This window comes from Setaria viridis, chromosome 2, assembly GCF_005286985.2.
Source record: "Setaria viridis chromosome 2, Setaria_viridis_v4.0, whole genome shotgun sequence".
NCBI classification, from domain to species: Eukaryota; Viridiplantae; Streptophyta; class Magnoliopsida; order Poales; family Poaceae; genus Setaria; species Setaria viridis.
The window spans coordinates 31,588,931-31,651,562 of record NC_048264.2 but is presented as its reverse complement, the minus strand read 5'-3'; the positions used below and the strand labels follow the sequence as shown (position 1 = coordinate 31,651,562).

The 62,632-nt window shown below is 48.2% G+C and overlaps 10 protein-coding genes across 12 annotated transcripts; 3 read left to right on the top strand and 7 right to left on the bottom strand.

Moving 5' to 3' along the window:
- The first annotated feature begins 2,280 nt into the window (after positions 1-2,280).
- Positions 2,281-5,189, top strand: LOC117845341 (uncharacterized). 2 transcript variants are annotated; one of them, XM_034726351.2, is made up of 2 exons: positions 2,281-2,464; positions 4,120-5,189. In XM_034726351.2, exon 2 carries the CDS (start codon positions 4,121-4,123, stop codon positions 4,844-4,846), a length of 726 nt encoding a protein of 241 aa, XP_034582242.1. In that variant the 5' UTR covers positions 2,281-2,464; position 4,120; the 3' UTR covers positions 4,847-5,189. The 2 variants fall into 2 exon arrangements, with proteins under 2 accessions (XP_034582242.1, XP_034582241.2); XM_034726350.2 differs by having other exon boundaries at positions 4,110-5,189.
- A 1,337-nt stretch (positions 5,190-6,526) lies between these two features.
- LOC117845340 (STOREKEEPER protein) lies at positions 6,527-8,245 on the bottom strand. The gene has a single exon (XM_034726349.2). The coding sequence runs from the start codon at positions 8,115-8,117 to the stop codon at positions 6,786-6,788; it is 1,332 nt and encodes a 443-aa protein (XP_034582240.1). The 5' UTR covers positions 8,118-8,245; the 3' UTR covers positions 6,527-6,785.
- Positions 8,246-11,762: 3,517 nt separating this feature from the next.
- LOC117844999 (protein disulfide isomerase-like 2-3) lies at positions 11,763-16,924 on the bottom strand. The gene is made up of 9 exons (XM_034725869.2): positions 16,734-16,924; positions 16,479-16,637; positions 14,640-14,753; positions 14,037-14,218; positions 13,667-13,766; positions 12,978-13,154; positions 12,739-12,884; positions 12,193-12,339; positions 11,763-12,115 (listed from the first exon to the last, which is right to left on the bottom strand). Exons 1-9 carry the CDS (start codon positions 16,854-16,856, stop codon positions 11,941-11,943), a joined length of 1,323 nt encoding a protein of 440 aa, XP_034581760.1. The 5' UTR covers positions 16,857-16,924; the 3' UTR covers positions 11,763-11,940.
- Positions 16,925-19,751: 2,827 nt separating this feature from the next.
- Positions 19,752-21,395, bottom strand: LOC117845000 (1-aminocyclopropane-1-carboxylate oxidase 1). Its single transcript, XM_034725870.2, has 2 exons — positions 21,148-21,395; positions 19,752-20,974 (listed from the first exon to the last, which is right to left on the bottom strand). Exons 1-2 carry the CDS (start codon positions 21,259-21,261, stop codon positions 20,105-20,107), a joined length of 984 nt encoding a protein of 327 aa, XP_034581761.1. The 5' UTR covers positions 21,262-21,395; the 3' UTR covers positions 19,752-20,104.
- Positions 21,396-27,642: 6,247 nt separating this feature from the next.
- LOC117846380 (1-aminocyclopropane-1-carboxylate oxidase 1) lies at positions 27,643-29,235 on the top strand. The gene is made up of 2 exons (XM_034727531.2): positions 27,643-27,965; positions 28,096-29,235. Exons 1-2 carry the CDS (start codon positions 27,852-27,854, stop codon positions 28,963-28,965), a joined length of 984 nt encoding a protein of 327 aa, XP_034583422.1. The 5' UTR covers positions 27,643-27,851; the 3' UTR covers positions 28,966-29,235.
- Positions 29,236-30,388: 1,153 nt separating this feature from the next.
- On the bottom strand, positions 30,389-31,829 carry LOC117846381 (protein HVA22). Its single transcript, XM_034727532.2, has 5 exons — positions 31,523-31,829; positions 31,366-31,392; positions 31,144-31,266; positions 30,761-30,953; positions 30,389-30,674 (listed from the first exon to the last, which is right to left on the bottom strand). The coding sequence occupies exons 1-5, from the start codon at positions 31,567-31,569 to the stop codon at positions 30,648-30,650; spliced, it is 417 nt and encodes a 138-aa protein (XP_034583423.1). The 5' UTR covers positions 31,570-31,829; the 3' UTR covers positions 30,389-30,647.
- Positions 31,830-38,258: 6,429 nt separating this feature from the next.
- On the top strand, positions 38,259-43,121 carry LOC117843822 (65-kDa microtubule-associated protein 6). The gene is made up of 12 exons (XM_034724536.2): positions 38,259-38,887; positions 39,624-39,827; positions 40,141-40,398; positions 40,751-40,966; positions 41,051-41,206; positions 41,297-41,456; positions 41,547-41,698; positions 41,883-41,970; positions 42,047-42,120; positions 42,199-42,273; positions 42,362-42,708; positions 42,814-43,121. Exons 1-11 carry the CDS (start codon positions 38,813-38,815, stop codon positions 42,692-42,694), a joined length of 1,791 nt encoding a protein of 596 aa, XP_034580427.1. The 5' UTR covers positions 38,259-38,812; the 3' UTR covers positions 42,695-42,708; positions 42,814-43,121.
- A 1,093-nt stretch (positions 43,122-44,214) lies between these two features.
- Positions 44,215-46,912, bottom strand: LOC117843823 (uncharacterized). Of its 2 annotated transcripts, none has more exons than XM_034724537.2 (6): positions 46,593-46,912; positions 46,413-46,480; positions 46,161-46,312; positions 46,000-46,081; positions 45,037-45,157; positions 44,215-44,663 (listed from the first exon to the last, which is right to left on the bottom strand). In XM_034724537.2, the coding sequence occupies exons 1-5, from the start codon at positions 46,630-46,632 to the stop codon at positions 45,044-45,046; spliced, it is 456 nt and encodes a 151-aa protein (XP_034580428.1). In that variant the 5' UTR covers positions 46,633-46,912; the 3' UTR covers positions 44,215-44,663; positions 45,037-45,043. The 2 variants fall into 2 exon arrangements, with proteins under 2 accessions (XP_034580428.1, XP_034580429.1); XM_034724538.2 differs by having other exon boundaries at positions 44,215-44,660.
- A 1,489-nt stretch (positions 46,913-48,401) lies between these two features.
- Positions 48,402-51,420, bottom strand: LOC117843177 (putative clathrin assembly protein At1g25240). Its single transcript, XM_034723739.2, has one exon. It carries the CDS (start codon positions 49,760-49,762, stop codon positions 48,590-48,592), a length of 1,173 nt encoding a protein of 390 aa, XP_034579630.1. The 5' UTR covers positions 49,763-51,420; the 3' UTR covers positions 48,402-48,589.
- Positions 51,421-54,450: 3,030 nt separating this feature from the next.
- Positions 54,451-57,711, bottom strand: LOC117842303 (protein indeterminate-domain 14). Its single transcript, XM_034722696.2, has 3 exons — positions 57,191-57,711; positions 56,645-57,047; positions 54,451-55,860 (listed from the first exon to the last, which is right to left on the bottom strand). Exons 1-3 carry the CDS (start codon positions 57,330-57,332, stop codon positions 54,921-54,923), a joined length of 1,485 nt encoding a protein of 494 aa, XP_034578587.1. The 5' UTR covers positions 57,333-57,711; the 3' UTR covers positions 54,451-54,920.
- Positions 57,712-62,632: the final 4,921 nt, after the last annotated feature.

Sequence of the window (62,632 nt, the reverse complement as noted above, 5' to 3'; positions counted from 1 at the left end):
GATCCTCCACCTCCGCTCTTAGAGTGCCCCGACTCCCGAGGGTCATGGTGCTCGTTCGACCCAGCTCTCTCCTATGCTGGAAGGAAGGCACATACCAGACTGGTGACCACTGCTTGGGGCATCCTAGGAGTGAATCCCTCGGACCCTAGCAAGAGCACAAGGGAAGCTGAAGATCTCATATTCGGGGTGAGGGGCAACAAGCCCTGGCTCAGGGCATTGAGTCCTCCCTCGGATAAGACCTTCCATCCCAGACGTGAATCTTCCGCCCAGAGAGCGGCGGGGCACCTGTCGGTCTGAGGTGGGCTCCGGCTAAGCATCTCGATGCGGAGGGAGTTCGATCACCTCCCCTCAAATGCATCTTGGACGGCCCCACATAGTAGTGAATCAATATGCTCACCTTATCTCTTTCTTTAGCTCTCCTCCACTTATTTCTTCTCTGTTGTCTCCTTCTACTCAGTCCAACACGGATTGTCAATAAATTAGCAAATCCCCATCTTCTCCATTGAGTAGTCCAACACCGATGTAGCAAATCGCCTGCCAAGGTGGCCAGGACCAATCCTTCGGTCTTTCCATTAATTGTTCACAGCATCGTACTTCAGTCCAGATCAGCTTGAGCGGTGGCAACATCCTCAACTACTGGACAAGCTCAGCGACCTTGGGCGAGCATCTCTACCTCACTGGCATGCAGACATGGTCAACCACGGGCGAGCTTGGGCTCGCCAACTTAGGATGCGCGATGGACGACGGGGCACATGACCCTATGCAGCAAAGCAGGTTTGTCATCTCCAGCTATGGAGCGCTACTATGGCACCACTATGCAGTTACGCAGTGGTTAGTTGCTTCTTCACAAGCAAGAAAATTTCCAAAAGCTAAGGGCCTGTTTGGAACGCAGGAATGCAAAATAGAGGATTGGAAGAAAATGTAGGAATAGGATGTGGTGAAAAGTGAAAAACTACATGATGTCAAAACACAGGAATGGAAACTTTACGCTGTTTGGATAGCAAGAAAATATAATGAGACCTTATTAGTGCTCATGAAACAAAATCCCACCATGTCCATTTTAATTAAGCTAGGTTTCCACGTTGATAAATGAAGATTAGATCTTAGTTCTTTCTTTTTTCTCTCTCTCTCTCCTCCTCTCGTTTCTTTCTTAATCCCCTATCCCATCATTTTCTGTTTCTACGGCTCCTGCACGCTATTCAATTGACCGTAGAAGCACTGACAAGAGAACGCTACCCTTAAGCCAAAGACTTTGGCAACAATTGCAGTGAAACATTTTTTTATAATCACAATTGTGAAGCATTGGATGCAGCAATGACAGATTCTAGCGAGTTGCAGGCAGCACCAGTTCAACAAATCACTCACAGGAAATTTTCCTTCAGGTTCCGGTGGATGCTTTTTTTTACTACACTTTGTGGAGGCGCATGAGCCTTTCCTTTGGAATGTGACTTAGCTTTCCTCCATTCCAAACAGCGAAATGACAAAACTTTCATGAGGAATGCGTTCCTTTGTTTTTCCTATGGAAATCCTCCATTCCCAACACACCCTAAGAGTGGATTTTTTATTTCCTCCATTTTGCACAAGAGAGCAAGCCTTTCCACAGGAAAGGGAAACATCCTTCCTCCGTTCCAAACATCTGGTGACATAAGCAAAACATAGGATTCGGATTCCTGTAAAAATTTCTTTGAAAATCCTTCAAGCCAAGCGAGCCCTTAACCTCACGAACTAGAAAGTGAGCTTCGAGCAACTCCAACAGACTATCCATTTTTAGTTCTCCATTTGACTCCCTAGTCAAGTTGCCAAAAAATTTCTCTCCATATTAAGTTGCTCATTCCAACAGACTATCCATTTTCCACTCTCCAAATCCCAATAGCTGGGTTTCTCTCTAAAATTTACACTCTCCATCCACTCGAACACCCTCTTCATTTCACACTACAACAAACTTTCCATTTTGCACTCTCTATTTTGTGAGTAGGATCCACATTTGAAGAGTGTGAGAAAGTATTTAGCAAGTTGGATGGGATGTCAATTCAGATAACAACTCTAGCACACTTGTTAGATTTTAGCTCGAAGAGTGGCATGGCAATTTTGTTGGAGATGTGGTCGCTGCTCGCTCCCACTTTCTTTCACAGAAATATTGTTGCTTCCGCAGGGCCAATCGTAGCCGTAGGACATGGATGGATTGGACGGACCGATTCACTTGGGCCTTGGGCCGCGCTAGGTTTTCCACGGCCCACCGTCCCGCCCATGTCGCTGCGCCCACCACACGACGCCACGCCCACAGCCGGCGACTTCTTGACAGGCGACGGCCTCTCTCAAAACGCAACCCCGCCGCGCACCCTCGAGCAGACTCGCTCGGATTCGAGGCCTCCCTCTCAGCCGGCCTCTTCGCCCCTCCCCCCTTCCTTCCAGGCCGCCTCCGCTGCGGAGCAGCCGCCCGTTCTTGCCTCTTGGAAGCAGCAAGGTACGCGCGACAGTTCCCTTTTCGAATCTCCGTAGCTTTAACTCGGGTTCTTGCCTCTCCTTGCAATCTTGCTCCGCCGCCTCTTCGTTTACCTGCAAAAAGTGTTTGCTTTCATTCGGTCTTTGGTCGGTGTGGACGATTTTGCTTCCATTTGGTGATTGAGTTAATTGATTTGATGGCCGGCCCTTTGTTCTTGACGCCGCCGAATCGATCGATCCGGCTAGAATAATCGCTGCATTTAGCGTTTCTTGGATACGGCTGTGTGTTGTAATTTCTTCAAACTTAGGGTTTTGGAAGAGGGCTTGCCCTCTAGTTCCAAGAGCGTGCCAAGATTTGCTGCCGAGGTGTTTTCTGTAGCAGTTATGCTTTAGATCGTTATCGATAATGTGAAGAATATCTTGGGAATTCCAGAAATTGTTTTGTAGAGTACATATATGGCTATCTATTGACAGCAAAAGACTTGAGGAGGTTGGGTCATAATTTTCTTGTTGCCTGCTAGTGCCGATATTAATGTAGACTTTGTAGTAAAATCTTGTCACTTAATAATGCTGAAGCAGCTTCTCTGTTTTCATATGATTTCGAGCTTGTTATTTAAATTCTTACATTTGAGTAGATGTCCAATGGAGTGACCAAACTTGCTGCTACGATGTTCCCTGCAATCATAACGTTGTACACCATGCCCAGTTTCCTGTTCTGATAACATTGTACACCAGGCTCGGTTAGTGTAAAGAAAATTTTAAGAATTTTAGAAACAATATCCTACATGTACACATGCCTGTTTGCTGGGACTTCAGGGCCTTGAGCCCTTGACTGTTATGTTTCACTGCTGATGAGTGATACACATATCTATTTAGGCTTCATGTAAAACCCATTGTTTCTGCCATCATGCTGAAGAAGTTCGTTTAACTATCTATATGACTTTGAGTTTATCTCTATATTTCTACAAGTCACAGAACATTTATGTAGAGGTCCAACATTAGGTACATTCACGTGTTAAGGAACTAAGGATGTGATGGAAGTACTCCCTGCCTTAATTGGTCCGTCGAAATGCCATTTTTTTCCAGTAGTAACAATAAATATCCAAGTTGTCCATTTTTCTGTGGTTGCTTGGATTAGGAATATAAAAGACTGCCTTTGGCAATCTCTGCGGTGAAAATAATTATGCATGTCAAATACATATTATATTATCTCACTGGAACTTGTACTGAACCAACACAAGAGGTTCAAGTTCAAAGTTTGGCAGTAACAGTTTCCATTGAGTTTGTGATCAAAACATGATGTTGGACTTTTTTCTATTTTGTAAGTGATCGAACTGTTTGGTAATTTAATTAAAAATACATTATTTGTGAATGAGGTAGTATCAATGTTCAACTTCTATTCCATGCTTATAGAATAAGAATGAGGATAAAAAAAGAAAATGTGAAAAATTGATTTATTATTGAGCTATCCTTCTTGAGTTTTGACATTGGGATAGGTCTCTTATCCATTTATTAAGAGGTCAGAACAATTAAGGAAAAAAAGAAATATCATTGTGCTTGCAATCATACTGTCAGCCAGGCTCCTTCAATTTTTCATTGTAATATGGACAATGTGAATTTTCTTTTTATAGACTTCATGACATCTTACTTAATATGACATCTTACAGTTATTTTCAGGATGGCCAACTATATGAGGAACAAGAAAAGTTCATCTCGTCAGCTCAGATCATCACATTATCAGAAACCCAGCGGTCATTGCATCTTTAAGAAGAGGGCCGCCAGCCAGGAGCTAGCATTTGCAGCAACAGAGAAATGTGCATGGACAGATGCAACCTGTCCAGTATGCATGGAATTCCCACACAATGCTGTTCTTCTACTCTGTTCTTCTCATGACAATGGCTGTCGTCCGTATATCTGTGCCTCCAACTTCCAGCACGCAAATTGTCTTGATCAGCTTGTAGAGTCATGCAGAAAAGAAAGCTCTGAGGACCCGGATACAATTGAGGTCACATGTCCCCTTTGCCGTGGTGAGGTTAAGGGATATACATTGGTTGAGCCTGCTCGTAAGAAGTTGAATCACAAGAGGAGGAGCTGCATGCAAGATGGCTGTTCATACGTGGGCACATACAGAGAGCTCTGCAAGCATATCAAAAGGAAGCACCCTTCTGCAAACCCGCGAGCTGTGGACCCCGTGCATGCTTTGAGATGGAAGCGGCTTCTATTTCGAAGTTCATTGCAAGATATGATCTGTTCAACAACCTCACCATTGCTGCATGGGTTATTGTCTGCTATGCTGCAGTTTGACGAGCTTATGGCACCTGCTTGGGGTGAAGGTGGTGATCTTCGTGACGCTACCAATGATAGTTCACGGCAAAGTGCTGATGCAGAGACTACTGATTCGTGATCTCTGGACCTGTCTCTGTGCTACAGGGAACCTTACATGGATCCCTGACTTGATCCCCTGCAGATTCACAGTTTCTGACCTGTCAAAAATTCATATGTTCTCAGGGAATGTCCAATCCTCATCTTGAGAAGAAACCGACTGTTAAGCTTTGATGGAGCACTGGTGATATGCTTGTCGAACGGTGTGCGGTTCTTGTTCATACTTCATTTTGGCCTCTACCGTGTCGTGTGATGCATTTTTCCTGTGCATACCTCTCCATTGTATGGCAGAACTGTTTCTTCTGAAATGCAGTGTGTTCCCGTTCAGAAATGGAAATGCACAGTTTGATGGCTGTTGGTTCTCTTGCCTTTCCTGCGTTTACTGATTATTACTACTATTTATTTCACGGGGCAGATGTTGGGTATGAATTAAATGCAGTGTGAAGCTGACACTTAGATATACCTTATGCTTAGATGCATTATAATACTTATGCATCTAGAATAGCTAAAATGATCTATAATTTAGGACGGAGGGAGTATTGATGCAGGACTCTGTAGCGAACAATCGCAAGTTCACATCGAAACAGTCGCATCGATCGTAGGCAGCCATGGTCGGTACGTGGTCCTGTTCAGAATCAGAGGGACGCGTTCAGCGAGGACACCCAAGATCAGGTCTACTTTAACTCTGCAATCGCCCTGCCCCCGAATCAGAAGATGCACGAAGCACAGTTTACATTCCTCAGCATGACAGCACTCCGCAACCAACCAATTTGGGCGACAGTATTTGTGGGTAGCATCAGGAAAGACCAAAATAAACGTCACTCCGTTGTTGGACTCATCCGAATCTCGATCGGAGTTGGTCAAGTGTCAGATCCTCCTCAACCTGTTGGCCACCATAAAAGATGCTTATTTGGTAGCATATGCGTCACAGCGTCAGAAATTTTACAACGTATGGACCGAAATCAACGGCGACATTAAGCTGAAGAACAAGAGAGCACCATCAAGATATACAATGATAATGACTCGCATTCGCGTCATGATCACCAGAATATGAAAGCAGATGAGTAGCTTGAAGTCAAAAGGTAAGCAATATAGAAAACAAAATACAGACTGATTCTCACAATTATTAAAACAAATAGTCTATTTCAGGGATGTAAAAGGCCAGCAGATTCTGGCAGAAAAGCCAACAAGGAACACATTAGTCATAACCCGTTGCCATGGATGTCATAACTTACAGAGGCGCATAGGCACATGGATATAAAGAATTAACATCTATAAATACCAAGATGCGAGTTCAGACAACATTAGAGTTATCATAATCAGGACGGTTTTGGCCTTTTGGGTTAAAGATTTGGAACATGTTTTCATCATAAAGATAAACTATAGTGTCCTAGAACAAGCTCTTTATTCTTCCATGGTACCATCATCAAATTTGATATAGCTTTACCCTGGTTTTGACTCAAACCACAAAACCATCTAAAATTAATCCTCCTACTGCAACAAAAACAGTTTGTCAGACTTTCTCCAAGGGATGACAACATCCAAACATCCCCGATATGAGAACCAACCTAAATCCATTAGGTCCTGAATCGTGACACTGAAGCATAACTCTGATCATGATATTCCAAGATCACCACAAAAAGAGTAAGGCAGAAAAAAAAAAGCATTCACAATGAAGGTGCATCAAAATGAAGTACCAAACTTAACTAAAAACAGAAATTGTATACCATATAACGCGTAAGTTAGCACCTAAGCGACACAAAATACAAGATCCACCAAGAACAAGAAGAGCAGTATTACTCCTTGCTCTGCAACTAGATTCTCACTGAGGCAAGTGCACCTTGACCACAAAAGTTAAGTAATTCATCCACAGAAACTCTATCTAGAAACAAAAGAAGATACCGATTGCTCCTTTTAACAGTGCACTACTCACCCACCAAAGATCACCCATTACTCCTTAGTCAACCCTCCAATGCATCAAGCACCATCTTCACTGTCTCCTTCATCAGTTCCATCCGGCGCAGCTGGTGTCTGATCTCTGTCAACCTGAACTTCCGCAGCTTTTCCTCCATCCCACGAGCTTTGGGACCTTCAATCAACTCAAAGGCCTTCTTGAATGCCACCCCATGCGGGTGCTCCTTTGACAGATCCTCAACAGTCTCCCAAAGGTATGGATACGCATCCTTTCCCTTCTCAAAATCAAATTTCCCTCTGCTATTCACATTCACAGCCCCAAAACCTGCCACATTTCCATTTGCCATAGTGATTGGCCTCAACCTCCTGTTCTTTCGGGCACGGTCATCCCTTCCACTATCCTCATCCTCATCACTCTCTCCAATCTCACGTTCCTCTTCGCTCTCACCACCACCACCACTAATCTCATACCCATCACCAGCAGTACTTCCTCCACCAGCAATATCAGTTGTCCCCCAAACCCTCTTACCAAGCTCATAGACACTCTGGTCATGCGGGGTGGGCAAGTCTGGATCCCTCCCATTCTTGGCACGGGATGCAAAAAGGTTGTACTTCTGTTTGAGACGCCGTACCTTGTCACTGACCTGCGTCACGGTTACCTGAACACTGAGCTCGCTCTCGATGTGGCCGTGGAACTTAGCAATGTCATGCATGGATCCGGGGAGAACGCCACGCTTGGCTCGGCACGCGGCCAGGCCGCGAAGGATGACGAGCTCGTCGGCGGGGCTCCAGAGCCGCGACGGCCTCTTGAGCTGCTCCACGGAGGACGGGACGGCGACGCTGCGGGGGCGCTTGCGGCGCGGCTCCGTGAAGGAGGGGACCATGGAGTGGCGTGGCGGGTCCATGGGGCGCGAGCTGAGGGGCTTGATGGCGGCGGCCTCCCCGCGGGGCGGGCGCGGGGCCGGGAGCGGTGAGGCGTTGCCGTCGTCGGCGGAGTCGGCGCCGTCGCCGGCGGCGGGGTCGGCGTCGGAGGCCGCGCCGTCGGATTCGGAGGCGGCGTCCGGGGAGCGGGAGCGGGAGGGCGGCCTGGGGCTCCTGGGCCTGCGCGACGGCGACGCCGCGGCGCCCTCCTTCCGGAGCGCGGGGCGATGGTCCGCGTCGGAGTCGTAGGCGGCCCCGGAGTCGGATCCGGCCGCGGCTGAGTCCTCTGCCGCCATGGCAGCGGCGGCGGCGGCGGACGACTTAGGGTTAGGGTTGGGCGGCGGCGGCGTCTTGGACGGCGACGGGGAGGACGGGTGGTGCAGGGGCGCGTCCGCCTCCGCGTCGGAGGCCTCGGACGCGGACCCCGACGGCGCCGCGGCGGGGCGCTTCGGTGCCATGCGGGCGCGGGGGGCGGCGGGCGGGGCAGCGGGCCTCCGCGGTTCGGGGTGGTTCGGCGGCTGCGGCTGCGGCTCCTCTTCCTCTCCTCGCGCTGGTGTGAATCGCGATGCTCTCTGCTTGGGCCGGCGACTCTTTGGGTTGGTTGGGTCCTACCCCTGCTGTACTGGCGATTTTTTTAAGGGCGGCCGGCGTGACGCCGCGTGGGGTTCGGTTTCGGTGAGGAGGTGAGCCGCAGCCCGCAGCCGGGTGGTTCTTCGTTCAGTGCGGCCTGCGGCGGACTCTGGGTCCGGCGCAGTCCGGTGCTGGCCGCCTGGCCCACCGGCCGTTGGTTGGATGAATCCTCTGTCATCTTGGCCGGAGTACGGGATCAGTGGAGTTTCAGTTGGTTGATGCCAATCATCCCATGAGCCCGTCATCCCACTTTGGATACGAGATGTTAAATTTTAAAAAATATCACATCAGATATTCGATGCTAATTAGGAGAACTAAATATGAGCTAATTATAAAACTAATTGCAGAACCCTGTGCTAATTCGCGAGATGAATCTATTAAGCCTAATTAATCCATCATTAGCAAATGGTTACTGTGGTACCACATTATCAAATCATGGACTAATTAGGCTTAATAGATTCATCTCGCGAATTAGACTCCATCTGTGCAATTAGTTTTGTAATTAGCCTATGTTTAATACTCCTAATTAGCATCCAAACATCCGATATGACGGGTGTTAAACTTTAACACCTTGTTGCCAAACAGGCCCTGAATTTCCTCCTTCCCATGGATAAATTGGCAGGCTAGCTAGATATTTGTGTTTTGGAAGCTGCAGTTTTGGCTTTGCATTGCAGATTTTCAAGTGTACGCTTGTTGTACCAGGTACCAACTACCACTGCTGGCATCTGTGGTACTACTCGCTGGTGTGTGTGTCTGAGTCTTGGGGGTGGAGCTCTCGGCTGAAGCAGGGTTTTAGGTCCCATTTGGAGATAGGGAATAAAGTTTACTCCATATCACATCGAATATTTAGATACGAGTATTAAGAGTATTAAGAGTATTAAATATAGATTAATTACCAAATCAATTGGATAAATGAAGGCTAATTCACGAGATGAATTTATTAAACCTAATTAAACCATGATTTGACCATGTGATGCTACAGTAAATATGTGCTAATCATGAATTAATTAGGCTTAATAGATTTGTCTCGCGAATTAGCCACGGCTTATGCAATTAGTTTTATAATTAGGGGATGTTTGGATTCTTGAGCTAAAGTTTAGTCCATGTCATCGAATGTTCGGAGATTAATTAGGACTAAACATGAGTTAATTATAAAACTAATTACACAGATGGAGGCTAATTCGCGAGACGAATCTATTAAGCCTAATTAATTCATGATTAGCAAATATTTACTGTAGCATCACATTGTCAAATCGTGGACTAATTGGGCTTAATAGATTCGTCTCGCTAATTAGCATCCATCTGTGCAATTAGTTTTGTAATTAGTCTATATTTAATACTCCTAATTAGTATCTAAACATTCGATGTGATAGGGACTAAACTTTAGTCATGTGTTATTTCTTTCATTCTTGCTCGAGCCGGATGATGATAAATTCGAACGAACTAAGTTTTTCTAATCGGTATCCAACATCCAATGTGACATGACCTATAAAAATTAGTACATGAATCTAAACACCTCTTTAGACTGCTGAGGATAGGGCGACAGGCTTTGGGTGCAGGCTAAAGAATGCACAAACAGCTCCCCAATTTATGAACTACTCCTAGTCGCTTTCCAAAAAATGACCAAGTCATCAGTGAGACAGTGTCAAGATAATTGCTAGCCCGGTGTGTCTTCGGAGCACAGTACAATTGGCAGAGACGTCGCGATTACCAAGCTTTCCAATGATAGTGTTGCGTTTGTCATCCTACGCTAGTGCTCCAGCGAAAGGCGTGGGAAAGTAGGCAGGAAAGTAGGAACACACAGCAATCTGCCTCTTGCAAGTTTCAACGTGCCTTTGGGCAAGAGAAAGCTGTGGCTCGTCATCGTTCCTACGGATTGTATGGATACAATTGCTAAACTTCAATAGGCATATCAAATGTTCGGATACTAATTAGAGGATTAAACATGAGCTAATTACAAAACTAATTGCACAGATGGAGTCTAATTCGCGAGACGAATATATTAAGGTTAATTAATCCATCATTATCAAATGATTACTGTAGCACCACATTGTTAAATATGGACTAATTAGGCTTAATAGATTCATCTCGCGAATTAGACTCCATTTGTGCAATTAGTTTTATAATTAGACTATGTTTAATACTCCTAATTAGCCGATGTGACAGGTACTAAAGTTTAGCAGGAGGTGTCCAAACACCTTAGGTGAAATGGTAGCGTCTTATCCAATGATTTTACTACTTCCTCCTACCACGAATTCAACTTTATCCTAAGTAAAATAATTTCACATTAATCAACTGTATCAACAAAAATAGGGGACAACTACAGCTCACCCGGGTGAAATAGAGCCCCTCCTCATCCAAAATTTTCTTCCTCCCATGTGCACCCTTTATTCTCCAACTCTGGCCAAATTCTGGCAAGATTAGGGGTGCCGGGGTTTAGGGTCAAGGGTTCAGGGGTTAGGGTTTTGGGATTTTCGGGGTTGGGAACTCATCGACGGACCTAGAGGGAGGGCCGGCGGCGGTAGGCCGGCCTAGCGGAGGTGGCGGGTGTGGGGGCGCTAAGGTGTGGCGGCGGGGGCGCAACTGGCGGGGTGGTGGTGGAGGACAGTTGGGCAGGACCGGGGCGGGGGTGATGATGGCAACGACGACGGTGGCAGGAAGCGGCGGCAGGAGGGGAAGGAAAGGCGGCCGGCACGGGCAGACTAGGGTCCCGCTGGAGCTCCGCGTGCGGACGGGTGGAGGCACGACGGGGCGGCGGCGGGAGGTGGAGTCGGGGGGTTAGTGGGGAGTGGGGAGAGGGGAGAAGAAGATAAGGTAGAGAGAGATGGAGTTAATCCGAGCTGCCGATTTTAGATCCAATGGTTGAGAAATTCGAGTGAGGGGAGCCCCTGTTTCACCCGGGTGAGCTATAGATAGTCTAAAAATATGTATTATCTTAAGAAAATAATTATGGCTCGGCTTAAAAGCAAACTAGATGATCTTAATTGCTAATACGTGTGAACAGTACCGATCAAACATTTCAACAGCTACCTCCTGCTGATCTGCTGGCGACTATGGAAGCAGCGCAACAACCTGATCTTCAATGGTGTGCCTCCGTCCTCTCACCTCTTCTGGGTAGACTGCAAGGAAGATGCACTCCTATGGCGCCACCGATTGCCTGTGGCAGATAACAGATGACTGGTGCTCCACCTTTTCTTCAATGTAAAACCTACTGTGTAAACATCCCCTAAATTTCAAATTGCTGAACTCTCTGATGGAATGGCATTTGGCTTGCCAAAAAGCCCATGAATGAAATCCAGGTGGGGATACCCCCGGGGTTGACCCTAAAATAAAAACGTGTGAACAGAGGAAGTACTCCATGCATCAATCCAATGGGAGCATCAGAGCATGTTCTGATGGGAACCGTTTGTTGCGGCAAGCAACCACCGCAGAACTAACTTTATTTCAGGGACAAAAAGGAAAAAGAAAAGGGGGGCGCCTCTCACATCAGTTCTCTTTAATTAAAAACCGCTCTAGCATCCAATATAACTGACAATAAGCCCACTAAAAATCGTACACTTCAAAGAAAACAAGTAAAACGTCAGAGTTCCTCAGATTTACAGCCTGGCTAATCGGCACCCTGATGACAGATCAGTTCCAAAATCATCAGAATCACAACTCATCATTTACTGGGGAGCTTTCGCCCATGAGCTCGTCAAGGGAGAACTCATCCTCTACAATTTCCTCTCCATCCTTGCCGTCCCATGGCTCGGATGGAACTACTGTCGGGGAACCGTTCAGGGGAAGATTTCCCTTTCCACCGCGCCCTGCTTCCTTCACAAACTCGCTGCACAAGATGCCTTCATGTTAATCGTCTGGCAAATTAACATTAAACAACGGAAGCTATAAGCCCAATGAGCTTACATGATTTCATCGTGCTGGAAGGCACTACGTAGTGGAGCGTATGCGCCTTTCTTCACGTTGAGAGCAACCATGGCGGGATAGCCATAGCCACCCACTCCAACCTGGTTCTCAAGATCAGCTTGCTTACCAGCAGCTGTCCAGACAAAACTGCAAGACAAAACGTATCCTGGCTCAGGATGTGTGTAGTTCAAGAGAGAAAAAAAGGGAGTTTTCAAGACATAACGGATTGTATCAAATGATTTTATTGAGTCCAACTCAACATAGAACATTCATCATTGCACAGTCAGCTTGCACAGTCTATTGTTTGATATATCAAACTATAAATTTTGTTCACGCAAGGTTACTCAGTATCTTGTTTCAACTCTATATTTTAGCATTTCAAATACACACCTGTTACCACTGAATGCCAATATTAGTGTTGCTTTTGCAAAGGCGCTAATGAAAAATACTGTATTGATTAAACTGTTGGCCTTTTCCCCTTCTTTGAAAGTGATGAACGAAAGACACATTTTGGTAAAGTCTGTAATTAGTTCAGCTGATACTTGCCTGTATGGACTCTTTTTGAACTTCTCGGCAACAGATAGCAGGAGCTCAAGGTACTTGTTTCTTCCTTCTGCCTTTGAATCAAGGATGTCTGGAAGAAATGATACAAAGCAAATGGCAGCAGAAGCGCACTTCTCCTCCATGACATCCTACAGAAGCCAAGCGTTAGCATCAAACATCAACTGTAGACTAACTGGTCACCATAAATTGTCAGTATCATGAAGATGAAGGTTTGGTCTTACCGGGCCAGTCAACTCAGAAACTTCAGCTGGACCGGAGTTGACTTCCAACTGCTCCAATGCAAAGGACTCAATGGCAGATGCAACTCTAGCCCCCTGGTATGGGAATGGGCTCTCCTTATCAGCACCAAATACCAAAATAGTAGGGAAGCCTTCAACCTTGTACTTGCTCATCAAGGACTGTAAAATACGAGAAGTTGAATAATAGTGAATTAGTAATCAAGGACTGCCTCAACTCCTGCCAATATGCATTTAGACATCAAACATCATTTCACTTATCATCATAATAAAGTGGTATTTGAAACGACAAGTGATGGGATTTAGCTCCAAATCAAATAGCTCATGGGTCAAGCTAGATCATTAAAAAAATTACTTGGTGCAGCTTTTGAATAGAAGCTTAGCTAATGTGCTAGCAGATTAAATATTAAATAGCAAGAACTCAGCAGGAATTTCAAATAAAGAATGCTATTATAGCTATGTACATATTAGTCTAGTCACTAGTAACCAGCTGGGGAATACACTGAAAGTTCTGATGAGATTGACAAGATGGGCAATACAGGAATGATGCAATCTAGGCTATTTGCAGAGATTACTTCTACAAAAGGCTAAAAAGTAGGGTTAAGGGATGCATACAGAACAAAATATCATTACCAAAAGATGCCAATAAACTTACAGAACAAACAAAGACACACCTTTTCAGCATCACAATCAACATGGCCTAGCTTCACTTGGCCCTTCAAGTTCTTCGCAGCCCTTTTCCATTCAGGTGCCAATTTCTTGCAGTGCCCACACCTGAACCAATGTATGCATTAAACTTCTGAAGCCCCCACAATTAATAAAGAATATTATAGAACGTACTTAGTAGGAGATGACTAACATGCAAGACAACTAAGGAGAATGCCCCTAGAATACTTAGTAAGAGATTAGTAAAATTGTACACAGCTTTGTTCAACCTCTTTTTTTCCTTTTCTACTTGAGAATAATCATATGCTAACTGGTAGTAAAGAATGTATAATCATCCAAGTTACATGATGAACATTACGTGTGCAATAAGCTCCATACCATGGTGCAAAAAATTCCACAATCCATAAGTCCTTGCTTTTGATGACAAGTTCATCAAAATTACGTGAATTTAGTTCAACTGACGCACTTGGTTCATTTTTCTCACTTGAACCTCCAGATGCCTTGCCACTTGAACCTCCAGATGCCTTACCATTCAACCTATCTCTAAGAAGGGCCTTGACCTGTGCATAGCAGAACACAATCAGAATTAGAACAATGAATTGGATCGATCAATGCCTACTGGAGAATAACTTCATACTTTAAGGCACTGGTTAGGATAGTCGTGTGTCTAAAAATACATAAACAGCATAATAAAAACCCACAAAACTATTTTCAGTTACTAAAAAGATAATTTATGTTTTCATAATACAATGAGATCCAAAGTCATTTATGCTAGAACACAGAAGATTCCTCTTAACTACTGAAGCTAAATGGTCTGCAAAAAACATAAGTGCAAGAGGTTTGCAATTTTGCACATGAAAATAGAGCAGAGAAACTCATGCATAGTAACCTAGTATATAATAAAAGTGACTGAATAACTCATGCATAGTAACCTTGTATATAGTAAAAGTGGCCATCTAAGTATGGTTTGGTGCAACAAACCTGTGACAGAGCAAATTCTACAATTGGCTTTACATCTCTTGCTCCTTGATAATCAACTGGAGGTTTACCAGGGGCAAACACCTTTATAGTTGGAAATCCCCTGATTCCATATTCCTTCAAAAAAGATGCATCAAGGATCAGCAAATATTTAACTAAATTGATAATGTTCAGTGCACAGATCTACAAACGATAATAATTACTCAAGTCAGATAAAATTTGTGATTACCAATTTGGCATTACTTCAGTCCTAATGACGATTTGGAGAAGTGAAACAGAAGAATTATAAGCCTATATAAAGTCAATGAGGTATCCTCTAGGGTCATTTTACCAAGATTATTTCAATCATATTATTTAACCCAAGTTTGTATTGGCTTCTTTGATTTCCCACAGTGAGGCTTATTTAACCCAAGTCACTTTACCAAGATTGATTTCATCTCACTGTGAGGGTGCTTATTGCATCTGGTATTGATTATTGGGGCTATTTCATCTTATGGGTGTTTTAAGAGCCACATTAAAAATAAGTTTCTACCAAAACATAAACATTTTGTAAATCAAAATGTACACTGAAAACTCTAGAGATTAAATTCTAGCCAATGCAAGAATGTCAACAGATATATCATTAAAATTGTACAGCTTGATACCTTTTCAACCGTTAGAGGTGCAAGTCCTCTATATCAAGCATAATCAAACCAACAGAAACTCAAAACCACTCACAACTGATAATGCCTGATAGCTTGACTAAAGGAACCTAGAAACAGATTACCAAACTTTGGCAAGCACCGTTTGAACTATATCATTTTCAGCAGAATTCTGAAGCACCACATGAAATTTACTGTACTGAAGTAAGACTATTTGTATGATTAGTGGTAATGGAACCTGGAAATGTAATCAGGTTTTTCGCTACTGCTATTAGAATAAGGTAATGTAAAGTTGCCATGCTCCAGAAGTCCAGATACTTCCAAATCGCAACAAATTTGATGCATAACTTTATACCCCCCCCCCCAAAAAAAAATTAACAATTTAGATGCAGTAACCACCAATAAATTTAACAATGATAGACTGGAGCCATCAAATAAGTGCTAGACTGGGTCCCTAGGTCGTGTTTTGTTAGTTGTTACTAGGCTGTGGCGAGTATGTAACTTTGTATTTAGTGGGTGTGTGTGGGTTTCTATATTCGATCTGGGTGTATCCAGGATAGTTGTACTATTTCTCTTCTACCTTAATGAAATGACATGCAGCTCTCCTGCGTAGTTCGAGAGAAAAAAAATAAGTGCAACAGTGAACACTGACAGTGAACACTGATGAATCCTGGAGTATTCTGTGCCATTCTTCAGCAGAATTCTGATTCTGAAGCATCGCATGAAATTTACTGTACAGAAGCAAGACTGGTTGTTTCATTAATATAAAAGGAACCAGGGGGTTTCCCTCTGGCTCTTAAAACAACTTGCTGTGCAGAATTGCCATATTCCACATAGGAGTTTGGTTATGCACAAAATATCAGTATGAACTGCTTTTTCATGGTGTTTAAGAAGAACTGGCTACCAGTAAGTTTACCATTCTTGAACTTAAGCCACCAATCAGTGCGACACTGCAGTGACTGCACTGCTGAGGAGCGCAACAAATGAACAAAACCATCCCGGGTTCAACATTTCGATATCAAATTAAACTGGCATCAGTATGCTGCGTGCATCAGTAAGCAATTATCACCTAATAAGACCAAATTACAATACAATCGCAGGAACTGATGCCGAGATCACTCCACTGAACAAGTAGATCAACACGCACACGAGTGGGCGAATCATAAGCAAACGAGAAGGTTTAACAGGGCAGCACGCTCACCTGCGCTAGAGCCTGGTGCGCATCGGCATCGAGGGCCGCGACCCTCGCGACGCCCTTGAGCACGCCGGCGGCCTTCTCCCAGGCGGGAGCCAGCTGCTTGCAGTGCCCGCACCACGGCGCGAAGAACTCAACCAGCACCACGCCGTTCGCTTCTAGCACCTGCAGTAAAATCAAAACGGACCATACCCGTCACGCATAACACCGAATGGAGGCGCCGATCTGGTGGCGGAGGGGGCAGCGGGAGGCGAGCCAGACCTTGGATTTGAAGTTGTTGGGGTTGAGCTGGAGGACGGGGGAGCCCGCGGAGTAGAGTGCGGCGGCCGGGGAGGCGGCCGCGGCGGCGAGGAGGAAGAGCGCCGCGAGGACGGCGGGACGCATGGCGGAGCCGCGAAGCTTCTGGAAGCGGGGGAGGGGAGGAGACAGACCGTAGCGATCGGCCCCCGTCGTGGTGCTGGGATTTGATTTAAGCCCTGCTTCCTCGCGAGAAGACGGACGCGTGTGCCGGCCAATAGATGCCCTCCACGTCTGATGCTTGCCCACGTCGGAGTGGCTTCGCTTCCTGGCGCGAGGGCATTGGTGCGGAGTTGAGCAGCTGGTGGACTTGGAGCACCGTTGTTTCAGCGAGCGCGTTTGCGGTAGGACCCATAGTTCAGAGACTTGATAGTGGACGCCGTTGTCTGGGCTTTCTTCGCAAAATGTCTATCGGCTTTAAGTAATGGGCTCGATTGGGCTAAGTTACCAGGAGAAGGGATCGGCATTGTCAGCCCAGTAAAAATGTAAAATGATGCAGTCAGTAACTCGGTACCAGTACTAGTGGACGGGGATTGGGTGATAGATTGTTGGAATAATGAAGACCTTTATGCTTAGGAACGGACGTATCTGCTCGTACTCATGTTAGATCTGGTGCATTCCCGAATCTAAGAGGATATTCACGTCAACCCGTTAAAATTAGCCGTCCAATCCACCATGTCACGCTATTGGCTATCAGATGCGGGTCTGTTCGGGTTTCCACCCGCTGTAAGATCCGAAAGCTCGTGAACTCTCTTGCCGCATCGGCCGTCATCCGTCAAGCCGTCGCTCTTCCTCCTGTCCGCCCCCCGCCACCCGCGTCGCCTCCTTCTTTCTCGCCGGTCCGGCGATGAAAACAATGTAGTTGGAGATGCGACACGAGCAGATCGATCAGTTCCGTGCCTTCTCGTTGTTCAGCGTTGCCTAAAAGGAAATGCGACTCCGGAGCAAGGCGCTGCTTCCGGCCTCCGAGCCGCTTAATCCATCCTCAGCTGCTCAATTTGCCACCGCCTCCCTACTCCTCCTCCCCACAGTATCTCCCTCCCTACTGCAGGCTCCACCTCTCCCGCGCCATCGTGGCGTCATCTCCCGCTCCATTGTTGCCGGTCACAACGGCTACCGCATGGTGCGGCTCACAGTGATTGGACCTGTCACAGGGAGCTGCCGAGGACCAGCAGGGCAGCAGGGGGATTCTATTTGAGAGGTCCCCAGGGCGGTCAGAGCGGCGTCGGCGACAAGCCACTGTGGGGGGCTTCCCGTCAACTCCTACGGGGGTGTCCGGAACACCACTTTACCTGTCACATCGGATGTTTGATACTAATTATGAGTGTTAAATATAGTCTAATTATAAAACTAATTGCACAGACGGAGTCTAATTCACGAGATGAATCTATTAAGTCTAATTAATCCATGATACAATGTGGTGCTACAACAACCATTTGCTAATGATAAATTAATTAGTCTTAATAGATTTGTCTCGCGAAGTAGACTCCATCTGTGCAATTAGTTTTACAATTAGCTCATGTTTATCCCTTCAATTAGCCTCCGAACATCTGATGTGACCCTACTAAAGTTTAGCACTCATATCCGAACACACCTTCGGTTACATGCTCGCTGAAATGCCAGCACCGATTTGCTCTGCAGATCGGCAAACAAACATGTGCACGCGTGCAGCTATGCTTCGTGCACTTCATTTCTCTGTTCACTGCTGTTTCTTTGCCGTTTTATATCTCTGATGCAGCGATGCCATCAATGCTGGAAGCCAAGACTTCCAGAGAGGGATTCTACCTGTGGGCTAGCTCATGCTGCACATCGCCGATGAGTCCTTTCTCACCAAAGAAGCCAAGCAAACAGGTCAAGTTTTTCTTGCAATTTGGTGATCCCACTGTTTATCCTGTTTTCTTTGAATTCAGTAAAAAGAACATAATTTACTCCACTTGACTGAACATTTGTCAATTAAGGGCGTAGATACTGTTTTCTGAAGTTCACAAGCTTATTTTCATGTGCCAAATTTTATGAACCCGATGGGATTGGCATTTTGAACTAAGTGCTAATCCTGTGACAATCTTCTTTCATGAAATTTACTTGCAAGATCCTTAACTCTACATTTCAATTGAGAATGTCTTGGTAACCAATCATTTATTGGTGTTGAGCTTCAAGTGCTAATCCTATGAGTTAACCTTATATGCTTGCATCTTTATGTCAATACTGGATACACACTGAAATCATTAGATATCAGTTTGGCTAATTGCCTTACGGCCCAAGGACATGGCACAAATTACTTTTTATATTCAGCTTTAGTAGTGATTGCTAAAATTTCTCTTTCTTAATGAAGCAACTGATGTTTTACTAAAGGGACATAACGTGGATATAAAACGGCAAAGAAATTCATGGAAACAGCAGTGAACATAACGTAGATATAAAACAGCAGAGAACTTCTACAGCAGATTCTGAAACATGAAGTTCATCCATGTGCTGATGTGCACATTGGCAAAAAGCAAATTTCTGAACTGCGCAAGTGCTCGTATGATATAATGTTAGTATTTAGATAAATAATGTGCACCGGCTTCACTTTGCTGGCTTAAAATCTTTGTCCACACAATCCTAACAGTAAGCAAGAAATAGCGTCAAAGCTTCTTTCCTGTGAGCTGCCTTTCAAAATACTCAAGAAAATGACTCAATGCAAAAATATTTGGAAGCTTGAGAAGTTCAGAAATGCAGCATCATATAGTTCGCATTCTGCAAATGTCTCTATAGGAATTTTGACACTATGCTAAATATTGTACATAGACCTACTATCTTATTGATCCATTTGTCTATATCATCGTTCTTAAATCTCAATTAGTACCATTTATACAAGAGTAGCAATGTGCATATACTCTGCAAGACTGCAACAGTGCCAACAAGATCACGGGTACTATGGGCGCGCCAAAGGCGCGCCAGATTTCTAGTTACAAATTCTATTGTTGAAGAATGGTTCAGATCTTTGAAAATATAAAATAGGATAAATTTCTTTCCTGCAATTTGAAATACAGGGAAAAGGGGGCTCGCTGTAACGGTAGAACTACAACACATGCTGGTCGAGACTCGAGAGTAGAGCATCAACGAGACAACGACACAGCGAGGATGCCGAACACATCGTACACTAGCTAGATAGGCCTATATATATATATATGGCCCATTTATTCAGCATACTACCACACAGTGACCTCGCCGTACTACCACTCCACTAGTTTTCTGTAGGGAGACACGCACAGCATCTTGTCATCCAGCACTCCAATGTGCTACTGACACGTACAGCTCCGGCATTGAGGCCAAGACATGCTCTGCCCGCTCTTTCACGCGATGGCGATGCGGTTGGAGGTCTCGGTCTCCATGGACTTGAAGGCCTTGAAGCGTGGCTCCTTGGCCTCGAACTTGTGCCGCACATACAGCTTCATGTAGTCCTCGAACACGAACTTTGGGTACGCCGCCGAGGCCTCGTCGGCCTTCACCAGCGCCGGCGCCGGGAAGATGACGGCGTCACTGCCCGGGTTGTAGAAGGAGGCGATGGACATCCTGTTGCCGTCGGTCTGCGCCACGACCCGGTGCATGACGCTCTTGTACCTGCCGTTGGTGATCACCTCCAGCTGGTCGCCCAGGTTGACGACGATGGAGTGGCGCGTGGGCGGCACGTCCACCCACTCGCCGTCCTTGAGCAGCTGCAGCCCACCGACGCGGTCGTCCTGGAACAGCAGGATGATGCCGCCGGCGTCCGTGTGCGCGCGCAGGCCCTTCACCAGATCCGGCCGCGGGCACGGCGGATAGCTGCTCACCTTGGTCGCGAAGGTCGGGGCGCCCCTGCTGGGCCCGCGGAAGGCGCGCGCGAGGTAGCCCTTCTCCAGGCCAAGGTTCTCGCACAGCAGGTCCAGCAGCCGCTCCGCCAGCGCCTCCAGCTCGCCGGCGAACCGCCTCATCGCGCGCCGGTACCCGTCGTCGAGGTCGGGGATGTCGGCGAGGTTGGACTCCGGGAGGTGGCGGACGAAGAAGGTGCTCTCCCAGTCCAGGTTCTCCGCCGCCTTAACGCCCTGCGCGCCGCGGCCGTCGCCGTCCTTGAGCGCCTTGCTCGCGAACTCGAGGAACCGCTGCTCGCGCACCCGCTTGTAGTGGTCCTTGGTCAGCCTCTCCACCTCTTCCATCAGCTTCGTCGAGATGCCATGGTTAAGAATCTGCACCAGAGTAGCAGAAAGGAAACAGAGATCATCAAGCATTTTTCTAGAAAAAGAGAACATCAAGCATGCATCGACGAGAAAATTAATCGTGTTCTTGTGTCAAGTTGATTTCTCAGTTCAGATTTTATTTGTCCACCGGTAGTGTTGTTAATTTTGTTGTGCCTGCGCACCTGAAAGAAGCCCCAGTTCTCACACGCATCGCGCAAAAGGTCCATTGCCGCCGGCCTCTCTTCCCCGGCGAGCAGCCCCATGTCGATGATCGGGAAAGATGACGTCGGTGCCATTTCTAGCTCTCAAAATAACCCCGCAGATCTTCCGCAAAGCAAACAAAGACTGGCTATTTCTCTCTTCCTGTCTCTAGCTAGTGCTCTAGGCAAGACTGCAATGCTCGTAGCTGTTGTGAGAAGAACTGGGGCGTCCGTGGTGCAATATATAGGCTCCAATATGTCCATGCAGCCCGCGACCCGTTAGCCCGGCACAGAGCTCTTTTTGCCCCGAACCTATTCCGACCCAGCATGAAGTTCTTCGGGCCCATGCTAGCCCGGCCCGGTAGCTCGTGTCGGGCGTGGACTGCCACCCCAACACGACGGACGGTCCGGCTCGACACGATTTCTAGATGCCGACTCGAGATGGCCCGTTAACTCCTTCAAAGTTTACACTCACCCCTCCAACCTTATCCAGTTATCCTCACCCTATCTCAAAATCCCACCCACACAAACGCCTCCCTAGCTCCCCTACCATCCTCCAAGTCCCGCCTCTGTCTCCCCGCCTCCCCTACGGCCTCCCACGACCACCTCCTCTCCGGCCTCCACCTCCCCTCCAAGCTATAGGATCCGCCTCCCTACAGCCTCCCTCTGGCGACGGCAAGCTTGGTGGCTACCATGGCGAGGGGCGAGCGGGCGGCGCCGGCGTCAGTGCACAGGGAGTAGGCCGGGGTCACCGCTCCACCTCCCCTCCCCTTCGCCGCCACCGCCCCCCTCTCCTCCCTTTCGCCGTCGGCATCGCTCTGCCTCTCCTCTCCTCCGCCGTCAGCGCCGCTACCCCCGCCTCTCCTCCACCGCCAGCTCCGGTCCCCTCCCACTCCCACCCCACCAAGCCACCGTCTTCCTCCCTCGCGAAGGCGAGCTGCCGAGCCTAGAGACCGGCCAAAAGGCGTTAGCAGAGCTACCTCCCTCTACCCCTCCCGGTGGCCGGCACGGCGGCGACAGCGAGCAAGCAAGCGGTGGCGACTAGCGAGTACCTGGTGGAGGCGACGGTGGCAGCACGCGGGAGCAGGCGAGTGGTGGCGTGCAGGGGGTGGCTTGTTGAGCAAGAGGCGACGGCGGCAGCATGAATAGGCAGCTTGTCCAACAGGAGGAGACGGTGGCCATAGTGGCGCACAGGGAGTAAGCCGTGAGGGTTCGCCGTGCCTCGCGGTGGTCCGAAGCCGGCCATGCTTTACGGGCTAGCCCAGCACAAAATGGGCCCATGGGCCCGTGCCTGGCCATTGGTGCAGCCCGTGGGTTAGCACAGCCCGAGGTATAGTGCTGCAGGCTCGGCACGAAGTTGGTCGAGCCTAGCCGGGCCCGTGTCAAGTCGGGCCGGGCCGCCCGTTTGGACGTCTATAGGCTCCAAGCCTGTAAGGCTGTAATCGTAACACGATATTCTACGAGCCCGTAACTGTAACCGAACGAATCGAAGTTCGGAAGCTGCCCCGGTGGTTAACACTACCGGGTGTCAGCATCGACGGAGACCGCTCCATGTGGGATACATGCTGGATCACGGATGATGGGTCTCGCGCTCGGAATTATTCGTCCCGGCCCGGCCCCCACACCGCAACCGCGGTACGTGTCTTGGATAATCGGTGGGCGGCAGGTGAAAATTGGCCCGGAGGTCCCTCTCGCCGCCTGCTGCCGCGGCTGCTGCCTGCCGGCGCCCGGCTGCGCCAGGAAGCCGCGTACGCGGTCTCGTTGTTGAAGCAAGAAGCATAACGCACGGCCAGAGTTAGCCGTGGTTAGTGGTTACAGAGAACGGAGCCTCGGAATGATCATCCGCCGGTTAGTCGTATACCCGTTCGCTGCATATGCGTCCCGGTTGAGCTGGCGATGCCACAAGCGGGGGGCATGGATCGTGGTGTAGGTGTAGCCGTAACATGGAAATTTTGTCGCCTTGCCGGTTTGGTGCAAATGACTAGCACGCCGATGCGATGTCCCCTACATGTCTGTTCCGGCTACCGGCAATCTAGCACGGCAGACGCACATGTCCAGGTCAGCTTGCTAGCAATCTAGTCATACGAACTTTGACCAGGTGCAATACCCACATCCCGACATCCGTTCAACCCCACCCCATGGTCCTTTTTGTCCTTAGTATCGTGCATTGGTCTCTACTGCCGTGCGAAGCACAAGCGCAGTTTTGGTTCGTATGCGTTCGCGGATACTGATCAGGCACGCACGTAAGCCGGTGACCGTATCACCGCTGCAGCTTATGTGCGCGTCTGCCATGGCCCATTGCCAAACAAACACGGCGCCGCCCCCGCCCGGCGCCGCGCTGCTCCCCCGCGCGGCGCGCGTCCTGCCGAGCCGCTAGGCCAGTCTGCTCGCTCCTCGGCGTCCCCCGCGAGCCGCGCAGCAGACCAGCCACGTGGACCGTGGTGGTAGGCGCGGCAGCGCGCCGCGGGAGCCAGCCTGCAGAGCACGTACGCCGCGCGCCCGTGGCCCCGCCCCGTCCGGTCCATACGCACGCCGTGCCAAAAACAGCCAGCCAGCGCGCCATGGTCCATAAGCACGTCACTGCAGAAGGGAATTCCCTGCAGAGGCCATCACGTACGCACGCACGCTCCCATGTGCCGGCCGAGAGGCGCCCGCCGGACCCGTCGACCGACGACGTGGAGGATTTAAGGCACGGCATGGCCGGCCGGGACGACGACGCAAGCGGCGGGGTCGGCGGCGTACATTCGGGCGACGCGCGCGGGCGGCGGGATGATTGCTCCGACTCCGACCAACCGCCGCTTGCCGCGCACCGGCGATCAGAACGCATGCCTGGGCTCAGCCGATTGGCCGACGCGGCAGCTTTTTGACTCGTTCTGCCTGAGTACCTGACGGTACGCGCCGTCCGGGCCGATCGTGACGGCACGGGCGTGGTCGGCTGCGGATCGGGATCGAGCGCCATGGACAAACATTCATTCCGCGTTGCTAATCGCGTACGGAGCACTCCTGCTCGTTCACGTGCCATGGTCCACCTTCTTCGTTGGGGTGCAATGCACCCGCCGCGCTTGCGCTCGCCATCGGCCACCAGCGGCTGCTAGCTAATCTCGGTCGGGGGTCACAGATGTCAGATGCAATGCACTCAACGAGAGGCCTTGGATTCCCGAAATTTGGGAGATGTTTTCTGGGACCGCCGCGCTGGGATAATGTCCACAGATTACCTCGGAGCATGACTTGGATCGCCATCAGTTAGCCGCCTGGTGGCTACTCTCAGGAAAGCTTTCTCTTGTTCAGACTTCGCATTCAGGGTTACTCTTCTGAAGGCTGCGGCCACGATCCTGTTGTGTATCTCTTGTACAGTGTCAGTTTCATGCTTTTATGCCTGGACTAGCTCGATCGGAGTTACAGTTCAGACGTCAGACATTGTTCCCGCTAGCTAGCTCGACGAACTTGCCTTGGCCCTCTTCATCAAGAACAAATTCTGGAAGTTCTCTTTAACCGAAACGACATTGACAGAGCATATACTATGACTTTTGTAGTGGAATCCGAACAGTCTCGTGGCCATCGTCTATCAGATGAGCTCAGTGTGGCTAGGGCTACTAATAGGCTGCCAAATTATAGAAAGCTACCGCAAAGCTTTTGCTCCGCGTTACGTGTCAACAAGCCATCTCCAAGTTGGCTGCAGCTTCTTTTCCTCCCCCTCCTGGTCATACTTTACTCCTTTCCAATCATGCTGCACTCATGTGTTATGCTCGGGACAGCACTCCGTGAATGTTTTCACGGCCGACATGCAATGGTTCCCGACCCAACCTGCACAGTGGACACCGATGCTGCACCAGCCACCTGAAGGGCTACTCCCTGGACCCTAGCCATGTTGGGTGCAGTGTGCTGGTTTTCAGAAGCTTCCAAAATCCTCAATCTGATGGTACTCCCGTAACACAATGACTTCAGTTCGGCGCTGGAGATGTCTACAGGTTGAGGATTGTAAGGTCTCAAGCTGGCCGGCTTAGAGGGTCCAACCTGCTCCTTTAACTAAAGCACCAAAGGCATGCTTTAATTCCAGATAAGATGGTTGGAGAAAGGCTTAAGCAACTTCTCCAAGGAAAGGATTTCTTTGTAAGGTCTTCCTCAGCTCGCCGCAACTTTGCCTTGGACGGCTCAAGTTTTACCTACTTTAGGCCTCGTTTGGTGTTGAGACGGTGGGTCAAGGTTGCATCGCTGAATTTGCTTTCCAAAATTTTAGCGCTTGCTTGACGTACTCCTTTTCTTAATCCTAATGGGCGCAAGCGGTGATATTAATTCGTTAAGATACAAGACGCTTGTCTTAGGAGCAAAAGCTGTATATACAACATGGCTTAGCTAAGCACAATTCGTTTTTTTAACCATAACTCAAAACCCTTTTTTTCTATATACGATTGTAAATACAATTGTTTTTTTCTAACGAAAGATTGAAAAAGTTAAAAGCCCGGCACAGCACAACATTTTCAGGAGAAGTGACCCCACATTTTTTAGAGAAGTGACCCCTTATTAACCTATTACTAAAAAAGTAGATTTCACTGAATAGGGCAATAAAGTGTATCTAGCTTGAACTGTTCTTCAATGGCTAAACCGTAGTTTCAAGGGGTTTAAGGCTTTAAACTAAACAATTCGACGTGCTACTGCCTTTATCAACACAAGTCTCCCGTTACAGAAAACTGTAAAGTTTGAAAGGCAAAATTTCAACAAAAGTTGATGCTGAAATGCTTGCTAAATATAGCTACCGAAATACTCCTCTCTTTCATGTTGTAAAAGCCATTCGTTCAATTTGCTCATGTAAGACAACGAGCTACTTGTTCAAATTCGAACAAAATAAGTACTGTGGATTTCACTGCGTAGGGCAATAAAGCGTATCTAGCTTAAACTATTCCTCAATGGTTAAATCCAAGGGGTTTAATGCTTTAAACCAAATGATTGAATGTGATATTGCCTTTATCAACACAAGTCTCCCGTTACAGAAAACTGTAAAGTTTGAAAGGAAAATTAAAACAAAAGTTGATGCTGAAATGCTTGCTAAATATAGCTCCCCAAATATTCCTCTCTTTAACATTGTAAAAGCCATTCGTTCAATTTGCTCGTGTAAGACGACAACGAACTACTTGTTCAAATTCGAACAAAATCGACACCACAACACAAAGTTAAAGTTGCCGACATCTCCACAACATCTCACTGTCTTTGTCTCCTTAATGCACCAATCCATCACGCCTTACCAGACATAGACTTGGTCTGATCTCCTCTCTCCTTTCCTATTGTCACCTTTTTTGCAAGCCTTTTCCACTATTGTAAAAGACGAATGTTGGATGCCGATAGAAACCTAATAAAATGGTTCAAGAAATTAAGCTAGAACACAAACTCTTGCGTTAACTTGTCCACCACTAACCCTAACAAAGTGACAAGAGCTATAGTAAGTGTGACATCAGTAAAAAAAATGTCGGCCAATTCCACCTTTTTAATTTTACCACTGCAAGGTCTCCAGGTCATACTTTAGCCCTCTTTGTAGAGGGTTGACAAACTGGTGTGTGTGTGTGTCGCCTTTATCGGTATGCTACAAGCTACATTTTGCTGAACTTCCTTTTAGCTAGCAAAGTGCCGTCGCGTGTGTGGTATAGCTTATATGACGTACAAATGGAGCGCCAGAAGTTAGGCAGCAAATAAAGTGAGCACTAGTCTCGGACAAATTCACGAACTCAGTTGGCAAAGCGTGGTTTTCTTCAACTATTTAAAAAAGAATTCCTAAGTTTTAAAATTGCATTTATCTTTTTTGTTTTTGCAAGATGAGCATCCCCGATAGATCAACCAAGACATCTTACTATAACGAATTCATGGACAGACACAATGTTGGCAACTTGGCATGTATCAACGCATTTGCATAGAAGTCCTTCACCAAGGGAATGAGGTTTCTGCTCTGCTGAGACGGCCGGGTGGCGGCACGGCGGTCCTGGCCGCGATCGGGGCGGCTTCAGCTCGCTTGACAGGGGCCGTCCAATCTTTGCCGCGTATACGAAATGACACCGATCATGTGCCATACCTCGCCATATGGCTTTGCCATCACCAACTCGACCACGGAATTTTAAGCACGTCGCGTCCCCACCCGCCACCGCCGACGGCTGCCCTGCCCCGCCACTCTCGCGCGCGAAGCAGCCGCGCTGGAGCGCGGGACGCGGCTTCGGCGTGCGCCGTGCCACGGACGCGACGCGACGCGACGCGACGCGACGCGACGCGACGCGACGCGACGCGAGCGCCGGCGTTAAGCACGGTGGGGGCAAAGAGCATTCCGTGCAGTGCATGCATGCTTGAGGGCCCGGGATGACACGGGCCAACACGCGCCGGCCACATGGGGGGTGGGTGCCCACTGGCCAAATGGCCTCCTCTGTCTCTATCTGCAGCAATTACCCGGTATAACTCTCTGCTGCCGGCTAACTGTGGGCTTACAATTGAGCGGTAAGGTGCTCCACTCCGCTAGAAGTAAAGCTTGGGCTTCGCCGGCTTGGCCGCCGAGCCTATAAATTGCGACCGTCCCCGGCCACTTCCACTCACTGCACTCCAGAGTCCAGCGTTAGACACGAACGGTACGAGAAACAGTAGCCGGAGAAAGAGCTCCTAGCTAGTCCAGTAGTCCCGCGAGGCTAGCTTGTCAAGAGAAAGAGAGAGGAAACATGGCGCCGGCATTGTCGTTCCCGATCATCGACATGGGGCTGCTCGCCGGGGAGGAGAGGCCGGCGGGGATGGAGCTGCTGCGCGATGCGTGTGAGAACTGGGGCTTCTTCGAGGTAGATATCTCTGATGATATATACCTGTAGTTTCAACGTCAAAAGCATATGACAAATAAGCTGTACAAGTTGTCCTCTCTTGCTGACGTGTGTAATATTCTCTGTTTTTCCTTTTGCTACGGCGGTGCAGATCCTGAACCACGGCATCTCGACGGAGCTGATGGACGAGGTGGAGAGGCTGACCAAGGACCACTACAAGCGGGTGCGCGAGCAGCGGTTCCTCGAGTTCGCGAGCAAGGCGCTCAAGGACGACGACGGCGGCGACGCGCAGGGCGTGAAGAAGGCGGAGAACCTGGACTGGGAGAGCACCTTCTTCGTCCGCCACCTCCCGGAGTCCAACCTCGCCGACATCCCCGACCTCGACGACGGGTACCGGCGCGCGATGAGGCGGTTCGCCGGCGAGCTGGAGGCGCTGGCGGAGCGGCTGCTGGACCTGCTGTGCGAGAACCTTGGCCTGGACAAGGGCTACCTCGCGCGCGCCTTCCGCGGGCCCAGCAGGGGCGCCCCGACCTTCGGGACCAAGGTGAGCAGCTACCCGCCGTGCCCGCGGCCGGATCTGGTGAAGGGCCTGCGCGCGCACACGGACGCCGGCGGCATCATCCTGCTGTTCCAGGACGACCGCGTCGGCGGGCTGCAGCTGCTCAAGGACGGCGAGTGGGTGGACGTGCCGCCCACGCGCCACTCCATCGTCGTCAACCTGGGCGACCAGCTGGAGGTGATCACCAACGGCAGGTACAAGAGCGTCATGCACCGGGTCGTGGCGCAGACCGACGGCAACAGGATGTCCATCGCCTCCTTCTACAACCCGGGCAGCGACGCCGTCATCTTCCCGGCGCCGGCGCTGGTGAAGGCCGACGAGGCCTCGGCGGCGTACCCAAAGTTCGTGTTCGAGGACTACATGAAGCTGTACGTGAGGCACAAGTTCGAGGCCAAGGAGCCAAGGTTCGAGGCCTTCAAGTCCATGGAGACCGAGACCTCCAACCGCATCGCCATCGCATAAAAGTTGGGCCACGCGGCCATGCACCTAGCTCTTGTTTACTACTGTTCAAGATGTAAGCACGCATGGGCAGGTTTACCTGAATAAAGTCACGTAGGGCCGCTAGCTTGCACTGGGGAGATGGAGATGCACGATCATTTATGTGTGTGTGTCGAGTGCCCCTCTACTAGCCTGCTAGCTATTCATGTACTCATGTGTCGTGCCCTCTGTGCTGTAGTATGTTTGTTACCCGAAAAGAAATACTACCGACTAAGTATCGCATTGCATGTTTCATGTTTGTGTTCTCATGAAATTAGGAGCCCTCGCCAAAATGAACCTACCTGAACAAAACAGTACCAAGAATTCTCCCACCAGTCGGAAAAATCAAGAGTCATTTAAACTACTGTATTTAAGTGAAGTCATGTTAGAGTGATCTTCTTATTTTCAATCAGAGGCTACACATTAATTATAAAATAAGACGTGTTATAAAATAAGTGAAATAAAAAATCTTTACAAATATTGGATGTTTAATTTGGTGGATTCTAATTATCATTGAAAACTGCTGCTTTAACTCATGTGCATGCATGGGCTAACAATTTTTAAAAACTATTGAGATAATAGAATTTCATGGAATGCCAAGGATTTAGGATTTTTAGAGGTGAATGATGTACATATGCGCATATATTTCTATATTAAACCTTGGTTTTGCACAAAGTTATATCCTTTTTGTTTTTTTTCCTAGCGTTCTTAATACTTTTCATACGTGTATGGCCATCCAATCGTTAACATTTCCTTTCTTTTTTTTAGTTTGGTCTTTGTATAACATAGAGAGACAAGAAATAATTGTCTAGGTGAAATGCATGTGGAATCAGGAAAGATAACATCACCTTCGGTTAACAATTTCTGATTATCTAGGTTAAATTCTTTTTCGTAATGATATATAGATAATTTTGAGGCAAATATTTTAGGTTAATAATTTTATAATTGTAGATATGACACATAATTTGCTTCAATTGGAGTTCGAACTTGGACTTAGCTGAAAAAAGTCTATGGGTTGATTGTTACGAACTCCAGTGAATCTGAACCTGGTGGGGTGCCGGCTCGGTCGGGTCGAATTTTGCTGTGCACTGTAAACGTCTATATACACATAGTGACCTTGACCTGTCACTTTTGTTGTCATCACCTTTGTCTGCTATATACATTGTGACCTTGAAAAACCTGAGCGGCTGAGCCACCGGACTTGGGCTCTCGGCAAGACGGCAATGGCAGGCAGATGTGCACGTGTGGCGTGCAACGGTGCAGGAGGGATGAATCGAAGTATCGAACGCTCGCCCTGCTCCCTGCCCAAATCGGGGCGCGAGGTGCTGCGGCGTGAACGATCTGCTGTGCTAGCTAAGAAGAAAGAGGGAAAGCGCTCTGCTGGCAGTTTTGACTTTTGAGATGCTCATCAATGTAATTCCTGCTCAGATTTTATTATTCGTGACAAAGAACAGGGGGGCTCCTCCCGCTGAACAATCAGGACCATCGGAACAATTAGCTCGAGCACAGACTGATGCAGTGTCCTAGCGTTCTCGTCGCAATGTTGTTACAGGCTAATACTACAGACAGCACTGGCAACCGTTCGTTCCTCTGTACCAAGACGGAACCAGTCCAGCCGGGTCAGGTTACCTCTCCGATGAACAACGTATATTTCCGGGCCGGCCTCCTCAGTGCACGCCATGGCCATGCTCAGCCTGCGCATTCGGCAAACAAAGCGACGTGAGAGAGAGAAAGCGAAGCAATCTGCAAAGAGGCTTAGCGCGCGCGAAGATACACATACCTTGAGGATGTGCGGGTGCGGTTCGTGCTCGGCGCGGTGGCCGTGGCCGTGGCCGTGGTGATCGTGCAGCCTCACCCCGTGTTTCCTCAGCTGCTCCCTGACGAACCTGTCGTAGATGAAGGAGGCGCCCCTGAACTGCGGCAGCACCAGCCACGCCACGAACAGCAGCTTCGCCTCGTACCACAGCGGTATCCTGCCACGGAAAGGTAGGAGCAATCGCCTTTAATTCTTACTCTGTTCATCAATTAGGATAGCGCATGCACAATTTCCCGTTTCGATCTAATAAGGATATATGTTTACAGAGTTGACAGCATGTCAGCAAAAAAAACTGCAGATTACAGATTGCACAAGAGAAAAGAAATTGCCGAGGTGCGAGAAGTTACCAGTAGAGGACGTTCTCGGCCGCCATTTCGAAGAGGGTGATGAAGGAGTAGATTATCCAGTAGGCCAGCCACTGCTCGTCGTCCAGCTTGGACGTGCTCTCCATCGCGCAGATCGACGCGTACCTGATCCCACATCAACATCTTGCGCATATACATTAGTTACACCATTGTTAAAAAAAAATATTGAACAAGCAGCCTGGGCGCTGATCATTGTTCACTTACAGAGGGTATATTAGAGTGAGAGTCGGCCTGCAGTATACACAAACGAAGAGAACGAATCATACACCGATCAGCCATGGCAGAATCACTAATCGGAGAAAAACTAGAGATCGTTTACAAAGGCGAGCGATGGAGAAGGAGAGAACCAGCGATTATTTACCCTGCGAGAGCGTGGAGGTGGGTGATGAGCGCCCATGTTTTACCCATCTTCCTGTTCCTCGGAGCTTTGCTTATTACGCACGGCGCAACGAAACTTGATCGGAACGAAGGATTTCTGGTGGAAAAAGGGATCGATAGGGGATGGAACGGGGAAGCCTAGAGTTTTTGGCTTTATACTCGTCACCTCGCCGAGGCCGGAGGGGGTGCACGACGATGCGCGGCGCGGGGGATGGCATGGCATCGGGTGCCTAGCTTGGACGTGGCGTCCAAGGCAGGCCGGGTCGCGCCCTGAGCCGACCAGATCTCCCCGGGCACGAATCGCTTTGCGTGGTGAAAATGCCTAGCTGCTCCCCTCCCTCCCCGGACCACAGCGCATGTGCTTGCATCGCATCGCGCCTTTCCTCGAGGCCGGGCGGGGCGGCGTTTCGTTTTCCTTCGTCGGAACTCGGATCAGGTAGCAGTGTAGCACTATGTTTTTTTCCCCTTATGTTTAGCTCGACGTGGGGGGCGACGGAGGGGGAACTTCAATTTTCATACTGCAAACTGGGCCAGAAGCACATAAGGCCCGAAAACTCAGAGGGAGGACCAGAACAATTTTGGTCTGGGCAAAAACACAGCGCGCCTTAAGCCCATTTCAAGTTTTCAAAGGCCCGGCCCATGTTTGTTCCACCGACTTGTTTGCCTGGGCCGAGCCCGGCCTCTACGAGGATATCCGCTCGGCATCTTTATCCCGAGTTGCGCCGCCACGCGCTGCATGCACAACTCGAGCTAGAGCTTCAATCCATCATTGAACTTTTGAAGAAAGAGCTGGAGACCAATGCAAAATGTAGAAATCAACATGAAGAATGGAAATTTTGAATTATCTGTTTGCTTGTTTATGCTTGTGAGCCACGGCATGTCTTCAGTACATGCACAGAGAAACCCAGCCATTAGAACTTTGAAGAATAGCATGCATTCATTTACCATGTTATTCATGTTTTACAATTTCCATGATAACTAGTTATGTTTGGAGTTGAATGAAAAAGAACTAACAGGTGCTTGCACCTTCCATGACAGCACAGTCATTTTTGTTATTACGTTTTCAATAATATGTAGGAAAGCTGCGTATCTTTGTATTAAGAAGAAAATTGTCAACATTTTATAACGCGGGTCATATACCAGTCATACGCACACAGTGGTACATCATCTGAATCGATTATACAGCAAATTGACAACCCGAAAAACAGACTGGAAACAGACTAGCCTAACAGTCTATGTTCCTGACGATGTAGCCGGCCGGCCATCCTATGGCTGCCAGAAACTTTGCTCCGGCTTGAATCCACAGGTGGCCTTCCTCCATGACGAGAGCTGCAACTTGGGCTGCAGAATTCTCCGGTTGACTGCTGAAAACTCTTCCGTTTCTTTCCTTTCACAGCCTCCAAGATAGTAGCATGAATGCTGAATCCATACCTTTCTGCTGCAACTTGTTCAGCCCTCCTTTCTTGTTGTTCTGCTGCAACTCTTTTTGTTCCACCATTCTTGTTATTACTGATCGTGTCCACAGGTGCATCAGTTCTAGTAGTCACCTCTTTCCTATGTATATCTTCATCAGGTGGATGCACTGCTAATGTTTTCCACGGAGGCACCTGCTGCATCCATATGTACATCGGAGCTTATTTGAGTGAGGCCATCTGTGTCACATCTGTATGCACAAGAATGAAACATAAGCTTCTTGACAACATTAATTTGTAATTTTGTCAAGAGTGTCTCCTTGGTTCTTGCCCGACGACGTCGGCTTGGGCAGGAACTTGAACTGAACTGGATTTACAGACATTGCCTGCCACAACATCGAGCATCGGCAGCTTCTCTCGTTTCTATATCCACTCCCAACTTTCCTAGTCCCACAGCGACGGCTTGTGACCACTGACAGCGGCGTCGCTCTGTGTGAACGCGCGAGGGAGGAACGTTCTGTTCAGAAATCAGAACGAAAGGATAACTAGCCACCCTGCAGCTCAGAGCCTCTGCTCAAATCTTTTCAGATAACTGTCAGTGGCCTTGCGCGCCAGCTTCTTCCTTGCCTGGAATGTCGCTTAGATTAGATGGACTCGTGCGCTTACTTTTAATGTGAGCATGTCGGCAGACGCAAAGCTCGGCGGGGACATGATTAAAGCCGCTACCCTCCAGTCCATCTGTCCGCGGTTGGGCTCGGCTGCGCGTCGGATCATTGCTCCCGCTCGGAAATGATGTGGGCACCGTACGGCACAGAAGAGAGAAAACACATTGTTTTCTATGGGGAGCCGGAGCGCTCACCCAGCAGAGCTCCTAGATAATCTCTTGTTTTAGAAGGGATTACGGGGACTGTGTCTATCCCTGCCTATCGATGTCCTGGCGTCATCGTTGTCTCTCGTGTCTCGTCAGAGTAGCTCTCTCTCGTGGCTGTGGCCACGAGACGACAAGCGAGAACTGAGACGCTTGCAGACCCCAATACGTGCGCTGTCTTTCGTCGTCCAGCGCGTGCTTGAGTAGGCAGCGACAGTGATGTGCAATTGTGTATAAGCTTGCTGGGCAATGACAAACCACCAAAGCATTAATACCATGCCCCACGTACGCCTGAACGCCTCTATCCAGCCGGTGCGGTGCGTACTTCAGTTCTCTGAGAATGGAGCTGCCTCCAGCGCAGGCAGTACAGGCTACTCAGCTGTGCCTACACTGCACTTGGTTCCTCAGCCTGTAACCGTGCAGAAGAAGATCGTGTGCCGTACGAACAGCTGAAGCTGAAAACGACACTGCCATCGCTGCTTAACCAGCCAATCGAGCACCAAGTCAAGTTGGCGCGTGCGTGCGATTCATAGCAGCACGACAACGGCCGGTAGGTACTGCGAGCAGCTGGACCTGACAGGCTGACACCACGTACGCTGTATCCGAGTGAGTTTGTTAACACCAGTAGCTGTAGCTCGCCTTTGCAGCGACGGCGAAGGGAGGCCGGCCGGGGGCAAGGGGCATCATGCCATCTCACCATGTTTACCCAATTATCCTCACACTGTCACACAGACCTGTCCTGCTCTCCACTCTCTAGCGGAGCTCGCTAGCCACCGCGTACTTGTTTTCTTCGTACGGTTGGGCCGTCACATCGGAGGAGATGCCGACGGCCGGCCGAGAGGAACCCTCGCCGGGAAAGTACGGCGCGGCTTTCGCTAGGCTAGCAAGACACCCCGGGCCCCAGCCCGATGGATGCCTACCTACTCCGCCGGCCCACGCACCGTACGTACACGTACGTCGCCGGGGCCGAAGTCGTCGAGCCAGCACCGCGAAACCCGCCACCGTTCGGGGGAGGGCCGCGGTTTGCGATCCGGGCCATCCATCGGGCTCCGGCATCCGTGCGCACGGCGAGGCGACGCGGCTCGTGCGGCGGCTGCCCAGCCAGCCTGGCCCTGCGCTGGAGCCAGGACCACGCTGACGGCGGTCACATCCATTGGGAATGCCGAGTGCCGACTCGTCCTCACCAGCACGCTTTCTGCGCGGGGGCACCAGGCTGAAAAACGGCTCGCCGGCGGGCCCTGCACGCCGACGTGCAGCAGGGCAGCCGGGCCGGCGCTCCGGTGGTGGGTCGTCGGATGGCGAGCGAACACGGCTCTGTCGCGGACAGCGACATAATCACGGCTCGCTGCTGGATCCCAGTTTGGGCACTGTCGGAGGATGTGAGGGTGGTGGGGACGAGACGACGCTGAGATGAAACCAGTGACCTCGCCGGACGCGAGAGCTCATCAGTCATCAGTTGGGGTCTCACAGTGGCCACGGCTCCTTTTGTTTTTCTTTTTTGGACCTTTGGTTTTGTTTGGGCGTGTTTGATCCTCGTGCTAAAATTTAATCCTTGTCATATCGAATGTTTGGATGCTAATTAGAAGGACTAAACATGAGCTAATTATAAAACTAATTGCAGAAGTCCTGACTAATTCGCGAGACGAATCTATTAAGCCTAATTAATCCATCATTTGCTAGCCCTGAGCTAATTCGCGAGACGAATCTATTAAGTCTAATTAATCCATCATTAGCAAATGGTTACTGTAGCACCACATTATCAAATCATGGACTAATTAGGTTTAATAGATTCGTCTCGTGAATGCCTCCATCTATGCAATTAATTTTATAATTAACTTATACTTAGTACACTTAATTAGTATTCAAACATCTGATGTGATAGGGGTTAAAGTTTAGTCTACGTCTTAGTTTCCTTCTCCGAAGCTCGCGAGGCCAGGCCACCGACAGTTAAAACTCGCGAGGCAGCTAAGACAGAAAGCATGCGGGTACCCCATATTGGAGCAGTGTATCTTTTTAATTTCTAATGTATGAGTTAAGAGACGTTTCGTTGAATTAGCAGTGCTCCTGTTTTATTAAAAAAAAACTCAGCGAGGCCACCGACAGTTAAAAGGCACAACTTTAACTCGCACCGGGCGGCGAATGCTGGAATCATTTTGCAAAGCGGCGGGTCGTGCGTGAGCATCATCAGCGAGGGAGCATTGGCCGTGTGTGTGGTTCGGAGTCACACGTCACGCCACTCGGAGGGGGACTAGTCACTAGTTGCAGTCCTAACGGGAGTTGGACAACACACAAAATTAGCGCAAACATTTCATAGTTTTAACCTCACAACTTTGGTGTCTGTACAAAACCATCGTGTGCTAACATTTTCTTTTTTTTTTTAGAAAAAAACTGCAGAACAGACAATCCCAATACCCCTGAGTCCATGAGTGCAGGTGTTGGACTGCTCTGCTGGTCCATCCAGTGCGGCGATTAGTCAATCATTTGTGCACCTGGGCCGTCCGTGTGCAAGCTCTCCGATCCATAGCTTTGTGGGCACCGCCAATCAGTGATGATGTCCATCCAGATAAGTTCACGAACGGATAAGGGAGAACACCCATCACCTGGTTGAGATGAGAATGAGATGAGATGCCTGCAGCCTACTGTGCAGTACTACAGGGCAAGGGACTAGACTTAGCTACGGACAGGCCGGGGACACCGTTCGTCAGTTAAGATCACGGTCGGCTTTGGCTTCGGCTCGGCTCCCCTGGATTCGCTCGCGCTCTGCCGTCTTGCCGTCGCCGGCCTGGGACAGCTTCACCTTTAATCATGCCACCCTAATTGACTCCAAATTCAGCTGGCATCTTTCACTTTGTGTAGCCAAACTAAACTAAACGGAGGCGAACAGTAGGCACTAGGCACCAGCAGACAGACAGGACAGAGAACTCGATTCCATCAGGGGAAAAAATTGCCCAAAGCTTCACTACGAATACATTGATACTCCTACAAAGTTCCATGTTTAAAACAAGATGTAAACTACGAGTACTAGCTTACTGCCGAGCATGAGGGTTGTGGCCTTATCCTCATGAGTCATGCCACGCAATGCAAGCAGTAGATTAGACGGCAGCCGGCACCAGTACACGCGAGAACGAGACGACGCAGACCCGTCTCGAGCCGGGTCGCTGTGGCGGGCGGGGCGTTCGGTCCGGCGTCAACCTCAAGCGCCTGCCCTCAATCCTCATCGCGTTGGAATGCGCAGCCCATCCTCCTCCCTTCTTCCTCCACTAGACCAATCATCTGCGCTGACGTCGACGCGCATGATTAAGCGAGCAGACCTAATCCGGCGCCCACGCCCAACCATACCACGATCATTATGCTAAGCGCTCGCTCGCATGGAGAGACCGAGCTGCTGTAGGAGGATTAAACGAGTTGCATTATGCATCTCTGCGTGCATAGTGGAGGTTCATCAGCGAGTTGACCTGAATCTGCTTGCTGCTGCTGCAGATGGGTGTAAGGAACGGACGCGTATTATGAGATTTGCTGAAGGAAGCCTTTGACTCCCGGGGCTCAATAATGCTCGTGATAGTGATCCCGTACCTGTAGATTCGTGCGGAATGTACTACGTTGTGATAGTGATTCGGTGCCTGTAGACGAAACAAGCAAGCAAGTACGAGCTGAGTTCATGCATCATGAGACTTGAGAGGTGGATAACTCTAGGAATTTCGGCAGGCATTTTTGCAGGAATTTCGTAGAGAGCATGTACAGAGCAAGGCAGCTACCATGTGAGGAAGTTGTAATGCATCGCAAGATTGCGGTTGCCTTTTCGGGCGCGCCGTTTTGCATGCCCCCAAAAGATGCCGTAGCTGAGGAGGCAGTACGCAGTAGCAGCGTCACATGATCCCATGCGTATCTCGTCCGTTGCAACATCAAGGCGCCGGGTGCCGTCAGGTGGATTCAGTGACCACCTCTGCCACTTGCAGCTCACCTCTTCCTCCCATTTTTTTTCTTCTCTTTTCTCTTTCACAGAAGTTGCAGTGCTAGTACTGACCTTTGCCATAAAAATAGGCTTTTCATGAAATTCTGACAGTACAGATGCTACCTAGGATCAGAGGATCGAGAAAAATTAATTGGTACATCAGACAGTTTGGCCAAAAAAAAAATCAACTGATAAAAGTGTCTGGCAAGTACTAGCATGCCACAACATTATGCCCATGTTAAGAGGGCATTCGTATACGAACTTTGAAGGTACTGATTACACTGTAGCGTTCATCGTAATTAGGATGACATGTAATGATTCATGTTACTGTAGTATGTACTGATTCTTTTAGTTTAAGATCGCTACCGAAACCACATCAGTTGGAGTGGTTTGGACAAAAGTTTTGAGGGAATCTTGCATGCACAGCACAGGTGCACACCTTACCACATCATTAAATAACTGAAAACAAAGGCCACCCTCCATTGTTGCCTCTACCCTCCACCATCTCTTATTCTCTTCTCACTTCTCAGTGCTCTGGCTCACTCCCAACCTGCCCCCAACGTAAAGAAGTAAAGAGCCTCCCTAACCACCTAACACCAGCCAGAATTGGGAGAAAGAGAACCCTGCAAAATTCTCATACAGACACACAGTCTCTTTCTCACCCTTCTCTTCCTCCATTCCGCCATTTCTCTCACCTCTGATCCCTTCATGTAGCAGCCAGAAAAGCAACAAAAAACAAGGCAGAGATGGCTTAAAACTCGCAAAACCACCATGAAAAAGAGCTTCTTTGGCCCCTAGGTTGCTGGCATTTGGTGTCTCCTTTTTTTTTTCATCTCCTGCTGGTATTGCTTTCTCTCATCCCAAGGCGACGAGGGAATAGGAAGCTAGAAAGCTCAGGCCGTAGCTGAACGCCTATGGGTCAGGGAGTCTGAATCTCGTCCGGTCCTTTCGCTTCTCTCTCCTCGCTCTTCTTTGCGGAATTGTGGTGTCTTGCTGGTCTCTGGAGAGTGGAGAGCGAAGGTCTCCTGCACTTGTTCTTCAATGGTGGGCGTAGGTGCTGGCCTGGGCTTGGGCATGGAAGGTACCAGCTGCGGTGCTCTGCTCAAAGAGCTTCAGGTATTCACCTTGCTTTAGAAATTCGCTTTGCAATTGCAATATTTTTCCGCTATGTTTCTCTTTTGTTAAACATCGCTGTTATCTTCGTATTTCTAGATTGGCTCATGTGCTCTGTTAATTCTTCCTCTTTGCGCTTCTTTGGGTTTTGTCTTGTTTACTGGGCGAAAATTTGCATTTCTACATATTTTAGCGCCATTTTTTTGGAACTGTTCAGTTGTTAGTCGGCTAGAATATCTGTGCTTAGGTTTCTTCCATGGTTTCTGAGCTGCATGTTCTTGCCTTCTTTGCCTCTTGGGGTTACACTTGTTGCAGAAAGTGCAAAAATTTCCACCTCTTGAGTTAGGACGACAATTTCTCGTGCAATCAGCTCCTTTTCTGGGTGGTGAACTGCTCGGCAGGTGAATTCCTTGATGCAGTGCATTGGCTTTATTGTGGATGGCTCTCCCTTTTCACCTTTCTGGTTCTTCAGCAGCCCAAAAAGCAATATTGATTGGCTCTAGTGCAGCAGGCAGTTAAGATGTGACAATAATTACTCTTCTAACCTAATCAGGCTTTTGCTGTGTACCTTTACAAATTAATATGCTATTGCTCAGAATGAGTCCGTACTAATCAAAATTTACTCTGAAACTGTTGCGTTCTTTTATCTGCATTCAATTTAAGACTTTAAGTCTACTGCTATTTTGATCATAAGGTTGTGTTTGCTCATAACTCATACAATGTTGTTTCTTGCAATCAGCAAATCTGGGCAGAGGTAGGAGAAAGTGAGAGCGAGAAGAACAAGGTGTTGTTGGACATCGAAAGAGAGTGCTTGGAAGTCTACCGCAGGAAGGTGGACGATGCCAATCGGACTAGGGTCCAGCTGCACCAGTCAGTGGCTGCCAAAGAGTCTGAAGTTGCATCTCTGATGGCAACTCTAGGGGAGCACAAGCTGTACTTGAAGGTATACAACTATACATGGTGATGGACCGATGTTGACGCACTAATTAGGCATGCATGGTTTGCTTCTTGTTGAAGTGGATATGAATTGTAGATAGACGGTGAAGCCTCTGAGGAGGCTTGATTTTTAGGAACCCTGAAGGTTCTCTTACAAGCTAGGAAAGCACGCTGCCTTCAGTAAATTCTTTCTGCATTACGAATGTTACGCAGTAGTTTGGATTCCACTATATTATGCAGAGTCTAGTATATTGACATACGAAATACAGCTCTTTTTAATGGGATGTGTGACCGAGAAATGTTTTTCAACACTTGTGCAGAAAGACAAGGGCGTTGTGTCGCTCAAGGAACAACTTGCTGCTGTCGTTCCAGTACTGGAGAACTTGAAATGCAAGAAAGAGGAAAGGATCAAGCAGTTGTCTGATGTCCGATCGCAGATTGAGAAAATCCGCTTTGAGTTAAGCGAATTCAATGACCAGGGTGATAACGCGAGCAGTCTTGCTGCGGATGAACATGACTTGTCCACAAGGACGCTCAACAGTTACCAAGCACAGCTTCGTGCCCTTCAGAAAGATAAGGTATACATCCTGAATATGCCTCCTGCTTTTCTGAAGATTTTGCAATTAGTGTGGGACTGGTAGGTAGTGTTAGCATAGGTGCGTCTTCTGTGTGTTCTAGAAAAGGAAAGAGCTAACACAGATGCTAAAGAATGCTTGGTCATTTAAACTTTTTTCACATTTTCACTTAGACAAATATATATTTCTAATGTTCTGTGTATACTTTCAAAAGGAGTGATTTAATTCTATAGAGTTGAAGTTTGTCCAACTCTCTGCAGCTAGGAGCGCTTTTAGCTCTTTTTGGAATGCAAGCAACTTCCAATGTTTGCCGGTGCTTTATATTTACTTCTGATCCTTGTTTGAAATTTTTCAGTCTGAGCGCCTTCGCAAGGTTCTGGAGTATATAAATGAAGTACACTCTTTATGTGGAGTCCTTGGAATCGATTTTGGAAGTACTGTAAATGAAGTTCATCCTAGTTTACATCAGAATGGTGTTGAGCAATCCAGAAACATCAGCAATAGCACACTGGAGGGCCTTGCTAGTACTATATCCAAGCTAAAAGCAGAACGGAAGTCTCGAATCCACAAGGTCTCTTCGAGATTCCTTTCTTCCCGGTTTTAAGTTGATGTCAATTGTTCATAATAAAAATTTCAAATGATCCATTGCTGACAGATGAGAGAAACCATGGAATCACTGTGCCAACTGTGGAAGCTTATGGATTCGCCTGAAGAAGAGAAGCGGCAATTTAGCAAAGTAACGAGCAATCTCATATTACCAGAGGTGGGAATCACATCACCTGGCGTTCTCTCCCAGGAAAAAATTGAGAAGGTTTAACCTCTTTGTTGGTGTTCACTATTCTGGTCTTTAAACGTTGTTCACAGCCTACTGTAATCATTCAGATTTTAATTTCTCATGCAGATGGAAGCTGAAGTTGAGAGGTTAACAAAACTAAAAACCAGCAGACTGAAGGAAATTGTCAAGAAAAGGAGGACAGAATTAGAAGAGATCTGCCAAAATGCACACATAGAACCTGATGTCAGCACGGCCCCTGAACAAACTGATGCTCTGATCGATTCTGGTTGTTGTTTATGCATCTTGCTCTGCTACTATATTCAAATGTTCTCATGCTTTTTACAAATAATGACATTCTTGTGCCGGTGCCATCCAGGCCTCATCGACCCCTCTGAGCTCCTAGCAAATATTGAGTCACAGATATTAAAAGCAAAAGAAGAATCCCTTAGCCGAAAAGATATAATGGACAGGATAAATAAGTGGATTGCTGCTTGTGATGAAGAGGCTTGGCTTGAAGAATATAGCCAGGTACTGTAAGCATCTCTAGAATGGAATTAGAATGCTTCACATACTATGTATGTCCGCACAAAGTACCTAATTCAGCGTATCTGGAAAAATGGAACTACTTGGCAAAGCACTGGTCAGTTTCATTTTTCATGAGATACCTGTAATAAGTCAAATCATGAGAAATGACACCAAAGGTCTTTTGCAGGACCCAAAGAGGTATAGCGCTGGAAGGGGTGCCCACATAAACCTTAAACGGGCAGAAAAGGCACGGATTTTGGTCATAAAAATCCCAAGTAGGTCTCAATTTGAGTGTTGCGGAATCATTTATAGATTTCAGTTACTCCAACGCATGACCCAGAATTTTCTCAGGTATGGTGGACAACCTGATAAACCGGACCTTTGCTTGGGAAAACGCAAGAAACAAACCCTTTCTCTATGATGGAGTAAGTATAAAATTGGATGACCAATAGTGTGCATGCTTATTCTTAGTTTTTTTTTTGACTTGCATGCTCTTTTAATAGGGGCGGCTAATATCTGTGCTTGAAGAGTACAGACTTAGCCGACATCAGAAAGAAGAGGAAAAACGACGATACCGGGTAGAAATGCTTAAGAATCACCCTTGTTTTAATTAAAAATAATTCAGAAATGATATGACCTTTTAATATGACTTCTGCATTCTTACAGGACCAGAAGAAGTTGGAGAGCATCCTACTCGCAGAGAAAGAAGCGATTTTTGGCTCTAAACCAAGCCCAAAGAGGACGAACAGCTTAAATAGGAAGACAAATGGGTATCGGCCAAATGGAAACACTAATGGACTCAAGACTCCTACTCCGCGGCGATCATCTCTTGGCAGTGCTACTCCTGAGCTCTTGACGCCCAGATCATACTCTGGCCATAATAGATACTTTGGTGATTTGAGGCGGCTATCGACTTCCCATTTGAACTTTGGTGATGATTCGCTGTCAACATTTACATCCATCAGTGGCTCTGAACCGGAATCCCCTCCTCTTGGATGAACTTCATACTGCTGGTACTATCCCAGACTTAAGATGCGTTGTTTCTTAATTTAACAGCCTTGGGCAAATTTCATCGCTGATTTAAATAACTTGTTCGTGTCACTTTTTTTTTCTCACAGGGTGATTGGATGATCTGATTATTAGCCAAGTATTGAGTATTGTAAATGGAGCACTATAGTATGAAGTTGTTGCACTAGTATGTACATTTCTGATGTAATACATTTAGCTCGTACTCCGTATTTGACTGGATTGGTAGACTTGGTTTGTGTTGGGTTTGGAGTTCAATTGTTTCGAGCTGTTTGCTTTGTAGATTGACGATTAGGCAAAAGATGTAGCGAGTGATTTGGATTTCAGGATCTGGGCAGTCAGCTCCCCAGCTGTAACATATCATAATTTATGCGATTGGTTTGCGTAGTTGTGTGCTGCAGCCTTGTACAAGTGCTATGAAAAATCTATGTACAGATTCTACTGCTCCAGTACTCCTTAACGTGCCCTGATGTGCAAAATGAGCTCTCATGTGCTGCAAAAAACAATGAAGACAAACGCAGAGTCCATAGCTTTCATATGCATGCTTGTTTCTACTGTCAATCAGTGCACTTGGCTTCTGTGAGCTACTCCCACAGAGGGAGTAAGATTGTGTGTCTTGAATTTTTTATGCTTGCCTGGTACGTGTGATCCTAGGCATCGGGGAATGAACTCTTCGGATCAGATGGTTCTAAATAAGAAGAGGATGGATGGGGATGTGAACTTCGAGAGGAACATATTGCATCAGCTTAATTGACGAATGGCAGCATGACGCCGCCTTAATCACTAGACATAATCGTAGCCGAACGTAAAAAATTGGAAACACTCGCCATGGACTTAACTTTTTTATTTTTCAACAAGTGGAAATGAGAGGATTATAAAAGAGAGTACCTTTAGGATGAATACATCTTTAACGTCTCTCCATGACATTTTGGTCCAATGAACGACGCTCACAGGAAATCATCAGATAATTGCGCTATCCATGTCCCCGAATCCCAACTGAGATCAAATATAAATGTGCACACTGTCACTAAACCAGTAATGATATTACACGAAACATTGACAATTGCAGGGCAGGGTGATTTGGGTTAATCTTTTCTTTCCAAAACTCCCACTTACGTACCATTTTTTTTGGACGACTTTTGTATCACACTAGGATCTGTAAACTGAATACTCCAAATCGAGTAGTAAGCTGCTGATCAAACGCTCTCTCCAAAGGGATAAGCTGAAATAAACCAGGAGACTTTCTCTTCAGTAGTATTTTTACATTGGTACAGACATGCAGCGTTGCTATTTCATCCAGCAATTTACAATATCACGAAAATTGCATAGTTCTCCTGATGTAATATTGAATTTTGCAGCCTTCCATAATTAGCAAAGCATGTAAGTTGTATTCTGCAGCTCAACAATAGACCTGAATCTTTATTATGACTCGCGAACCCAATACTAATGAGAAATCAGAATGAAAGGCTTGTTAACACTACAAAGTACACATCTGAATAAAAAAAAATCTTCAGATCCTAGCTGGTGGACCAGCAAGTTACAAGCAAGTCTGTCAAACACAAAATGAAGTTACAAATCACCACGCACAATTCTCTACAAGATGTGCTCTTTCTGTGTTAAATCAGAACTCAAGTTTTAACTAAACCTATTTACTTGTTTCACAGAGAACAATATCATTTTTTTTTTACTTCTGAAACCAGATACCTCCCTTTCAAATGCAATAATGAGCATTTGCATCACATCAGCACCGATTGCAGAGCATCTGCTTTGATTTTCTCAATCCTCTCAAAATAACATGGTACACTGGGACAAGATCCACCTTTCCACTAACTCCAGTCTGCATAACATTGCTGACCCCTTCAGCAACAAGAGCTTGCATTTACATTGCCTGCTACTATCCTGCCCGGCTAAATCATATTCAAGCAATAGGCAGATATTCCTGCTGATCAATGAATCACATGTCAGTAAATCAACTGCGTGACATACAGCAACACTTAAAATCGTGTAAGAAGCAGCAGGTCAGTATAACTGCAAGATATGGTCCTTAAAGATCACTTTGTCTGATGCGGTAAGTTTGATGGCATACAGCATAAGGCATGTAAATATTTGTAATTACTTTTTCAGATGAATAATATGAATGGAAAGGGACCACAGATCACACTAGCAATAGCAAAATACCAAGAAAAATGTCATGGGTTTAACTACTAAATTTATCGATTTAAGAGACTAGAGCACCTGCATTCTGATGTCAAAATATACAATGGACCAGGTTTTTTTTTTTAAAAAAAAATGGGTCTAAGGAACAAGTAGCATACCGTTATTCTAGGCAGATTTTCGAAGTAGCCAGGCCAGCACATAGCAAAGGGCAGCATCGACAGTTGACAATGCAACGATAAACACAGCTACCAGTACAAGGGTAAGTGTAGCCGTCTTCAGCTGCCAATGATGATGATTTGATTAAATCAAAAGGTAAGCAAAGATTCTTTGATGAAGCAGATCTAGAAAATTAAAAAAATAAGGCACAAAATCATCACAATAAGGTGGCTAATGACCTGCACTTGAAGAAAAAAAATGTAGTCACCAAAAGTCTAAAACGAACTAGCTACTCCTACTCCAGTCCCAGCTGTGTAGACTGAGTCAAAAGAACCACTGGGATTGGACCAAATGCTGGTTCTACAATTAGCATTTGAATGTGAAGCTATTAAAAATGCATCTGGAAGACATATTTGTACTGATTAAATGTGCCTTGCGCATCTAGGATGCATAAAGATATGGCATACCAATAAATTCAAGACACAAAGAGAAATCTAGCAGAGGTAAATCTAGTGAAAACTAGAATCAGGAATTCAGGATAAAGGACAGAACCTAACACTTCATCGAGAAAGGCATCAGAACAACGGACTTTAGCCCTTTACTGAAATAAACACATATTGACACTTCTTGGTTGAAGGTAATTCAGGTTATCTATCAAATTTATCCACATTTCATCCATCATTTAGATGGCTGCCCCTTTGATTTCATACAATTGTCACAAAAAAAATGTCCACTCCAATCTCAATAATGACCTACAGCTTCAGTCTGCCATCATAGTTTGCCACTTAGTTTAGGCTGTTTAGCACATGCTCCTACACAACATCTGCTGCAAATCCAACATATCCTGACAAGATCAAATTGCACTTTCCATGTCTCTACTGATACTAATCTAATACTGGCACCAAAATTATGTTTAGCAATGTACATGGAAATTATCTAAACAACATCCAATGCAAGGGGCATACCGTGTTCTGAAGGCCCGGCCACTCAAGGTGCTTCAGTTGCCTCGGCTGCTCAGCTAAGAAAGCTACCAATACCTTCAAACCCCTAACAATACAAAGAAACAAAATTTAATTCCACCTTCAGACAGAGCAACAAGGCCACAAGGGGGGAAACCCACACTTACACAGCGAGGTCTCTGAGCACTGCCAGCCAAAGCGGCTCATCATCATCAATCTGGTACTCGCTGCCCCGCTGACGTCCATGGTCAGACACAGCCGCACATTTCCGGAGTTTGGCAGGAGCAAATCGGTGACCACCAGGCTGTGGCTTGGTGACCTAAAATGCAAACCATGTAAACAAACGACACTAGGAAACAGGATAAAGAACAGGAGGGAACAGGGTGTAATTGGTTCTAGGGCCATTGATGATAGAGCACCTTGAGAAGTGAAGGACTCATTCGGCGGTATAACGGAGCCGGGCTGCGGCACGGGAGCTGAGAACAACCTGGGAACGAAGGAAATTTGGGGGAAGAGTAACGAATTAGTCAAGCAAAAGAGACGATAAATCGGGGGGGGGGGGGGGGGGGGGGGGGGGCGGGGGGCGGCGGCGGCGGAACCTGCGAGCGGAGCCGGCGCGCCTACCGCTGGAGCAGCCATCCTCGCGGGAACTTTGATGCCAAGCCGCAGAGACGGAACGCTTCGGACCTTCTTCGGTGGAGATGGGGATGCTTGGGGCCGGCCGAGTTCGGGGGCCTCGGAGCGGTACGAGATCAGAATCAGATGCGCCGTCGTTATGCCACCTCCTCAATCGCACTAGCTGCCGTTTTCCCTTCCGGCGTCGGTCTTCGGCGAGGCGAGCCGCGGCGCAGGGTCCGGTCCGGCGGGCGGCGTTCGAGTGCGGCACTACGGCGCGGGCAGGCTGACGAAGTGACGAGTGACAACGGTGGCCTCAGGCCTGATGATGGTCCTCCCACTCCCGGGGTGTTGGGCCGAGAAGGGGTACGACATATTGCAGCCCGCTTAGAAGATTTATTTTGATCCTCTAAAAAAAAAGATTTATTTTGATGGGCTCGTGCTAAAAAAATGGGCTGAAGGATGTAAGGATACGGCCCATGCCCAATCTACTTCCCTTTTTCCGCATTTTTTTTTGCTTAAGTCCTTTTTTTTATAATTTCTTAAGTCCAAAGTTTGAAAAATGGGTTTGGAGGCCTAGCAATAGATCTCAAAATTTTCATAAAAACTTAGAAGGTAGTTTGAGTCACTGGAAGTTCGAAAATATGGTTACATGTAAAGCATTTACTTGTTTTCTTAATTTTCAAATACGAGCATGAGAAAAAAGAAAATGTTTTATTCAAAAAAGAAAATACCAGTACTCCTAAATAGCAATTCAACTTCGAATATAATTTTCCTGAGTATGCAGCCACGCATCCTCGGTAACACGCTAGGACAAGAGAGGCACTTAATGATCTCCAGTAAATTGAACGTACTGGCTTAGTATAGGAACAACCACTGACTTAACACCAAGTCACATTGCTATTTAGTCCCCTTTGGCATGGCTCTCCAAGCGGCTCTTGCAGCAGCTTTTGCACAAGCTATCTCAAACACATCAATTGAAAACAGCTTCAGCCCATGAGCCGGCCAAAAGCCGCAGGCAGAAATAACAGCGCGCGGACAAGTCAAAAAAAAAATGGCTCCCCCCGACTTCTCCCCATCCACATATATCAAGTTGTCACAAATTACAAGTGTTGCCACTACCCTCATCAATTCCCTACCGGTTTGCTCTCCCCCATCCGCCTGTCTCCTCTCTCACGCTCCTCCTCGCGCGAACTCCTGGCACCGTTCAGCGATGAACCAGCAGGGGTGGCCGACGACAGGCAGGCGAAACGGTGGCGGAATGGATGGATCCGGTGGAGGGCATCCTAATCCACCTGCCCGTTTTCCCGGAGGCGCCACCTCCCCTCATCCAGCCGACGCTGCCTCGCTTCAACCCGCCGGCGCCACCTCCCGGCGCTCGTCCGACTCCAATGCAGCGAGTATCGGCAGGGGTGAGGCGGATGTGGTGAGGGGCTAGAGGAATTGAGCAGTACGGTGGCAGGGAAGTCGCTTGGTGGTAGAGTAGCTCGGCAGGGGCCGAGCAAAACGGAGTAGAGAGAAGCGGCAGGGCGAAGGCCAGAGTGTGGTGTCTGGGGCTGGAAGGAAAAAGACATTGGAAAGATAAGGAACACATAAAAAGGAAGATAAGCAGCCGGACAGAAAGAAAAAAAATAGTTAATAAAAGAAAAAAAAAGTAGAAACATAACAACCCACAAAATCATCTCTTCAAACAATCAACACAACCAAGGGCATATAGGACAATTGACATCTTCTATACATTCTAAAAAGCTACGAGAAGTCGTTTTGCCAAATGTTTTTTACAAAATAAGCCAGAGCGAGAAAAAAATACTTTTCCATATGAGGCAGAGCCGGAGCTATTTTTTCAGGATCCACGTCCGCCGGGCCTTACAATGCGTACAATTTCGTGCGGTTACAGGTTAGCGATCGCTTCTAACCTTTTAATCTGCCGGGCGCACACACAAGAACGGCAAAGAAGCTTCATCCTCGCCATTGCGTCAGGTCAGTAAAGCTCGATCAAGTTCCCGACTTCCCGGACGTCCAACGGCGCGGCGAGGAAGGGGTTCCAGTGATTACCGACGTGCCCCTTACTTCCGCCGCTGCAGGCGACGACGCGAGCGCTTGGTTTCTCCTCGTCGAACGCCACCCATTCGGTCGTCACCACCGTGGCGATCGTCGACGGTGACCCCGCGGCGTCCGTCACGGCAGCTGGCGCCGTACCCTGCACTACCGCCTCGTCACTGGCGTCGTCCTGGGAATCGACCAAGAGGATCCGCTCGAGGTTACGGACGTCGTCGTCCTTCAAGCGCTCGAACGACGCCGGGAGCTTGCGGGCGTTGACCACGCCGAGCCCGCGGCAGAGCTCGAAGTAGGACGAGAGCCTCGCGCTCTGCTCCGCCGCCCGCCAGAGCACCTTCATCCCCGCCGCCGCCGCGGCCTTGCTCATCGGCGGCTTCGCCGCCCCGGGTACGCTGCCAACGAGGAACCGCGTGATGCCGGTGCATATCTCCCCGTACACCTGGAAGATCTCGACGAGGGCGCAGTCCATAGCCTCGAGCACGAGTGGCACCTCCATGCCGTCGCCGTACGGGCGGATCTGCTGGAGCAGCTCCAGCAAGAACTGCCGCTTGGCTATCCGGTCGAGCAGGGCCATTTGGTAGTCGCCGTCGTCGGTGTCTTCCTGCGCCGCGAAGAGGGAGCGGTAGTCCAGGAAGCGGAAGTACGCGCGCACGAAGGCGGAGAAGGCCAGGGACCTGGGCGACGACGAGGACGAGGAGCGGTCACGGAAGTCGGCGAGCTCGAAGGGGACGCGCCCGGCGCGGGCGGCGGGCGGCGCGAGGCCGGAGCAGAGGAGCAGGCCGTGCGCGACCATGAGCGCCTTGAGCGCCACGACCCAGCACCGCGTCCGCCGCGCGCGGCGCGCCAGCGCCCACATGGCGGGGCGCAGGGACGAGGGCGACGTGCGCGCCCACGCGAACACCCGCGCGGCGCTCCGGTAGTCCATCCACCGGTCCTCGTGGCTCGTGGCGCGGATCACGGCCGCCTCCAGCTCCCGGTGGTGGTGCCACGACCACGACCCGGCCCGGCGCGGGCGCAGGCGCGCCAGGAGCAGGCTTCTCCTGTCCTTGAGCGCCGCGGCGGCGCGGCGCCACCACTGCCGCACGGACGACGTCATCGCTGCTCGCCGCGCCTTGACCTCCGATCCTCACCGGCGTCGTCGTCACCGCCGGCCTCGCGGCCGTAGCGCGGCGGGGTTAACGCGGTTGAGGATGGTCCCCAGCTCTTGCGGTCATTGGCCGACAAAGTTGGAAATTTTCCGGAACGGAAACGAGAGACAAATAAAGAGGGGGCGTGCCAAGAACGGCCGCATGAATGTAACGTTTGCCTGGGCAAGAACGTGGTCATCGTGAACGGCCACCAGGTCATGCATTCTAAATTTTGCCAGATCTCGGCTTGCCCCCAGAAACAGGCTAACAGCCTGCTACGCCTGCTTGGTGTTAATTGGTAATCTTGGGTGGCGATCTTTTTGCCAGCACCACAGCCACATCAATGCTTGCCGGGTAACCAAATGGAGCTCGTCGCTGACAGTCCCGGCCGGTGTTCTTCAGTTGGCAGCTAAGCATTGTTCACCATTACTCGCCCTTGGAGATGCCACACCAGGTCTCATTGAAGGAGAACGAACCAAACGCATTTAGAACTAGTGAGTGACGACTACTATACCGGCCATGCTTACCATCATCTTTAACACAAAGGGAACCAAAGGCCAAGGACAGACGACGCAGAGGAGAGACGGAGCCGTAGAAAAGGCCGCACAGCATACGCAGCTGCCCAGAAACCAATGCAATGCCTGCCTGCCCCACGAGCGATCGAGAGCTAGCCCTGAATTCATTGCGACATGCAGACCAGAGGACGCAGCAGCAGCTAGCCGGACAGCGCTGCTTGGCCGCTTGCGCGGTCGGCGACTGGACGCCCTCTCGCCAAAATCAGCCGGCCCTGCGCGCGGCTGTACTCCCACCACCTGAGGATCGAAAAAGTCGCTTGCTCGTGGGCTAATGGAGATGGGAAGCACTGAAACGATGGCGTGGTGGTGGGGAAAGCTAGCTCATCACCTGAAGTCGTCTGAACTGTCTGAAGGAGGGCATCAATGAGTGCGTACCACTAATCAGCGATTCAGCAACTCATGCATGCGTCGATACGGCTATAAGCATCGACCGTCAGAAGCTTGTCCCTGTGTACTGTTGCTGCATGATTGCACCGATCCATCAAAAATAGGATGGGAAATGAATAATGAATTTGGGAAGTATATGTTCAGAATATGAACATGTTTGAATTCTTTGAGAAGTACATACATTGTCCGCATGTTAATTTGGAGCTCCACCTTGATCGAATGTCTCACAAATATATAATTAAAATGAGCATACACATGAAAAATGATTGTCCTAAGTTGATCGTGGCAATTGAGAGCCATGTGATGGTATCAAGGGGATGGAAGAGATATTGGTAACTTCGGCTTTGACCTAGAGACCATGGGAATATGTATATTTTAGGTGGTTATATCAGTACGTATTCTAAAGAAAACAATGGTCAATTTCAAACTTCGAATCTACATCATATAGTCTGTCTTTAATTATGTATAAACTCTGTACCCCTGATCCCTAAAAATCTAGATGCCACACTTCCTCCTACTACACCCTCACTTCAGCTCTTAATCATCATACCACACTATTCAAGCGTCGGCTTCCGACTACAAGGGCTGCAGAACCAGCTTTGCCACTGCCCATTTCCCTATTCTTGCAATGCTGCGTGCCTGCGTCTATGCTGACTCTGCCACTACTGCCCATGGAGTGCCCCACCCCAATCAGTACAAGATAGAAAGATGGAGAGTTGCTAAAGCACAATTAACCACAAGGTTTTTTCTCTAGTTAGAAAAATCAATTGAAGAATAGCAACCTAAGAAAACCTAGAAATAGAAATATGGTACCTTAGCTTTGTTTCTCCTATATAAATATAATGTGTTATTTTCTCCGAGAAAACACAAGGTAATCATCAATATCAGGCGTCTATCTTATATGTAAACTTTTTACCCTAATCCCTAAATCTAGGCCATTAGCTGCATCATCACAACACAACAACGCTCCCTTTTCGCTTCTTAATCATCGCACATATTTGATGACATCAAGTATTCTTATTAGGCTCCTACTCCATTGTGTATTTGTGTAGAATGACCGCCAAATTAACTGCCACCCCATCGCACAACCATAATGCCACAGTAGTCTATGCTACATACCCTGGTCCGAAGACAGGAATGTACATAACATTTTACCATATAAATAAATGAAAAGTCAAAGTTTGCCCCCTCTAGTAATTCACAATTTACTATTTGTGTTCCCTTATGTAATTGTTTTTGGCTTCGCCCTGATGCTACCTCTGCCACCACCCACCACCCACACATTATATTGCAGTGTGTTAGGATGCGAAAAGGTCTTTAGAAGTATATGTTGATGATTAATTTTATTTTACAATATGTCATCAATTTATACAACATCAATGATGTATTAGAAGACAAGAATGTGAAATACAAATCCGATGATAAAAAGTTTTGCACACTAATTAAGCATGCATGCATATAATTTGACTTATATATGTCAAATTGTATGAAGTTGACTTTTCCAAGAAAAATCCCCCTAAGAATACACCCTAAAAACTTAAAGAAATAGAGGGAGTACTAGGGAGGCTGAAGCACAATGCCCAATGCATGATTATCTAGTTAGAAAAATATATTGAAGAGTTCTCATTGCCTAAGGATATATAGGGACTGCAGAACCCTGGGATACGAAATATAAGCCCTTTGTTTTACATAGAATTATTCGATGTTTTATGTATAATTACTTTAAGATAGTACCTTTATTTTTGAACAACTACAATTTAAGATGTTTATGCTTCAATATGTGTGAGAGAATGCGGGCAGAATCCTTGCTTGAATATCCTGTCCAGGGCTTGTATATTTATGCTGTACATTTGTAGAGCGATTTTTAGATCCTCAATAATTTGGCCTGAATAACTATTGCCTATGTTTCAAATTATAGTTCACTTTAGCTATGTCCTAAATCAACACCTAACTTTGACAAGTTCATAGATAAAAGCATCATCATTAAATTAATTTCATTGAATCCACCATGAAATATGTCTTGATGGTGTATTTATATGGTATTATAGATGTTATCATATTTTTTATACAAACATGATCAAATTTAGATAAGTTTAACTTAGGACAAAATTAAAGTGAACCATAATTTTGAACAGAGAGAGTATTCAACATAATAGTAGTAAAGATTTATTTTTAATCAAATACTCCCTCCCATTCATATTATTTGGTGTCGGTCAATTCATTTTTGAACTAGCATGCGTCAAATAAAAAGGTATGGAGGTACTTTTTTTGAAAAGCTGGCAGGAGCACTGCCATACTGCCATATCATTTAAGAAGGAGAAGCAGTTCAGAGTTCAGGGATTACAATACATAAATTTAGAATGGTCTCTTGCTCTAAGAACATAAAAGAACTTAAACATCTAAAGGTACAAGCTCAGTTCTCCCATGGGCTTGCAGGCGAAGCTCCATTTCTTCCATGATCATTCCAGCACATCAGCACGCAATACATTACTACTAGCGTGTGGACACTGGTGACAATTAAATTAACAAACACTACGCATGACACAGGAGGAAGCAAGAGGCACATATATATTCCTATTCTTCTCGGTGCATCCCCAGCGCATATCACATGCAGCGCATTTGCGGATACGCCCTGCATGTGTCGGAGCGCACGCACGAATGTTCGTCCAGCTCGTCATCTAAAGCGCTTTGCTTGATTAGCCAGCTCGCTTTAATCGCTGCCGCATTTTCATCTCTGCATCAGCAATTAGCCGCGCGCAGCACCAACACAGGCCAGATGATGACTCGAGGAGCTGAGCTGCCTCGTTTCCTTTGGCCTTCGTCGTCCGAGTCACCAGTCTCACCACGAGTCAGTCACCTGTGGCCTCCATCCGATCCCTGCACACGCTCACGCACTGCACACACATGCACGCATGCAGCAGCCAGCAGCAAACGTGCAGACAATGGCAGAGGGCGCTTTGAGAGCTTTCTGCATATCTTTCAGCGCTACGAGACGGTACAGATCAGACAGGGGTATCTCTACCCAAGACAGACAAGGGAGGCCGGCCGGCCGGGGAGGGGAGGGGACAGGGGAGGGAGGGAGTAGACCGAGAAAGAAAGAAAAGCCATCGTAGCACTGAAAACCATGCGCGCGTCCGCATCTGTTTCCATGCCCATCGCCCCTACTATCCCCTAGCTAGCTGGTCTCTCCTCTACCTCCTGCTGCAGAAGCGTTTCATCATTTCAGTTGGAGACGTCGATGCAGAGAGAGAGAGAGAGAGAGAGAGAGAGAGAGAGAGAGAGAGAGATGTGTGCTGTGCGTGGCTCTGTGATCTCTCCCTGGCGTACATGCACGCATGATTGTGCGTGTTGTTTTGGACTACTAGTGCCATCGCCTGAGCCGCAACAGTGTTGCCTGGGAGTTTTGAAATTTTATCTCTAGTGCGCGCTGTATTTCCCACGGGCCGGGCCACGGCCACCCCTCGTGTTCCCGGCGCCCGGCAGCTCCTTGTCCCCCTCAGATTCTTCCACTCGGTTCCCCACTTCCAACACCATTCCTGGCCGCTTCCATTTGGCACCCTCCGATCCTCGGTCCAACCGCTGCTCAAATCGGCCTCGGCCATGGCCCCTACTGAAAACGGCCGAGAGACCACCCTCCTACTGTTTTACATGGTGGTCTACCAAACTAAAGATCTTTCTTTCTTATTACTCCGAAGAACGAAACAGATCGATGATGGAATATATTGCAGTTGTAGAATTTAGTAGTGGTTGTGACACAGGTCGATCATGCATGCATGCGATCGATCCTTATCCTTGGTACGGTGGCTACTGAATGAATGCCTGACCTTTACAAAGGGCATCATCAACTAGCTTTCCATGGGCAATGTTTTTCCAACAAGATCCAATGGGAAGCAAACACCGAAAGATTCCATGCACGCCACAGTGAGCTAGCAAGCAACTAGCCCTCGTCTTCGTCCCCGCTTGGCTACTACCTCTCTCTCCTGCTCACAGGACTCCAACACTAGGCCGCACTGGAGCGATCGAGCTAGCGAGATCTTCCACACCAGCAGCATCTGATTACATCAACCTCACCATGCATGCACCAACCCGGGCGTCTCGTTGGTAAAACAAGAAGTGATTGAAAGGTAGATCAGACAGGCAGGCTAGCTGGCTAGAGCCTAGCCGCCTATAGGACGATGTCCATGGCCATGGCGTGCTGGCGCCGCCGCCGCATGCCGTCGGCTTCGAGGGGCGGCGGCTCGTCGACCTCGGGGTCGCCGCCCTCGGTCACGACGGAGGAGACGTAGCTGCAGGCGACCTCGGGGCCCGCGTCGGCCAGCGTCGGCGGCCGCGCGCGGAACTTGTGGCGGCAGCCGAGGCACGTGATCTGGAGCAGCGTGGCGTTGACCTGGCGCACGGCGTGCTCGCGGAGCGCGTGCGCGCGGCTCAGCTCCACCTGCGCCTGCCGCCGCATCCGCTTCGCGCTCGCCAGCTCCTGCTCGGCCAGCTCCGCGTGCCGCCTCGCCTGCGCGCGGGCCTCGTCCGCCGCCGCCTTCTCCGCCGCCGCCTGACGCAGCTGCTCCCGCGCCTCCTCCTCCTCCTGCCTCGCCCTCGCCGCGGCCAGCGCCGCCTCGCCGCCGCGCTCGCCCGCGTCCCCGGACCCGACGCCGATGGACAGCAGCAGCTGCGTGGCGGCGCCGGCGCCGCCCCGCGAGGAAACGGCAGGCGAGCGCGGAGCGCCGTAGAACGGCGCCATGCCCAGCGCACCACCGCCCGCGCCGCTGGATGACGGCGGCATTAGCTGCAGCTCGAGGTTGTGCCCGCCGCCGCGGTGGTGCTCGGACGGCAGCGTCCGCGGCGATGGGACCTGATCGAACCGGTGGAACGCGGCGGCGGTTGTAGGGCTCGGCATCGGCGGACCGGGCCAGGCCGACGGACTGATGACGACGTCGCTGGACGGGCTGGTGCTCGACGCGGTCCGTGACAGCGACATTGCCGGCGGCGGCGCCTGCTGCTGCTGCGACCCGGCACTGGCTGCAGCCACGCCGCCGCCACACGCAGGCGAGGCGTCCGCCCGCGCCCGCCCGGCGTTGCAGGTGTCCTGGTGCTCTATGAAGCTCTCCACTCTGCGCATTGGATGCACACATCAGCTAATTAGAAACATTCCCGTATCATTTGGAAACAAAGAAAAGGGGGAACATTTTGACTAGTACTCAGCGGTAAGACCAAGGAATAAGGATGCGTGCATGGCCGCGTGAACTCAAGAACAAAAGCCAAGAACCAGAGAGACTTTATTGCATGTGTGCGCGTGTGAGACGACGACGGCGACGAATTAACGCCACTGCGCGCACGGCTAGGGGATCAGGCGGCCGGCTACGGCGGTGTCAGGCGTGGAGTTTTGGGCCCGGGCATGGAGTGGCGCGCCAGCAGCGCTGCCAAGCGGCTGCCTTTGCCGCTGCAGCGCGGGCACAAAGCCGAGAACCCCCAAGCCGAAGGCAACAGCAAAGCAACAAGCAACCGAGAGATGGATCATGGTCTCATGGATGGCGCACACGCACACGCACGCACACAGAGGAGGGAGCGCTGCCCTCGGGAATGGCGCTCTGATCCACCCGCCAGCGCCCGGCCGGCCTCCCTTGTCCCTTCCCTTTCCCCGTTAATGCCGCAATAATAGCAGACATCCAAAAAGGAGAGCGGAGCCGGCGCCGGCGCCGGCGCCGGCACCTCACTAGTCACTACTACGGTAGCTAGGCCCGGCGTGCAGTGCAGCCTCAAATTAATCGGCGGCGAACCCCCAACAAAAGAAAAGAGAAGAAAGAAAAATGTCTGTGATGACGGTTTCTATCGATTTTCTAATGTTTAAGTAGATGCTGGAGCAAACGAAATAAATAAATCGATGGGATTACCGACCGGGAGAAGACGCGGCCGCAGTCGCAGGAGTGCCCGCGGGTGCCGCAGGTCTTGAGGTGGGCCTTGTAGTCGGAGTGGACGGCGTAGGCCTTGGAGCAGCGGGCGCAGGCCCACTGGCGGTGGCCGCTGTGCTTGCGCCGGAAGTGCTTCTTGATGCCGACGAGGTCGCCGAGCGCGTGGGAGGGGTCGTGGTGCAGGCAGCTCGGCTCCGGGCACACGAACACACGCTTCCGCGCCGCCTCCCCGGCCTCCCGCTTCAGCAGCTTCCACGGCACCTTGTGCCGCCGCCGGTGCATCTGCAGGTTCTGGTCGCGCTGGAACCCCTGCCCGCAGATCTCGCACACGTACCGGTCCGACTCCAGCAGCGTCCGCGGCGACAGCGACACCACCTCCGCGTCAGGGTCTGCACCATGGCCGCGCGTCGTTACTTGCTTGCTTGCTATACATGCAGGATGAATCGACATCGATCTCGGCATGCATCCATCGACAGCGAGCTCTATCAGCTACCAGCCTACCATGCATGATGTAACCAATTGGATCACCTACCTGGTGTGCCTGCGGGCCGGCGCTTCTTCTTCGTCGTGGCGGCGGCGCCGGCGGCCGTGGTGGCGATCTGCAGCGACCGGAACGGCTCCGGTGTGGCCTCGTCCGGAGGCGACCCGGCCGCGGGGGCGCAGAAGCCCAGCATGGGTGACACGACACGAGCGACCGATCTTGCGAAGAACACTAACAAGAACACTACGGAACAAGAAGAAGAACCAGGAAATAACTAAAATTTCCTCCCTTTAGTTCCCCAACCCCTGGCTAATTTGATCAGGCGAATGTGGGTGGTTGTTGGATTGGCCGTATATATAGCCGCAGCGCGGCGGAGGGGAGAAGAAGGGATCGACAACCAGACGGGAAACAAACAAGAGACGAGGCCAAGAGAGGCGAGTACAGCTGATGAGTTAGTACTAGTAAAATATTAAGAACTCGGCCTGTGCTGGGAGAAGGAATTAAGGAGGGGTGGGAGGTGTGGTGGTAGGAAGAAGGGGTCTTGGAGTTGGCTTTTGTGGAGCTGCTACAGAGACGACACCTAGAGATGCAGTGGGTGCCCGAAACCCGAAACCTGATGGATTTTTACTCCATTAGGCACGGGCATGTGTCGATCTTTCTACCCGTGGGTTTATTAATGGGCAAAAAGTGAAATCCATCGGGTTCGCGAGCGTGGATTTGGGAACATAAAACCCGAACCCGTGAACACATGGGTTTTTTTTGACCCGGTCATATATCATCAAATAAGCCCATGCTCTTAGCTCACACCTCAATTTTGATGGCTAAAGCCCAACTCTTGTATGCATGTGCTACTTCTTGTCATGACTTGAATTGTTAAACACTAGGTAGTTTAAGATCTATACTATACATTTGTGTCACTAATTTGAAGTGTTTGGTTAACATGTGGTGTGCTATACTTCCATTGATTTACATCAATGTTGCATGCATATATATTGAATTGTGAACATAGATATGTATATGGTATTTTTTTTGATTTGCTTTGGTACCCATGGGCAACCCGTGAGTACCCGTTAACCCGATGGGCATGGGTTTGGGCATAAAATTAAACCCGTGACGGGTCATGGGTTTTTAATTGGGCGGGTTTTGTATTCGCGGGTATGGGTTTGGGATGGTAAAACCCAGCGGGTTTGTGCCCGTTGCCATCTCTAACAACACCAAAGAAGAGAGAGAGGGAGAGGAAGGGAGAGAGGAGGAAGGTAGCTTTCCACACTGGCTTTAGGTTTTAGCAGCTTTCTTTGGGGTTATATGGGTGGGATGAAAGGGAAGGAGGGCTGGAGTTGGTAAGTGTAGTGCCGCTGGGTTTTGCATCGTGTCTTAACTGCCCTGCGGCAGCTGGGAGTGCACAGGAAGACGATGGGGCTGACGGTGGGCATGCATCTTCTCAGCTCAATCGATAAAAGGCCTTTTTGGTTTGGGACATGGAAAGGGAGTTTAGATGCATACACACACATGGATGTCCATTTGTTTGTTTGCATCTTTGTTTTGGTGGATGGAAAGAGGGGATCGGATGGAAGCTTGCATTTGTTGGCTAGTGAGCTAATTGCTCAACTACTCTGAACTAATTAAATATGAAGTAATCCAGGTGTGTTCTTTCTTTCCCCTAACATAATTTATAATTAAATTTTCTAAATAAATCTCTCTATATAGGTGTTGGAGTTCAGTTAAGCAGTAAAAATCCAGCTGCAATAAAAATCACACGTGTAAAATGGCCGGGTTCAAGTGGTAATTCAATTCCAATGTGGTCCATAAGGAACTGTCTAATCCATACCCGCAGCACTGTAGCAGCTAGCTAGGCCTGCCGATATTTCCCTACTGAAAAAACCCAAAGGTGATAATGGAGTAAAGACACTGTAGGTCGCAGTTCTCTGCATCTCTTGGATACTTTTGTCTGCTATTACTGCATGCTTGTTAGAGAAAAGGTGACTGTGATTGTGGGGTGGTTAACTGCATCACTGTGCTAGCACGCATGGTTTTCGGTTGGTAGTTACTGTTGGCTGTTCCTCTGTTCTTTTACACATAAAGGAACTTTGTTGGTCCAGTATGGCAGTATGCATAAATATTCAGTACGTAATGCAAAGTACTAGTAGTCACGTCTGGACAATGGATACAGCATGGTAGCACTTCATTAAACTACTATAGTTCCCAATGCCCTTCATCAATAATAAACAAGGGTTTTTTCCTCATGTCGTGATTAGCACATAAGATCCTACTGTCTTTGAGTTTGTCATTCTCCCCAGAAGGATTCGGCCGGTTTGGCCGAGAGTGCATTGCCGAAGAGGAATGATGGGTTTGGAAGCTTGTGGAATTGATAATCCAGAGCTAAATTGTTGACTGATCATGTAAAATAGCATATATCATGTGTCATGCCAGTTGAGTAGCTTGCTGCTAGGCTCCAATTGGAAGGTTTTCTTGCACCCGGAGGCCGAGGGATAAGCTGTCTTAGTATTGATTTGTGTTCAAACAAAATATCTGTGGAAGTAAGATTCCATTTCTTTAACATGAAGCAACGCTACATTTCTAATTGTCTTATGTATTCATCCTACAGGGGCGTTTTGGTCTTCATACGCATAACAGTCCAAATTTCACCAATCAAAAGGATCTCATCAAAAGCATCGATCAAGTAGCCTTTTTCCTAGCATAGGTCTACTTGTGCATGTGTGCGTCACCTAGGTGCTGTTCAAATGTCTACTTTTCACTTTTCCCCCTTACCCTTTATTTGACCAGAAAAGACTTTATCTACTCATCCGAAATGAAAGATGCTTCGATGCAGAAAAGAAATCTAGGCAAATTAATACTCCCTCCTTTTAAACTACAAGACATATTTCTTTTTTGTTACGACAGGACTTTGATAGGCAATTACTGCATGGATATGTCATTGATATAAAACTATAATAATTGAACAACATTTTTAAATATAAATGCAATAGTATAGATTTTATTTATATTATTAATAGAGTGAAGATGTGTTGGTCAAAGGCTTGTCCTACAAAACAAAACATGTCATCTTATTTCAACATAATACCCATATAGGTACTTCCTTATATTTTTTTAGTTATGATAGAATTTGGTTGCCAATTACTTTATATAGTTTTTCCCTTAGCATTGCACCTCCATGAGTGTTTGATATATTTTACGTTGAAACCTTAGCTTGAGCTATGTGTTTGACGTGGAAGCAAATATGGCAATCACTTCCTACATACATGTATATGTTGTCTGAATATATAACGGCATACATCATACATGCATACCTTTATTTAGTTTTTTTCTATATTAACAATTGCATGAATGTATAATTAGAAGCATATAAAGAAATAGTTAGGGATTGTTTTTGTAATGATAGATGTCATAATGTAGATTACATTTTAGATGGCGTATGTAGGTAATTTAAATTCAAATTTAGAGGATTACTTTAGGTTAATTTTAATAATGGGGATAATATATATGCAAATTGAGGGTTACATTAGATTTTTTATAATGCCATTGGCTGGTATAAAAAGAACATTAGGGAGTTAATTTAAGTTACTTTTCATAACTACAAAGGTTGCTAATTTAGATATTAATTTAAGGGCTGCTTTATAGTATTTCCATAATAAAAAAGGTAGGTAATTTCTTAGAAAACAGAGTTGATCCGATGTGTAATATCGTTGATGATGATTAGGGTTTAGTGAATCAATGGTCGGGTGCTCCTGATTTTTAAGAATTTCTAGAATGTATATTTTTATTGCGGGTCAAGTGGGGATTATTGAATCAGTAATAGTAAAATTTAGATCAAGCGCGCTTAGTAAGTTTATGCACAGATCTGCAATTTTATATTTTTGGACCCAAATGACATGGTGGAAACAAAATTAGGGTCTACCGGTGTATTTTTACTAAAGAAGTATTGCTCACCCTCATTTCATATTTTTGAGGTCTGAGCGACTCTTCACGTTACCAATATTTTTAAATTCTAAGTGAATTTTCTATTTCCTTCTATCATCTTAGGCTTTAGGTGAGTTTTTTTTAGACCATAGGCTTTAGGTGAGTTTGATTGGTACGTACGACGTAGTAGGTCAATATTAAGTCTCTTTATTAGGTCCCATGTACACTGGGCCATTAAACAGTAGGGGTATTTGTAGAGCAGGATTGTCTTGTACCCGTACAGCAGCGAGCCTACCAGCACACAACGCTGATCTGCTCCAAGGATCAACACATTAATCAATGTCCGTCAGAACAACTAGAGACAATGGTTATTAAGAGGACCAGAGAATTTTATGAGGTTGTTCAGCGAGCTGCAGGCCGGTACGTACAGTTGCCCCCTAGATGCAGGGATACACATATCCAGCATGAGCATTTCAGTATATGTATTCTACGAAAACAAAACAGAGTATTCAGGAGTGTTAATCCCTTGGATTATCTTGAAAAAAACATTTCATGCAAAAACACATAGTAACAGTAATCCTTAAAAAACAAATTGATATTGAACACAGCAAGCCTAATTGAAATGATTGGCAGTGCATGCAACCACAGACCCCAGTAGTAGTACACGTTGTACTCTAAAGCAGCAAGGCTGCGTCACCTCATCACGCATAGGCAGAAGAAGCGATCGAGCCAAGAACAAAAAGGCAGAGCACGGCACGCAAAGTTGTTGCCATCCACGCCCGCGCGTATCTCTCGGTGAAAAGAGGTGCTGCTCGAGAGCTTTAAAGTTTTGGCTGAGCTTAGGTGCATCAAAAACAGATAGGTTTGACTGCCTCCTCCTGTGGCATCTCTTTCGCTTGACCAAATACAGTATGCTGCTGTACCTTCAATGGTAGAGGCCAGGCCAGCTGATTGACGGATCCGATCGGCATGCATGTCGCTATGGACGAGCGAGAACAAGAGTGTAACAGGGGAGAGGAAAAATGGCAAACGAGCCAGATGCCTGCCTGTCTGCTACTGCTCATGAATAACTGGGATCCATGCAGCTTGCTGCAGGAACAACCAGCTACACACAGTATGTATATACATGTATCATAGTGATGCTGCCCGGAGCTGAAGGAAATGCAGACAAATGTGTTGATGAAGTGCTAGGCCATTCATTTTGTATCTTTTCTGTAGGGTTCTCATGCATCCTATTTGGCCGTGTACGGCCGGTTGTACTGTAGGACGCGGCAGAAGCTTGGGGGTAGACCGATACAACGGCCGGATCACGACGAGGTCATCGTCTCGTCCAGCTGCGAGACATATGCATGGGTCACAGCGAATTCCACACTGTACTACTAGATCGAACTGGAGTCAGGTAGTAGCGTTGAGCGAAACGAAGGGAATCGGCCGAGGCCCGGCGGCCGGACGGCCGGGGTCCTCCGGTGAGGTCCGAGGAACCGACCCTTGCCGGCAGGCCGGCCGATCGACCGACCCGTCAGACATGCATGGGGGGTCACGCACTGTGCCGCGTTTGGTAACGCCAAAAGCGAT

What these genes read in the sequence shown, in the direction of transcription:
- LOC117845341 (XM_034726351.2), top strand. Translation starts at nt 4,121, where the DNA reads ATGGCCAACTATATGAGGAACAAGAAAAGTTCATCTCGTCAGCTCAGA.
- LOC117845340 (XM_034726349.2), bottom strand. Translation starts at nt 8,117, where the DNA reads ATGGCACCGAAGCGCCCCGCCGCGGCGCCGTCGGGGTCCGCGTCCGAG.
- LOC117844999 (XM_034725869.2), bottom strand. Translation starts at nt 16,856, where the DNA reads ATGCGTCCCGCCGTCCTCGCGGCGCTCTTCCTCCTCGCCGCCGCGGCC. An exon ending in TAGAATTTGCTCTGTCACAG is followed by an intron (nt 14,219 to 14,639) that starts GTTTGTTGCACC and finishes TGCTATGCACAG; the next exon opens with GTCAAGGCCCTTCTTAGAGA. An exon ending in TTCCAGCACGATGAAATCAT is followed by an intron (nt 12,116 to 12,192) that starts GTAAGCTCATTG and finishes CATCTTGTGCAG; the next exon opens with CGAGTTTGTGAAGGAAGCAG.
- LOC117845000 (XM_034725870.2), bottom strand. Translation starts at nt 21,261, where the DNA reads ATGGCACCGACGTCATCTTTCCCGATCATCGACATGGGGCTGCTCGCC. An exon ending in AGAACTGGGGCTTCTTTCAG is followed by an intron (nt 20,975 to 21,147) that starts GTGCGCAGGCAC and finishes ACTCTGGTGCAG; the next exon opens with ATTCTTAACCATGGCATCTC.
- LOC117846380 (XM_034727531.2), top strand. Translation starts at nt 27,852, where the DNA reads ATGGCGCCGGCATTGTCGTTCCCGATCATCGACATGGGGCTGCTCGCC. An exon ending in AGAACTGGGGCTTCTTCGAG is followed by an intron (nt 27,966 to 28,095) that starts GTAGATATCTCT and finishes ACGGCGGTGCAG; the next exon opens with ATCCTGAACCACGGCATCTC.
- LOC117846381 (XM_034727532.2), bottom strand. Translation starts at nt 31,569, where the DNA reads ATGGGTAAAACATGGGCGCTCATCACCCACCTCCACGCTCTCGCAGG. An exon ending in CTCACTCTAATATACCCTCT is followed by an intron (nt 31,267 to 31,365) that starts GTAAGTGAACAA and finishes ATGTGGGATCAG; the next exon opens with GTACGCGTCGATCTGCGCGA. An exon ending in CGCACCCGCACATCCTCAAG is followed by an intron (nt 30,675 to 30,760) that starts GTATGTGTATCT and finishes CCGAATGCGCAG; the next exon opens with GCTGAGCATGGCCATGGCGT.
- LOC117843822 (XM_034724536.2), top strand. Translation starts at nt 38,813, where the DNA reads ATGGTGGGCGTAGGTGCTGGCCTGGGCTTGGGCATGGAAGGTACCAGC. An exon ending in CCCAGGAAAAAATTGAGAAG is followed by an intron (nt 41,207 to 41,296) that starts GTTTAACCTCTT and finishes TTTCTCATGCAG; the next exon opens with ATGGAAGCTGAAGTTGAGAG. An exon ending in AACCCTTTCTCTATGATGGA is followed by an intron (nt 42,121 to 42,198) that starts GTAAGTATAAAA and finishes CTCTTTTAATAG; the next exon opens with GGGCGGCTAATATCTGTGCT.
- LOC117843823 (XM_034724537.2), bottom strand. Translation starts at nt 46,632, where the DNA reads ATGGCTGCTCCAGCGGTAGGCGCGCCGGCTCCGCTCGCAG. An exon ending in CGCGCCGGCTCCGCTCGCAG is followed by an intron (nt 46,481 to 46,592) that starts GTTCCGCCGCCG and finishes CTTCGTTCCCAG; the next exon opens with GTTGTTCTCAGCTCCCGTGC. An exon ending in GTGCTCAGAGACCTCGCTGT is followed by an intron (nt 46,082 to 46,160) that starts GTAAGTGTGGGT and finishes TTGTATTGTTAG; the next exon opens with GGGTTTGAAGGTATTGGTAG.
- LOC117843177 (XM_034723739.2), bottom strand. Translation starts at nt 49,762, where the DNA reads ATGACGTCGTCCGTGCGGCAGTGGTGGCGCCGCGCCGCCGCGGCGCTC.
- LOC117842303 (XM_034722696.2), bottom strand. Translation starts at nt 57,332, where the DNA reads ATGCTGGGCTTCTGCGCCCCCGCGGCCGGGTCGCCTCCGGACGAGGCC. An exon ending in CCGGCCCGCAGGCACACCAG is followed by an intron (nt 57,048 to 57,190) that starts GTAGGTGATCCA and finishes GCCATGGTGCAG; the next exon opens with ACCCTGACGCGGAGGTGGTG. An exon ending in TGCGGCCGCGTCTTCTCCCG is followed by an intron (nt 55,861 to 56,644) that starts GTCGGTAATCCC and finishes TCCAATGCGCAG; the next exon opens with AGTGGAGAGCTTCATAGAGC.